Source organism: Homarus americanus, unplaced genomic scaffold (genome assembly GCF_018991925.1).
Source record: "Homarus americanus isolate GMGI-L3 unplaced genomic scaffold, GMGI_Hamer_2.0 scaffold20465, whole genome shotgun sequence".
In the NCBI taxonomy this organism is placed as follows: Eukaryota; Metazoa; Arthropoda; class Malacostraca; order Decapoda; family Nephropidae; genus Homarus; species Homarus americanus.
Genome location: NW_024756914.1, coordinates 10,032,011 through 10,085,289, shown reverse-complemented (window position 1 = coordinate 10,085,289; position 53,279 = coordinate 10,032,011). Strand labels below are relative to the sequence as shown.

General features: G+C 41.0%; 1 protein-coding gene across 1 annotated transcript; it reads left to right on the top strand.

The window, feature by feature from the left end:
- The first annotated feature begins 8,902 nt into the window (after positions 1–8,902).
- Positions 8,903–43,659, top strand: LOC121857210 (zinc finger and BTB domain-containing protein 11-like). Its single transcript, XM_042353162.1, has 9 exons — positions 8,903–8,999; positions 16,283–16,555; positions 17,610–18,821; positions 24,530–24,876; positions 25,428–25,588; positions 26,794–27,076; positions 30,681–30,834; positions 38,786–39,060; positions 42,338–43,659. The coding sequence occupies exons 2-9, from the start codon at positions 16,295–16,297 to the stop codon at positions 43,089–43,091; spliced, it is 3,447 nt and encodes a 1,148-aa protein (XP_042209096.1). The 5' UTR covers positions 8,903–8,999; positions 16,283–16,294; the 3' UTR covers positions 43,092–43,659.
- Positions 43,660–53,279: the final 9,620 nt, after the last annotated feature.

The following is a 53,279-nucleotide window of genomic DNA, read 5'->3' as shown; positions in this document are numbered from 1 at the left end:
TTTCATTATGGTTTTGTTATGACTTGAAGCCACTTGTTTCTGGCATCACTAAAGGAAACAGTCACGTGGCATCACATCTGGTCTATGTAGGCAGGGAGGGAGGTGTTCTCTTGGTCCATGGCCTCTTCATCAACCACAGTGATTGTCTCATCCAAAATACAAAGGAAACAGAAGTGTAAAATTGCTATGATTCCAGATCTGAATCCTCCTGTACAATGTGTCTCAGGCTTGTACCTTAGACTAAATGATCATCAGAATGTATCCATAAGCTTACCAGTCTATGTGTCCTATGATGTCAGACAGAAAGATTTGATGATACATTGCTGTGTGTTTTATCCAGAATGGTCAGTCACGGGTGTTTCAAAAATTATCGATATTTTAATGTTTTATTAAAGAATATTGTACTATTCATCCCAGAGTATAGGTAGTTGGAGCTAGGTATGTTGAATTACCAGACATGTGTGTGTGTGTGTATATACTCTATAAGAACATCATACATGGACTGGTAATTCATCATAATCACCTATTTCTGGCCATTTCACACATGGATGGGTTAGCTGTGATAACCTGATGGCAGCTCTTCAACCCGACAGACTCGGCCTAGCCTCTTGTCAGGTTCTTATTTCTAGGTAATTTCTCCAACGGCCGCCCCACGCCATTTTTGGCCTTCATGCATGTGGTTCTTCATCAAATCACCAGTGCTTTCAGTTCTATCAATTCTTGGCACTGAAGAGGATTCTGTCATTATACATCTGTCTGACCATCCTCATTTTGGCTCGCTAAACCTACTTCGTCATCCTTTTAATTGTCGAGTCCCTCTGCCAGACAACGTCAATAACACTCCTTCTTGGCTAAGAGGTCCCTTGCTGTCTTCCTGTGATAAATACAGCACGTGTATATTTTAAACCCTGATGTTGATAGATTTAAGTATAATAACTAGGAATTTATTTTAGGTAAGAAAAAGAAAAAAAGATTCTGATTGAAGACCAAGTGAAGAAGTGGCAGCTAGCAACTATAGATAGTACAGAAAGTAAGTGATCTTCCTGAAGAACTCTAATAGTAATAGTGGAGAGCTATATGCCACTGAGAAAATGAGTGTGTCTAAGAGATTTAGTCAGGCCCTGAAGAAAACACCTTTCTGTTCCTGTGTGGAACTTAACCAAAATGAATCAGAACATTATTTTCCCTAATATTTAAGGTCATTAATTTAATACAGTACAGCTCCCTCCCAATTTTGTTCCTTGGCAAGACCATCATTGAAGAACCTATAGTGGCATAGGGATGTATTCTAGATAACTTCAAATATAATGGATCAATAATGTACTTATCCCGCACATTTACCACCAGTGAGAAGTTGGTGCTGTCCATTGCCAAAACTTGCCGCGTACCGAAACACAAAAATATTGGAGAGGAAACCTGTACAGCATCTTGTGTGTGTGTGTGTGGTTTTTTTTCTGGTGGTAATTTTCATGATTCCATCGTCCTGAAAATAAGTAAAGGACACATTATTTCACCCGTGGTGAAGGACTTATGAGACCCTGTACAGCGAGCTATGTTGGTCTGAAGGAAGGTGGGGATGGTGGGGTGTTACTTAGTGTAATGGCATTGAGTATTAGAGCATGGAGTAATAGTGTTAGAACAGCATGACATAGAGTTAAATTATAAGATAGCTTAATGTCAATTGTTTTATGGTTCAGGGGGTCTCGGTTACTTGATCGAGTTCGGTTTTGAGGGACTTCTAAGTCGGAACACGCCTTATGTACAATACATCATAAGTCCTTTTATTAATCTCAAATCACTTAATTTAAAGAAATTGAATGATAAAGGAAAGTAATAATTCAAGTTTAACTCACATCTAAACCTTGAGACTGGCTAATCTTTCCACCCATATCACTAACAATCTTTCCATTTCAATTCACATTCACTTTTGTTTTGTTATCACAGTTGAGTGCATTGGTGTAGATCCAAATGTTCAAGAATTTTCTGTTTGCTTTCAAAATTGTTATTTATCGTGACCGACTGAAGCTCAACGCTTACCAACCACTGAGGGTGTTTGGCCTTTTTCAGAACGTTTTATTACATCAACTTTTCTTCCATCGTAATTATTTTTCCTTTTGGATGCACTACAATCACTTGTTTGGGAGCCATGATGAGGCCAGAAAGTTAATACACAAAAACAACAATTTGTCCTTGATCAGCACACGCAGCGGTGAGGGTGAAGCGATTGATGCTCCTCGAGGCACGCGGGTCGGGCGATGCATTGCTCCCCACGCGCGCTCTGCTCTCCTCTACACCACAAAAACTAACCTAGTTCTCATACGTTAATACTACATAACCAGTTGTACCTATGTCGGGTTCTAAAATAATTGACCATAAGGGACGTCGTTCATATCGCCGGGTGTTTGTAACTGGAGACTCCTGTACAGTAATGTTACAGTGGGTGATGGCAAAGTTTGTATGTGCCAAATTTATAAAAATGCGGTAATTACATATTTTACATTTTATATTACGTTGAGATTGAACTGTACAGTAGTACTACAGCTAAGTCAATAGAACCCACAGGGTACCGTGTTAAGTGAAACCGCGCTAAGTGAACAACAGAACATATGGGATTAATTCCAATAGAAACTGGCCCGACCCCCAAACTCCACTTTTTGGACTACACACAACTATGTTGTAGTAAAAATTTTATCTTAACTTTATGATGGTATGAACAAACAAGTAATATAGAAGAGGTTAGGTTAGGAAAAATAAAGGTTAAGTTAGGAAAAATAAAGGGGTTAGGAAAAACTAAAAGTTAGGTGTAACACTTACGTTAGTAGAAGACACACACTGCGCAACCTTACAGTGCGGCTTGCCCAGGCGGAGGGAGGCGGGGGGAGGGAGGAGGAGGAGAGGCGAGACTAGAAGGCAGGCAGGCGGGCGACCTAAAAATAGCGCCTCGAGCCGACACTTCATGCTGTGATAATGCGGAAAACCCCGCAGTGAAAGTTCGCTTCTGCAGGCAACGCGATATGCGGAAATCGCTATAAGTTTAAAACCGCTAAGCGGGTATTACTGTATTTAATTACATTGTTGTAGTCAGAGGTATATAGGCCACGTATGTGTTTATCAAGTAACAACCTACCGGTGTGTTTATGTTGAGTCTTACTTTGCATCGTATAATTCACCCACTCTTGAAATATTATACCCTACTGTAAATAGTTAACTTTTTATTTATTTAATTAATTTTTTATTCTTTTTCAGAATCACAAAAGTTAAAAAGAAAAAGAAAAAGGGCATTTGAAGAGGTTGTAAGAAAGTCGAGCCCGAGACACAGAACAGCTTGATATTTGTATTATCACCAAAACCCAAGAAGAAGAAGAAGAAGAAGACTAAGGTGGCTGGTAATGGCAATCATGTGAGTGATGGTGGATGGTTACTCTGATTGGGTGATTTACAGAACAATAATATGGGTAGATGGCGGGAAATGTGAGGCTGTGGTATAGTAGAGAATAAGTTTTGGCAGTAAGAAAATTGACAGAAAGAAGAAAAAAATTGACATTGTCTTACTGCCAGATATGTACAGTACCATAGTTATTGGCTGAGGTCTTGATACTATTATTTCCAGGATTTGTAGCCAAGTTTGTGATTTTGTAGTTTATGTGGTTGTGTCAGTTGGCCAATCAATCTACATGTGTTGTGGGTGTTTATTTAGAAGTCTTTCTTTGTTCCCGTGAGGTGGAAGTAGATTTGGAGAAAGTTAATCAAGTAGTGGCTAAGATGCTCTTGCCTAAGGAGTGGGAAGGAGGGGCAGGATGGTGAGGCTACTTCAGATTATTCAAGAGTCATTGATTTCAGACTCTTCTCTTCTGTCTTGTTTAGAAAGAAAAAAAAGTTCATGATCAACCCCTCATATATTAGTATCTGGGGAGTTAGCATTATTGGTGAGTAGATTCTTATAGTCTTAATGTGAGAAATATATTTTAGGAATAAGAAATGCATAATTATCACTCATCACTTTGGTTGTTGCTGAGTCAGAGAAGTCAGGAGTCATCACCCCTCTGAACTCATCACTTATGGTTGTTGGTGAGTCAGAAGTCAGAGTCATCATCCTCTGAACTCATCACTTATGGTTGTTGCTGAGTCAGAAGTCAGGGAGTCATCACCCTCTGAACTCATCCTTATGGTTGTTGTGAGTCAGAGAAGTCAGGGGTTCATCACCCCTCTGAACTCATCACTTATGGTTGTTGCTGAGTCAGAGAGTCAGGAGTCATCACCCTCTGTATCTTAGTGTGAACTGACTGAGAGATAAGGAAAGGTCTGATAATGTAGGATTCCACTTGACACACTACCAACTCACTCTTCATGTTCTCACAACTTCACAGCACCTACAGTTTTCATTGTAGTAACACCTCCCATAAGTCAGACTATATGGGGCTCAAGGTCCGATTTATCTGAGTCTGACTTGTGTGGGAACCCCCCCCCTTCCCGGTAATTTGGACCACCGCTTTTACTGAAAAATTACACCCATAAACAAAATCAGTTAACAATACCTATCTACAGTGTACTTACATTGTAGTGGACTAATCTTAAGTTGGAGGACAAAGGGGTCACTTACTTACTTTATTGTAGTATCACTTATACGATTTAGTTTCACTTTATTTATCTGTACAGTTATATACTTAAAACGAGGTGTAGGGTGAGTGATGGCAGACCCACAGACCCTAGTCATATTGTATCTACACTATATACTGTACAATACATTTACCACTCACTTCTGGTAGAAATGTGGTACTGAAGGAAACATGGCCTAATAGATGCAGGGATGAGGTTTCGCATAAACAGCATGACTAGTTACCGGAAAATATAAAATTGCCATGCTACTGGGATGCCAATAGACCCCTACTACGCCGTGCGTCCTGGGATGCCATTACACCTTAAAGGGAAGGAAATAGGATGTTTGTCGTAGTGCTATAGTGTGTGCATGTGTCGTAACAGTTTGATTACAGGACTTAAAGAAATATTCCTTTTATTTATTTATTTTTATTTATTTTTTCAGAAATCCCAAGAAAATGTTTCATCGATGTCTCCTGTAAAAGTTCCTGCAGACAATGTACTAAAGACTTCTATGAAAAGACAGTTAAAAGAAAGACTCTGAAAGTCCATCAAGTCCATCTAAAATAGAATAAAAAGCAAAGGAGTAATTCTGAAAAGTTGTGAGTGTGGAAGATGAGGACCTTGAAGTAGGTACTGTTGCTACATATACTTTGTTAATCAGCTGATGTAGCAATTAAATGATAATACAGTATTATATGTATAATGTCAAGTGGCCTAGACTTAATCACTTAAATTGTAGGAACTTAATCTTGTTCAAGACAGGTTTCTGGCACATAAATAGTTTTGTACAAATTGTCAACATTAATATTTCCTGTGGATCGAGCATCATGCTTGAGAATTTTTCCAAACTTGTCTGATTTCTGGCTGTTAGGATCCCTGGAGTTATTCCTGAGGTTTACCCAAAGTTGATGAGAAAATTTAGGTGTTGAGGGACAGTGGTGGCCTGAGTAGTCCCTACATCTTGGGCCAAAATTTTCATGACCAGCAAAAGTTGTCAATTCTCAAATGTGAATCATGTCCATAGTTGGGAATACACCACCTTAGCAGTGGATGTTATTCAGTGTTGCTGGCATATAGCTCAGTAGGTAGTGTTCACCCCTTGAGTGAATGTTGATGGGTATGATTATTGTTTCCCCCTGTACACTGGCACCTAATGTTTATTTACAGAGTGTCAAAACTGGACTATGGAGGAGGAACTAGAGCTGCTGAGAAGATGAAGGCTCTCACTCAAGAAGGACACCAAGAATTGTCGGTCAGATTGAAAATTTTAATTGGGATGAAGGGCATTTGGTGACCACTGAGAGAATTGCAAGAAGCGATTCATGGAGATTTACTCTCAGATTCCATGAAGTAAGTATGAGATGTAATAATAACCTAATAAGCTTTCATTGTATGTATTTGTAACTCTTCACACTTTTATATGAAATGATCATCAGTGTGCTATAGCCAGAGCTTGATATGTGGGTGGGTGGGTACCTTTTGAACTAATGCTCTATTTAATCTTACTATTTTTCAGACACTTGCGACAATTATAAAGAGGCAGAAGAAAAAGTGTCGTCCTTTGCCTCGAGAAAGAAAAGATTAGACAACCCATAAGTCGTTTTCTAAAGACTTTTAAGTAAATCCTCTGTGAAGGGGGTAAGTTTATATTGCATAATTATTATTTACTGTATATATTTGTCTTTCTTAATTCTAAAGTTGTTATTTTGTGTGTGTGTACCAGGTATCTTTCTTAACTAATATTCTCTATGATGAAGAGTAATCACCTTATTTCCAGGCTCAAGACTTCTCGAGGCCTTATTTTCTGTTTTAGTTGGTAAAACTCAAGATGGGGGTTAGTGCAGTATGAGCGAACAACAAATTTACAAATATCAGGGCTATTTTCCCATACTAATTGATGTAATTAGGGGATGCCTCAGCTGGCAACTTTCACTATATTTTATTTAATAGTACAGTCCTCATTATCTGAGGTCCAGTTGAGGAAATGTATTCTCCATCCCCTGTGGTAACTCATATCTAAACAGCAATGTCACAGTACTACTAGTATCACTAATTATGAATGATTCACGTCCATCTCTACTCGACCAATACCCATTCAGTCATAAACAGTGAAATTACTATTGCGACTTGCATTTGGAGACTCGGCTACCACAGGGATTGTAGGGATTTCTCCAACTGTATCAGTAAATGTGAGGAATAAATAAAATTATACTAATAAATAAGAAAATAAATACAAAAATACCACATTACCAGTTGACAATAGTTTCACTACACGGGGACACAGTAGCGGCTGAGGTCCCTAAGCCCCTCTCTTCCTCCTCCCACGATCCACAAGCTAACTCCCATACACGAGGGAAATGTTTATCTCTTGATCTCATGATAATTGTTTCTTTAATTATAAATGTATATATATTATTTTATTTTTTATTTTATTTTTTTCACATTCTGTATAAAGAATTGTGTGGCATGTAACAGTAAAAAAGCATATCTACTCAAAGTTACAAGTTGAAAAATAACAATAGCACAGTTTGGCTTTAAAATATCAATTGGGAATAAGCGGGATTGAAATAGCGAGGTATTCCGTGTTGTCATATTCTCTCCGTCACTTTCTATACTTGCTCTTATGTATCAACAGCATCTATCAAGGCTGTTTAAACCCTTGTTCCACCTCATATAATAGTGGCATAAGTAATAGAGAAACAGGAAAGCCTTTAGCATTATCAGTTGCTTTACTGTATCCACAGTCTGGACATCCAAGGAATATAATGTTGGCTGGGGCACTCGGGAGGCCAGTTCACATACTAACACCATGCAGTTTATAGGCTGGTGTGTAAGATCAATAACCAGTCAGGTTACATACACGGAATTAAGAGAACGAGACGTGGCCCGCACATTTTATGATGCACGAACGTTAAAATTGTCACTTGATTGTGAAACCAGTGTGACTTTTGACAATAGATTTTACTGATGAGAGAAATTGACAATGAAATTTTAAGTTGGGTTTTAGAGAGAGAGTGAGATAATGATGAGGGGATCATATGTATGACTTGGTACAGCATTGATGAAGGAATAAACATAATTACTGAAGGCTCCTGGTAGAATGTTTTACACCATATAAAGGTTTTCCTCCTCTCTAATTCCTGTTTTTTTTGTAGTTTTCTGCCTTATATCTTCACCTTGTATCATAGACTGTCTTTATGTAGGAGATTATCATTCTTGACCTCTCTTTTCTTTTTCTAGCCCAGTGTATTTGCTTTAGCTTTGGAGGCCTGAAGAATTTACCAGCTGAACAAAAGGATATGTATCAGGCTCAATATCAAGAGGATTTGAAAAAGTTGATCTCTCGTTTCCCCAAAAAAAAAGGCAAGTCAAAAGTTTAATGCTGAATCTCTTAAGTCATACCTTATACCTTTTACCTCAAGTAGTATTTTGTGATGATTAAAGCTGTACTTGGTAATAATGACTGTAATGGGTAGGAAAGAGTCGGCTTCCTGTTGAAACAAAATCTGATTTAGGCGCCATTGGTTGATTTGTTACCATCAATGGGAGCGCCATATCATGCATTGATTTACCTTCAAGTATATTCATTCTTGTTATACAAAATATTTTCCTTATTTACCTAATGGCCACCCACCCAACATGAGGTGACCAAAATGGAGAAGGAGGCCAGTAATCTGTTTACGATCCCCATTACTCTTGTTAGTTTTGTAAAGGGCAATTTTGATATATAGTACTGTACAAACCTATTATTGTCATTACACAATTTTTAAGTTAGAGAAGAAACCCAAGTCTCTATGTTTATTTCTGAGGTTATTCTTCTTTTTGTGTATTTCACCAGACTAAGTAAATGATACAGTATTAAAAGTGCTTGGTTGACATGGATGGTAGAGGAAGGCTGACACAGCTGGTTGGTTGGTAGCTCTGTACCATTGACTGTAATATATTTCTTTATGTATTCTTCAGTTCTAAAATACAAATTAAATCTCTTGCAGAACCCAGAAAAGAATTTAAAGAGCGCCAATCTATTCGCCATGCCGGAAACCATATCACGTAAGTACAGTAATTGTCGAGTTCACAAGAAAAGTCCCGTAATGAACAATTTAAAGGTAACATCAGTAAAATGATACAGGGCAATATAACTTATTTTAACATTCCATTATATGACTGCTTATTACACAGGATAATTAACAGTAGCAAATGTATTTTTTAATATACTACATTCAGAATTTAGTGTTAGATATTCGATGTTAGAGGCGAGGGTGATGGTCAAGTACTGTTAGGCTTGTAGTTAAGTCAACAAACGTTTAGTGAGGCGCCACACAGCAGTCAACGAGCAGCTGTTCACGTGTGCCTCAGACTGGTTACCTCCCTTGATAGTTTGTATTACAGGAGGACAAGAGGTGAGTATCAACACTTACGAGGTTATTTGTTTATAGCTGGCCCAGGCAGAACATCCTGGAGCCAACAGTGTGTAACAGAGACGCGATTGTTACGTTAGACCACTGGGGCCATTAGGGCTATGCAGGCCCTGTTCAGAATGGGTATTATTTTACTTTCCGACATAACGCCCCCTAAAGTTATAAGCTACTGAAACATTTAGATCTCCCTATTCTGAGCATTTTGAACCCCATTTATACCTGGCGGAAATGGATAATAGCGACATAAATTAATTTAATTGATTTTAAGTAGTTTTCAGTTTTCATCTGTGAGGAGATGTGGCACAAGAACATAAGAAAGTGGGATACTGCAGGAGGCCGACTGGCCCATACAGGGCAGATCCCTTTCACACCCATCCCAGCACGTCCATGTGCCTATCCAACTTCGTCTTGAAGCTGGCGTCCCCCGATCCTACTATAGCATATTGGCTATTCCACATATCCACAACTCTATTACCAAACCAGTGCTTGCCTATATCCTTTCTGAACCGGAATTTATCTAATTTAAAGCCATTTGTTCTAGTTATTTCGTTATTACTGAGCTTCAGAACATCTTCCATTTTACCCTTATTAATCCCACTTACCCACTTGTACACCTCTATCATATCTCCCCTAACTCTACGCCTCTCTAATGAATGTAAGCCTAAGCTTTTCAGTCTTTCTTCATATGGAAGGTTTCTAATATTATGGATCATTTTGTCATTCTTCTTTGTACTCTCTCCAAGAATCTGTGTCATTCTATGTAATAAGGACACCAGGGCAGACCGCACATAATCCATGTGTGGCCTCCTAATGCTAGGTAAAGTTTCAAGATAACGTCAGCAGTTCTATTTACTCACAGACCTAGATATAGACAAGAATCCTGTTTTGCCTTGTTGCGAACGCTAATACATTATTTTCTGGGTTTCAGTCGTTGCTAACAAATACACCTGAATCTTTCACAAACTGGAGTTTTCTATTTCCGTGTTACCTAGTTTTATACTTAACGTTTGTATTCGTCTTCCCCTATCTGTAGTACTTGCATTTATCAGTATTAAAATTTCATTTGCCAGATCTACTGACCCACCACTCATGTAAAGATATCCTAGATCTCTTTGGTGTTCAAAGTCACTGTCTGAATTTATCACTCTCATTTTTGGTATCATCTGCAAATTTACTAATCCTACTAGTTATGCCTAAATCAAGATCATTAATGAATATAACAAACAGCAGAGGGCCTAATACAGATCCCTGGGGAACTCCGCTTTTGACCACACCCCAGTCTGACTTTAATCCATTTATGCTGACTCTTTGTTTCCTACCAGTTAACCATGACCTAATCCATTTTAATACTGATCCACCTATTTCATGTGCTTCTACCTTCCTTATCAATCTCTCATGAGGGACTCTATCGAATGCTTTACTGAAATCTAAATAAATTATATCATATGACTTATCATTATCTACCGCTTCATATACTTCTGAGAAAAAGCTAAGCAAATTTGTGAGACAAGAACGTCCCTGGGTGAACCCGTGCTGAGAAGAATGAATTAAGTTGGATGTTTCAAGGTGGCTTCTGATTTTCGTAGCAATAATTGACTCTAGCAACTTGCCTATGATTGACGTGAGACTAATGGGACGGTAATTTGATGCAATTGATTTATCACCTTTTTTTAAAATCGGAACTACATTTGCAAGTTTCCAAGCTTCTGGCACTAGGCCCGATTCTAATGACTTATTAAATAAAACTGCTAATGGATTACTCAACTCATCTCTACATTCTTTTAATATTCTAGCATATACCTCGTCTGGACCAGGCGATTTATGAGGCTTCAGTTTGTTAATTACTTTAAGCACATCGTTACTAGTAATATTGATATTCATTAACATATTTTCTATGCGTTATATATATGAACTTGAAACTGTGCTAGGTTTTCATTTGTAGATCTGGTGAAAATGACTATTTAACGTACTACACATTTCTAACTCATCATCAGTCATTTCTCCTGTCGTAGTTTTAAGGGGACCTATTGTATCTCTAACCTTTGATTTATACAGTTGATAAAAAGCTTTGGGTTTATTTTTCGATTCGTTTGCTACCTTGATTTCATAATTTCTCTTTGCTTTCCTAATTTCTGTTTTTACCTGTCTTGTTAGGTTCTGCACTCATGTGCAGTGTTGACTGGCTTTATCCAGTCGTGACCAGTCAGTTATTGATATCACACAAATTTTTTTTTACCAACCACATTCGATTTTTTCAAAGGAAGCAGCCTGGGTGCGATTCTAATTTCATTGACCAGTTTCACAATGACCGTGGTGGAGGTTGGTTGTCGTTTGTGCTCTTATGATTATTTAAAGTTTATTGCCGGGTCTTACGAGAAAGACGATCATTCCATCCAATTCTTACCTGATTCCTTCCACTTCTAACTAAGGTATTGTACTTTCGGACATGGTGCGCCCCAAAGTTTTGAACTACTGAAACATTTAGGTTAGTTTAAGCTAGGCCTACCGGGGGTCCAGGGGCAGAGCCCTCGGCTAGGGGTCAGATTGATGTTAAGTTAGTTAGGTTAGGTTTTGTTGGTCAGATGACTCGTTTTCATTTTCTCCCCCACCCAAAAACCTCTATTTCCCAGGCTCTCCCCCATTATTGTTGGGGGGGGGGGGCAAAAACTAGCAATTTCTGCCCCAAAATGAAGGTTACATTTGTTTAAAACACACCAAAATATATTGGAAAAACATTTTGGTTAACCCATCGGTACTCATGTCCTAAAGTAAAAATTTGCTACAAAATGAGAACAATGGGCCCCCAAAATCTAAATTATACGGACAAATACTGTTTCTGTAACACTAAAGAATTTCTGTGAAATATTTACTTAGTGGATATTTTGCTGTGACTCAGCTAAGTGGCTGTTGAAGGGAGTGCTGGACTATGTTTACCTTGGGAGACTCTGCTAGCTGGAGACGCGGTGCTGGGAAGGGAAGTCTCCTTTCCCTCCTCGACTAGTGACGAGCGTGACTCTGTCTTCTGTCGATAGTGATGTGAAAGTGATCGTCGTGGAAGGGGCTGCAGGGCCTATATATTGGAAATCTCACTAAACTGGGTGTGTCTTGACCGGGTGTTAGGTCGGGTAACAGAAGTGCTGGCTGGTTAGCAGTTCTGGTTCCCTTGTGAACTTGACCTCCCTTGATTCAGGTCTGGACATCTGTTTTTGCCCGGGTGCGCGGTCATGTCGCAGGTCGGTAATGCTTCCTAATTACTACCACCCGGGTGTGTCTTGGCAAGGTGTGGTTTCTTTAACACGGTCACAGGTTAACCTAAGTACCTTGTCTGTGACCTCTCCTGCGTCAGGTCTTACTGTCACTGTAGGGTGTGTCAACTTATGGGTGTACACCTGCTCATCTACTTACTATTATATGTGTTGTATTTCTCTGGGCTGTAAGCTATGGTCTGATAAACAATCATTACAGTTCCTACTAATGCTATTTTACCGTGAGTGCGCTCTGATTGGTTAAGTATTTTCTTTTCTGTTTAAATTGATGGGGGGTCTGTCCCTCAGCTAGGAAATTAGGTAAGGTGGTAAAATATCACTTGTTGCCACTATACGAAATCAAAGTTTAAAATATGTTTGCTGAGGTAAATTTTTACTTTCGGACATGAGTCCCTATGGGTTGACCAATATGATTTTTCCAGTATATTTTGGTGTATTTTAAGCGAATCTGACCTTCATTTTGGGCAGAAATTGCTAGCCCCCCCCCCATCCACCAACAACAATGGGGAAGAGCCTGGGAAATCGGGGTTTTGGGTGGGGGAGAACACGAAAACGAGTCTTCTAGCCTAAACTAACCTAAATGTTTCAGTAGTTATAAACATTGGGGCACACCATGTCCGAAAGTACAACACCTTAGTTAGAAGTGGAAGGACCAGGGATAGGTTCAGGGTCAATGACCTCCTCCTTGTCGGACCCTTCTTAGAGTGACACAGGTGCAGCACGTTCCTGGCGAGGGTGGTTTCTTGGTCCTTCAGGTGGGTAGAGTCTGTGGTAAAGAACCGATGGTGACGATCTGAAGGGTGTTGACCCAGGAAGAGGTATCACTGAAGTACTGCTGGAAGTACTCGCTCTTCATCCCAGGTCTCTTGGTCCACTCCTTGACGTCACCCCATAAGCGTTCGATGGTCTGGGTGTGCACTCGAGGGTCATTGGGGTCCACAAATTGTTCAGAGTAGTTAATCACCCAATGAGTGAAACCCTCAGACTGCAGTGATGAGTAGGCCTTCCATTCATCGCTAACAATGATGCTCCGAGGACGAATGTAGCGTTTAATAAGAGGAATCAGTGTCCTCGCCGATCTGTTCTGGTTTACTTCATTTAGGGGCAAAATAAACTTTTTCTTATTGCCCCCAGACAGCCACACCGTACTCAACGGACGACCTCGCTCATACTGTTGCTCGATGAAAAATGTCTCGCCAATCTCAACCACGACACCATCAACCACCAATGCACTCGTGGTTGTCAAGCCATTGTAAAGTTACCTCAGAGTAGAAACTACGCCAGTCCACGCTCGTTCTAGATGACAATTGTAGGCACTCAATAACTGTCTCATGATGCCAGCACTTTTGGAGCCAGTGATTAACGAAAATCACAAGCTTCCACGGAGGTAAGTGTGTATGATCGAGGAAAGTGCCGTTATAGTCTGAGATAACGTTTTGGAACATCTTCGTTTTCTTCTTCTTCTTTACGAACCTCCTTGGCCACTTACAGAACCAATGATGCTTCTCCTTTCTAAATTTACAAGGCAATTTACAGTGCGGGCACTCAACAGGCGTAGGGAGAACACCGTGATTACGTAGGAATTGTATAGCTTGTCCGTCTTTCTCGTAAAATTCAGCAATAAACTTAAAATAATTGTAGCAGCACGATTAACACCCAACCTCGACCACGACCATTGTCAGACTGGTCATTGAATTTCAAATCCGTACTCGGGCTGCTTTGAAAAATTCAAATGTGATTTGTAAAAAACAATTGCAGGATGATGTCAATACATCATTGGTCACAACTGGATGATGGCAGTCAATATTACACATGCATGAATCATTACTAACTCGATTTCACGCCGATAACATCTCACAAACGAAGACTGAAAAGTATATGAAATCGATTAAATTAAATTGTGTCGCTATTATCCATTTCCGCCATGTATATATGGGAGTTCAAAATGCTCAGAATAGCGAGATCTAATTGTTGCAGTAGCTTGTAACTTTCAGGGGCATTATGTCCGAAAGTAAAATACAGTCGTCCCTCGGTTAACGAACACAATTCGTTCCAGAAGGTTGTTCGTTAACCAAAACCATTGTTTCAATGGGATTTTGGGTAATTGGTTCCAGCTCACCGAAAATTACATACAAAGTAAAAAAAAAAATGCAGTAAAGTACACTTACTTTGAGGTGTGTATGTAGAAGGCTCCTGGTTGATGATGCTGATGATGAGAATTAGAAGTGGGGGTGGAGAAGGGAGATAAGAAGGAAGTAGGGGTGGAAATCACCCCATGCTTCATGCCTTCATTTCACCCATAAAATTTTAAGTTCACTTGGTGTAATTCAAGATTATTTTCTTTAAATCAACACTGCACTGCACTATATATTGTCAATATGTTAAATTTCAGAATGGCCAATAATTGTACTGTAAAAACTTAAAAATATTCTGTGTTCAAGAGACCCAAAAGCAAGATGTTTCCAACACTGAACAGAGACACAAACTGATGCCTTGGTGGGTGAGTGAAGTGGCTGATGGGCGCACCAAAAACTAGTTCCCTGTACAGCAATTATGTTAAATAAGTGTTAAAATGACTAAAAATTTTGATATAAAACTCCAATTTTAATGAATGTAAGCCCTAGAACCGATTACTGTATTGGCGGACTAATCTTCCAGCTGGTGAGCAAGCCAAAGCATGTCGAAACATTTTTGTAAGAATTTCGTTAAACAAATTTTTGTTCGTTAACCGAAATGAAGATTCTTATGGAAGGTAATTCGTTAACCGAAATTTCGTTACCCGAGGCATTTGTTAACCGAGGGACCACTGTAGTACCCAAATACTGTTTCTGTAACACTGAAGAAATTCTGTGAAATACTTACGAAGTGGATATTTTGCAGTGACCGGCTAAGTTCCTACTAACGCTATTTTACCATGAGTGCGCTCTGATTGGCTAAGTATTTTCGTTTCTGTTTAAATTGATGGGGGGTCTGTCCCTCAGCTAGGAAATTAGGTAAGGTGGTAAAATTTCACTTGTTGCCACTATACGAAATCAAAGTTTAAATTATGTTTTGTATGAATTTGACTTTCACATATGGCGCACATCAATAGTTTCTGAGATAGCCCCATCCTATCTCAGAATCCAGAGATTTGCTGTAAAAATGAAGGCAACGAGTTTAAAACACATAAAGCCGTCGGAAATACATAGTTTGGAATATAACCTAACCAACCAAACCTAACCTAGGGTAATATTGACAACTGACCTGTGGACGAGTTATTTATATTACTGTTTATTTTCTTACTCTATTTTCTTCAGTGAGTTCTGATATAATAATCATTTCTTGTGCAAATGCTTCGTTTGGTAGATAATTAGGCACCTTGGTGCGACTACTTTGTCTTCTCGGCGGTAATGTGGCGGTGACGTCTCATCCCAGGATGTAAACAGCCGATCATATTGACATATTTCAAAACACTCTGCCGCCCAGGCCGGATCAACGTTGATGCTCAGTGTATGCTAATGAACCGTTCGGTACGAGTGGCTGCTCTCACGTCCACGAAAAACATAAAATTACACCATATCATAGTAAGTTCTTTCTGCTACTTGTTTTTCATATCAACATTTTAACACATTTGCACAAACTACAACAGTGTCCACTATAAATCACAGTGAAATTGCAGCATTTTTATAAGTGTTTTATCTGAAAAATAGGCCTCGGGTCAGTCGTCAATAATTACCCTAACCTAACCTAACACATTGCTTAGTTTCAAGGTGTTTGAGCTTTTACTAAGTTTGTCATTGGTGGATGGAGATGGCAGTATACTCACTATTTTGCAAAATTGACTAAATACACCTTAATGGATCTAACCCCGAACAATGTAAAGTACTCAAACATCTGTGCAGTAGTTAATAACAACATCTTACTGTAACGTGTTAATGGTGGGACTGCAATGCTTCCTGTGGCAGTTTATAATGTAATTTGAACTGAATGTATTTATGGATTTTAATACTGTACTTGCAGGTAGTGTACTGTATGATGGAGACTGAACACAAAAAGGGTGTGGGAGGAGTTAAAGACTCGCCCGTGAAGAGTACACTGATGTTTCATTGGGATGAGCTGTCATCAAACCTCATGCAAGCCTTGCAGGGTATGGGTGTGAGTCATAAAGGAACTTGCTGTGGTCCCCAGCCTGAGGTTCACATTCGTATTGGTGAGGAGATGACCGTACACGCTACACTGCTGGCGGCGCTCAGTTCTTCCTGGAGGGAATATCTAAATACGGTGATGAATCAGGTACAGTATTGTATGGTGGACGAATATTATGTACATAATGGGTTAACATAGTAGGTAAGGTGAGTCTGAGTACTGTACTTTGTATGTGTTAAGACTATTATATCTGCTGTGAAATAGACATAACTGTGGACAGTAAAGTATTGTACTTGTAAGATGAAAATACATTGTTTGTAAAAGCATTGTATTGTAATCATTAATACTAAAAAAAAAAAGGTAATATATTTTCAGAAAGCAATGATGAAGTACAGTTATAAATGTAAAAAACTTAACAGAGAGAGTACAGTACAGTAGAGGTACTAATATACAGTATAGTACCCAGCAGTTATTATTATGGGAGGTTGTGTGTTTGAAGTACTGTAGTTTGTACAGTACAGTCCTTGTGGCCGAGGATATGTCAAGATGATCACATTCTTTGAGCCAGTAATAGTCTGCACAATACTGACCTCCTTGTGTGAGTCAGGTTCATGGTGGCTTGTGTGAAGTAGATGAGGGAACTTGTTGTAGGGCAGAACACAGCTACTGTATATGAACAAGAGGAGTGTGTTTCCTGCTACTGTACAGGCAGTGGAAAATCACTTTAAAAAACTTTTTATATTTCTGTATAAGAATTTGTCTTTGGTTATGGTTGATTAAGTGTTGCAAGTGAAGTTATTATGAGACCAAGAGTTAAATCATTCCTATCAAGACAGTAAGAACTTTACAGGGATAGAATTGGAAAGTTTTGGCCAGATAACAGTCTACCTGGATATATTTTATTATTATATGTCTTCAGAAAATGTTACATCACCCACTTGTCTGTGGAGAGAATGGAGGAGAACAACAGCATCAAGAGGTGGGTGGGGGAGAACTTGGGGTAGTCCAAGAATGACATGGGGAGAGGTTGTAGAAAGTGAGATTATAGTTAGAGAATTTGACAAGAGGGGCTACATGAGACCCTGCAGAGCTGCCATCAAGTAATCATGATTAACCCGCACAAGTGTGAGAAATGGCCATAAAATATTTATGATGATAATACTGTAATGAATACTAGAATTATTATTTATCTCTTTTTCAGGATACCCAAGTTATTCACTACCTTCTCCTGGGTTTTCAAGCATCACCAGAACTGGTTTCTACTGTGAAGTCTCTTATATACTGTGGATCTGCAACATCACCTTTCCCATTGTTAAAGGAGGTGATGGCGGTGGTGAGAGCTCTGGACCTGGATAATACACAGTATATCCACTCAAGTTATAAGAACAATGTCCACACACTATATTGGAAAGGTTATGAGAAGATGTTAATAAAAGCATTTCAGTTTATGTGTTCTTATCAGCTGTGTACTGATGTCTCTCTCCTGGTAGACAAACACATCATCAGAGCTCACAAGCTCATCCTCAGTGCTTGTAGTTCAGTTCTTCAAGAGACATTCCAGGAGAATGGCAGAATTGGAATGATACACCTGCCAAGTGTTAACATGATGAACGCCCAGAATCTTATTACTTACATGTATTATGGTGAAGCTACTGTCATGGAGTCTCATCTTCTAGCTTTCCATAAGCTTTGCTCCTCACTGGAGGTCAAGAGTCTGATGAAAGCCACCAAACGATATATCCATCAAGAATCTCAAATGGAGAGTGAAGAACAGTTTGATTACCTGAAACTACAAGCTCATATAAAGTCGTCGTCAGAGAGTGTGTGGAGCCGACTACGCCAGCTGTATGATGGGGAGAAGAAGGCGGATGTTACATTTCTAGTTGAGAAAAAGAGATTGTCGGCACACAAGGCTCTTCTCTGTGCTGCCTCTCCGGTAATTCACGATATAATTGCACAGGAACCAACAGGTGAGCATTCCTTGATTGTAATGATAGATGCAAATCACAAATTCATAGAAGGATTTTTAGAGATGGTATATAATGGATGTTGCTCACTAGTACACAGGTCTGGTACAGTTATTTGTTCTTACTTTGATAGAACTGTATTTCATATAGAATATTCTCAAGATAAAATCCCAATAAATACTGAAGCTGATCATGTACTGCAAGAGGAAGAATCAAAACCTCGGCTTCAGTTTCTTATAAAAGAAGGATCAAGGTCGGTGACCCAGAGTCCCAGTTCTGTAATGATGACAGAGCTGTGTGAGGCCACGGCGTCGACAACAGCAAGAAAAAATAGAAACTCTCCAGGGAACTGTCCTCATCTTTTGGCACATTCTGAGGCTGCCGATGAAGAGAGTATTGAAAGTACCAAACTTCAGAAAGAAGAAGACTCAGAAATGAAAGACTGTGTAAGTATGTTACCTGTTTGGTATATACATTACAGTAACTAACATTGAATTTACTCCAGAACTGAGGATTTTTTTATAATTTTTTGTACTTGTACAGGATAGTAGACTATTGTATATTGCATGTGGATATGAATGAGTATGATTCTGTGTAGTAGTGATGATCCTTCACACCCTGAGGGGCCTAGAGCAGTACAGGAATGTTCTTTTGCTGCCTGATCCTTTTCCTATACAGCACCCAGATTGTACAGTCATGTCTGCATGTTTGAAGCATGGAGGCCTTTAAGTAACAACTTGAGACCTTTCTTTTTTGGAAGCTTATGATCCTGAACAGTGTACAGTGATGGAGAAATACAGTACAGGGTTTAGGAAGTGTTACACCTTAAGGGTATTGTATAAGAAGGATAAAAGTTAAACTCACATTTGTTTGTAGTACAGTACGCCTTGTATTTCCTTTTGTTCTCACGTCCTTAACTGTGTTTTGTTCTGAGCACTAATGAATTCTTTAGAAGAATTGGCACTATTGAGGGAAAAAAGACCAACTATTATTATTATTAGTGTTGTTGTACCTTGGAGGTGTTGGTGGTACAGTATAGCAGTAATGTGAGTATCTCTCACCAATATGTCAATGGTTTGACTCCTACTTGGCCTGGACACATGTGAGAAAGGTGTTAGCCAGTGTGACGCTCACTACTAAATATGACAGGTTTCCTATATTTGGGTTTCCTCCTGTACAAACGCTTTTTACTTTTTACTTTTATCCTCTTCGACACTGATCGGCTTGTTAGCCGCTTGGGCGATCGGTCACGTCTCTTTTCATTTATATTCTTCACTGAAAGATCGGCTCGCTAGCCGCCCGGGCGATCGGTCACGTCTCTGTCACGCACTGTTGGCAAATACTTGGCATGCACCGGCTCCTGAATGTACCTGAACCCGCTCCAGTGCTGGTCAAGTCTCCTCTTGAAAGAGCTCACACTCGGCGCCGTCACAACACTCTCTGGTAGATTGTTCCAAGAGTTCACAACCCTCACTCCGAAAAAGTTTGCCCTCACGGTTTTCTGGACTTGCGGCTTCTTCAATCTTGAGCTGTGACCCCTTGTGGGGCGAGCGTCCGCCAGCTCCAAGTAAGGACACTCAACTGAGTAGTGCCCCCTGAGATGCTTATACACCTCAACTAGGTCCCCCCTTGCCCGTCTGTAGTATAAGCTAGGCAAGTTCAGGCGCTCCAATCTCTCAGGGTAGCTGAGGTGCCGAAGTGCAGGCACCAGTTTGGTGGCCCTCCTTTGAACATTTTCAACCAACTGACAGTCCCTAGCATATCTCGGGGACCAGATGGGGTGACAGTACTCCAGATGGGGAAGCACTTCACTCCTGAAGATCGTCACGAGGGACGGACCGTCTAGATATCTGAACGACCTTCTTATAAGACCCAATAATTTATTTGCCTGATTTACCTTCTTCTCACAATGGCCCGAGAACTTCAGCTCATTGTTAACATACACACCTAGGTCCTTCTCACACACAGTCTCAACTAGTACATTTTCTTCATCCCGTTGGGACATATGATACGCCTCCTTACCGTTGGTACGCCCCAGGTGCATCCTCTTACACTTCGTGACATTGAATCTCAGCAGCCATTCCTTCGACCATTCCTGGAGCCCACAGAGGTCCTTCTGCAGCTCTTCACAGTCCACTTGGTTCTTAATTTCCCGAAATAACTTGCCATCATCGGCAAACATTTGTATGGAGGAGTGTACAACGTCAGGCATGTCATTTATGAAACAAACAAACAACAGCGGGCCCAATACACTACCCTGTGGTACCCCACTTGTTACAGGTACAGATGACGATTTCGTGCCATTAATCACCACACATTGCTTGCGGTCATGTAGAAAGTCTTCTATCCATGCTAGGACATTTCCCCGAATTCCGTACCCTTCCAGTTTGATTTTCAGCCTTTCGTGGGGTACACTGTCGAAAGCCTTGGCAAAATCTAGGTAAATATTGTCGATATTACCACCCCGTTCTAGAATATGGGTCCAAATATCCAATACCTTGAGCAATTGTGTCAAGCAAGAGCGCCCCGGCATAAAACCGTGTTGGCAATCTTTTACAAGGTTGTTTCGTAGTAGATGTTCCATCGCGGCATCTCTGATAATACTCTCAAGTACTTTACATATTATGCTGGTCAGGCTCACCGGTCTATAGTTGTTCGTGGAGTGACTATCGCCCTTCTTGAAGATAGGACTCACATAAGCCACTTTCCATTCACTGGGGACCATTTGTTCATCCAGGCATTTACAAAACAGAATCTTCAGGGGCTCTGCAAGCTCGTTGCACAGCTCTCTTAGCACTCTAGGATGCACCATGTCAGGTCCGGGACTCTTATGGACCTTTAGCCTGGACAGTTTATTTCTAATACCCTCTTCTGTGAACACAATGTGGGTCAGTGCTGTGTCGAACCGTCTGTCCTCAAACGCAGGAAGGTTAGTTGCATCCTCTCTTGTGAACACTGAGGAAAAGAAGCTGTTCAATGCCTCAGCTTTATCCTGGTCAGAATCTGCGTAACTACCATCTTCAAGCCTCAGGTCTGATACTCCTACTCGCGTTTTCAATTTCGACTTTGCATAGCGGTAAAACGCCTTTGGGTTTGACTTGACCTCGCGTGCAACCAGCCTCTGGAACTCCTTTTCAGCCCTCCTACACTCTATCTTTGCTTGGTTTCTGGCTCTTGCATACATCCTCCTGTCTTGCTCATCGTTTGACCCAACCCACGTCTTGAATTTCTGGGTTTTCTTCTTAATTTTGTCGACCGCCGCATGGTTCATGTGTAGGGATCCCCTCGTATTCCTAGAAGCACTGGGTTTGGTCTTGGGTATATATTTATCGATCAAATGGGTCATTTTACTAGTTATGATATTCAGCGTAGTGTCTGCGTTCTTGTACCTTAATAAGTCAGGCCAGTTGATTCCCCTCATCTCTTCCCTCATCCCATTGTAATTTCCCTTGTAATATTTGCACCTTGGCCTGGCCTTATCTTGAACTAGGTAACAGTTAAATCTGAATGACAACACTGTATGGTGACTGGTGCCAACTGGGGCAAGGTGTTCCAGTTTGGCCACCATACCCTCCTCGTTTGTCATGATGAGGTCTAGTGGCTTGGGTGTTTGCTCCTCTCTGTAATGTGTCGGGTCTCTCACATGTTGGAACAGAAAATTATCTCTCAGAGTTTCTACAAAAAGAGTAGCAGGATTATTCAAGTCATTCGGGGTGGACTCGTTTCTCCAGTCGATGTCGCCATAGTTAAAGTCCCCCATGATAAGGAGGTGGCTGGGGTTGAGCATCGCCGCATTGTTTATTAAGGTTCTTAAGTTCCTTTGATTTAGTGGGCCACAGTTTGGGGATCTGTAGATACACCCGACGATAAGTAAGTCCCCTCCCTTTAATTTAATTTTACACCACTTGGACTCTTCAAAAACATCCTCTCCCTGTACCCTCGCCTGGCTGGCTCTAAGGTCTTGCCTAGCGTAGATAACCACACCCCTCCTGCAGGATTCTTGAGTTAGGTTCGTAAATGAGTCATATCCAGCAATACTGAACTCACATTCCTCTGGGTCGATTCTCCTGTTCTTGTACAACAGTTCTACAACTCCTACAATATCTGGTTGGTGTACTCTTAGTAGTGTTTCAAACTCCTCTCTCTTATCAAGGAACGTGTCAGTATTAGTGTACATGACATTCAAGCCAGAATTTGTTCTCGGTAACGTCTCTGCTCTTAGTAATAAACCCGCTCCACCCACATTCTCAGATGCTGCAGCATTTGCTAAGTACACTGTATTTTGCAGGGTGTGGTTAAAAATGTCATTGTTTACACGGCGCTCGTTCCCTCCTGTCCGGTAGGCTGAGCTGGTGCCGCCCGAACGACTAGTAAGATGATTAGTGGTGCAAATTATTTAAAAAAGTGGAGATAACAGTTGACAAGAGATGAATGGTTATCATTTACTGTCTATGAATGCACTTTAGACCTTCTTTTATTATGCAGGTCTGTGTCTCATTTCGCAAGGGCCTCTGGGACAGCCATCATTATGTACTATGCATTTAAGTCTCATTTATTTGTTAATGGAGCAATTCAATCACTAACCTTGTTACATACTTAAAGGCCTAAGTTGTTGAAGCTCAGTAATAACATCGTAACACCAATATCTCTCAAAACTTCCTCCATATGTACACACTATGATCTTTGAGTGTCCCGTATTGTTGTGTATTAGAACAAAACTCATTCATTCTCCCTGTCTGATGTTGTCTCTCACTATCCAGTACAGTAATCTATGTAGGAACACAACTAGAGATGAATTGGCATAAGTGTGTCGTGTGAAGATGGCGTTGCCGATGTATCTTTCCATCAGTGTAGTAATTGGCTAGGTATAAAAATGAAGATATATATATATATATATATATATATATATATATATATATATATATATATATATATATATATATATATATATATATATATATATATATATATATATATATATATATATATATATATATATATATATATATATATATATATACAGTGACCCCTCGTTTAACGAACACCTCGGTTAACGTAATTTCGATTAACGAACTGCCTTCCATAAGGATCTTCAATTCGGTTAACGAAAAAAATTCGGTTAACGAAGTTCTTACGAACCGACCTCAACATGTTTTCGCTTGCACTGACCGGGCAACCAGCTTTAGTATCAGTCCGCCAATACATTAATCGGTTCTAGGGCTTAAATTCCTTACTATTTTAGTAAATATCAAGAAGTTTATACTATTCAATAATTTTAAAAGTTTAATATTCAATTTTTTAGTCATTTTAACAATTATTGAACATAATTGAAGGTAAAGTGACTAGTTTAATGCGCGGCATCCAGCCTCTTAACACAGCAAACAGGAGTTAGTCTCTCTCTGTTTTCACTGGAGGTAACATCTTGCTTGAGACTCTCTTCAACTAAATGCTTTTTTTCTGTGTTTGCAAGCAAATTATTGGTCATTTTGAAATATATTTTACATATTGACAATATATAATGCAGTGCCGTGTTGATATAAAGAAAATAATCTTGAAATACACCGAGAGAACTAAAATTTTATGGGTGAAATGGCGCCATGGGGTGACTTCTCTTCCACCCCAATGCCTTTTCTTCTTCCTTCTCCTTCATCCCCATTCTAATTCCCATCATCATCATCATCCAGGAGCCTTCTACATACACACCTCAAAGTAAGTGTACTTTTCTACCATTTTTGTTGAATTTAGGAAATTTTCGGTGAGGTGGAACCAATTACCCAAAAACCCATTGAAACAATGGTTTTGGTTAACGAACTTTTCGGTTAACGAACGACCTTCTGGAACGGATTGAGTTCGTTAATGGAGGGTTATATATATATATATATATATATATATATATATATATATATATATATTAATATATATATATATATATATATACATATATATATAGAAGAACCTGAGTGTGTGTGTGTGTGTGTGTGTGTATATATATATATATATATATATATATATATATATATATATATATATATATATATATATATATATATATATATATATATATATATATATATATATATATATATATATATATATATATATCCTGTATGTGATTTTTGTTTTCAAAAGCTAACTAATTTCCCTTTCATTACAGACAATACCAAAGTGGGGTACCAGCATGGCAGATACGACTGAATTAAAACTACGTAGAGACACTTATGAGAACAGCAATAACAATCTGAGTGTAAGAAGACTGGGTACTAATGTGGAAAGGTCTGTGACATTAGGTTTGAGGAAGATTGTTAGTGGCGAATGTAATTTAGAATGTTCTAAACCATTGGATGTTAAGAAAGATAATATTGGTGGTGAGAAAATTAGTAAACATTTACAAGCTTCAACCAGCAGTGTTGAGTGTGCCAGCAGTGTTGAGAGTGACAGCAGTGGTGTGTGTAGCAGCAGTTGTGGAGGAGCCGTAGAGGACAAGACTTCAGTAAAGAATAGGTAAGTAAGGTCACACTTGCTGTATTGTGTCTTCTTCATCTAGACGCTGAACAATGAGACTGTGTTCATCATCACGTTAGTCTGTTTGTTAACATTGATCTTGTAAGAAAGAAAGTTTTCTTCGTCTTAAAACAATCTTAATGAATCTAGGGATTCTATTTGTGGAGTCGTGACTTTATGTTAAACAGTACTGTAATTATTATTACCTTTTTGCCATTTTTCATAGTTAAGAATACTGTTTGTTTTACAGGGGAAGAATTGTTAGAATGTCAATTTTATTTTGGTCAGATTTTGATGATAGAGTTGAAAGTATTAATAGTGTGGCCAAGGTAACAGGAGACACCAGAGGACACGATCCTTGTAAAACAGTAAACATCTGACGACACTTCAAGTTCTGTGTTGTTTTCAGGTTAACGGGTTCAGAGACTTAAGTGTTCGTGCTTATACGGATTTTTTTATTTAAAGACACAGTAGAGTAGATGTAAAACACATCCTTAACCTAATAAAGTACAGTATCATGTGGAGTGGTTCACACTCTCTCTCCTCCTCAGACGCACCAAGTCTCAAAGAGTTTACTCTTCACCTGAAACTCTCAAACGCCATCACCATCAAGTCAATCTGAAAATACCTCAAGATGATGTTTATTCTAAAGAGAGCTCTGGACGCTGTACCAAGACATCACAGAGAACTTCTGACGTCCGAGAACACGAAGGTAAGATGACTTATTCACACGGAGGATTATTACTGTTTTACTATGGAGGGAGGAAGGTGCTACATGGGAAGGGAATAAACAAGAGGATATAAATGTATGGTGGTGTTGTGTGGTGTATGGTGGTGTTGTGTGGTGTATGGTGGTGTATGGTGGTGTGTGGTGTATGGTGGTGTTGTGTGGTGTATGGTGGTGTTGTGTGGTGTATGGTGGTGTTGTGTGGTGTATGGTGGTGTGTGGTGTATGGTGGTGTTGTGTGGTGTATGGTGGTGTTGTGTGGTGTATGGTGGTGTATGGTGGTGTGTGGTGTATGGTGGTGTTGTGTGGTGTATGGAGTGTTGTGTGGTGTATGGTGGTGTTGTGTGGTGTATGGTGGTGTTGTGTGGTGTATGGTGGTGTTTGGTGTATGGGGGTGTTGTGTGGTGTATGGTGGTGTTGTGTGGTGTATGGTGGTGTTGTGTGGTGTATGGTGGTGTTGTGTTCAGTAATAACCAGCACACAAGATTTGGACATGATTTGGTGCTGACAGTTTGGACATGGTTTGGTGCTGACAGTTTGGACATGGTTTGGTGCTGACAGTTTGGACATGTACTGTAGGCTTGGTGGTGACAGTTAGGACACAGTTTGATGCTGACTTCTGATATGGTTGAGTGCTGACAGTTCTGATATGGTTTGGTGCTGACAGTTCTGATATGGTTTGGTGCTGACAGTTCTGATATGGTTTGGTGCTGACAGTTCTGATATGGTTTGGTGCTGACAGTTCTGATATGGTTTGGTGCTGACAGTTCTGATATGGTTTGGTGCTGACAGTTCTGATATGGTTTGGTGCTGACAGTTCTGATATGGTTTGGTGCTGACAGTTCTGATATGGTTTGGTGCTGACAGTTCTGATATGGTATGGTGCTGACAGTTCTGATATGGTTTGGTGCTGACAGTTCTTTACACACACACACACAGTTGATGAAGTGTATCTTATGATGTGATAAGGAAACTTAATAAACTTTTTACATGTGGTATAGAAAAAATCTTATTGTTTTCTACATTTTTATTGATTTCTAGTCATGTGCCTCAGTTCTATTGTGGGATTTTATGTAGAATGTCATCATATTATGTATTGTGTTCACCGAGAGTCATATTCTCGGGGACCGGCCATTGTCATAACACCTTGGCCGTCTTGTCTAACACATACACTTCCTTTGCATTGTCAGAGGATCTGCCGTACAATTATGAACACGGTGACAAATCGTTTGCTGAACAAAGATCAATGGCCCAACTCTTTAAGTCACGTGTGGTCAAACGAAAGAAGGTGACATGCAAGCTCTGTGGGAAGACTAATTCTCGCAGAGATCTGTGGAAGCACGTGAAGACCCACAGGAGAAGCTGCCCGTGTCCACGTTGTCCGAAGATATTCTCCCCCAAGAAGTTCTTAGATGATCATGGGAAGGCAGAACACAGTGGAGTGGTGCATCACACATGCAAAATCTGCTCAGAGTGAGTATGTAACAAACAATGAATCTCTTGAATACAGTACTGTACTGTACTAGGAACCCTAACTTAGTTCCCCTGATGATCAATTACCTGATTGTTAACCTAACTTAACTTATACACTTACCTAACCTAACTTATAGCCTAACATAACTTAACAAAACTTAACCTTACTTAACTTAGCTATAACGCAACATAACATAACTTATAACATACAAAGCTAAGCCAACCTAATTTAACCTAACTTACACCTTAACTTTGCTTAACCTAACCTAGCCAACCCCCCCCCCTCTCCCACTTAGTTGAATGGTATTTAATTGTCAGGTGAAATAAGCTTGGTTACCTCACCTTCATGAGATCCCAAGCAACTGTAGGTGCTTAATAGTTAGTCAGGGAAATATTGAGTTTTTGAGGACATCAGGGTAAGCATAACAAGGTCTCTTAGAACAGTGTTGTGTATCATCTATCTTCTCAAGCAGGTAGTGGGCAGCTACCAAACAGGGAGGTACTACTGCCTGGGAAGATATTGGAAGCATAATGTGTTGTAGACCCTGCTGCCATATGTGACCAAGTCCCAGGTTGATGATCTGACTTTCTCCCTCAGGGTCTCAATTGTTTCTCTTACTATTGACAACACAACAGACATATATCGTTAATCACTGTTCAATTTTTTTTTATGCCTTTTTATTAATATTTTTATTATTATTTAAAATTTGGGTTAATTTTATTAGTATTATTAATATTTTTTTTATTATAATTGTTATTTATTTATATTAATTTTTATTAATTCTACTATTATTATTATTATTATTATTATTATTATTATTATTATTTTTTTTTTTTTTTTTTTTTATTATTATATTTTCGCCCCCAGACTGATGTGGGTCATAAAATGTCCTGTGCCTTTATGTGTACTTGTACCTTTATGTGTACTGTACCTACCTTTATGTGTACTGTGCCTTTATGTGTACTGTATTTTATGTGTACATGTGTACTGTACCTTTTATGTGTACCTTTGTACATTGTACCTTTTATGTGTGTACTTATGTACTTTATGTACTGTACCAATGTGTACTGTACCTTTATGTGTGGTACCTTATGTGTATTGTACCTTTATGTGTACTGTACCTTTTATGTGTACTTATGTGTACTATGTGTACTGTACTTTATGTGTACTGTGCCTTTATGTGTACTGTACCTTTATGTGTGTACTGTATGTACTATTTTTATGTGTACTGTACCTTTATGTGTACTGTACCTTTATGTGTACTGTACCTTTATGTGTACTGTACCTTTATGTGTACTGTGCCTTTATGTGTACTGTACCTTTATGTGTACTGTACCTTTATGTGTACTGTACCTTTATGTGTACTGTACCTTTATGTGTACTGTACCTTTATGTGTACTGTACCTTTATGTGTACTGTACCTTTATGTGTACTGTACCTTTATGTGTACTGTACCTTTATGTGTACTGTACCTTTATGTGTACTGTCTAAGCCAACTTTTAAAATATATCTGCATCTATTTTTACCTAGACCATAAAATTAATATTCCCAAATACAGATGTAACTAACAATTATTTTTTTCATTACAAATCAAAAATTTCTATGACTGTGTGTCAGAATGATGGAGTGAGAGAGGCAGTGCAGTGGGTGAGAGGAGGAGGAAGTAGCAGTGTGTGGACGTGATCTTACTATGTTTGGTGTATTAGAGGTCATGTTGTTGGTGTGTGATGCTGAGGAATAAACCAAAGTGATGGTATAAATTAGGCAGAACACTTGGGAGCCTTCTTGTGGACGAGGAACATATGGCCAGATTTTATGGATCATCTGAAATTTAGCTCTGCAGATAGTTTTGGGGGTGGTTAAAGTTCAGGCTGGTTGAATGCTGGGGGAGGTGGGGGGGGGGGGACTCTTCAGATGAGTACTCAAGGGGCTAATCTTAGGTGATCCATGAAGCTTAAATTGTCTCATTCTTGGCCTCAACTACACTACTGATTACAGCAACCTTGCAGCCATGTTGTGGAGGGGAGACAACATGGCTGAACACATCCCATAAGGCAACTGGAGAGACGTTGCTAACCTTGAGATCATCCAATGTTTTAGTTTTAAATAATTAAGAGGAAAGATTCTCCCAAGGCCCAAAAGTGGGAAGGTGGACTTGATCATAGTCATGAGAGAAGACAGGGAGCTGGGGAGGAAGATCTAGTTTATGAAAATTGAAGTTACAAAAAATAATCCCATGTTTCAATTTATTTATATAAATTTTGCAAAAAACGCGTAAAGTGAACAACATAACATTTGGGATTAAATGAAATATAGACCGGCTGACCCCCAAACTCCACTTTTTCCGACACAATATCTATGTTCTAGTAAAATTAACATCTTAATTTTATGATGGTACATGCACACAATTAATACTTAAGAGAAATAGAGAAATACAGTCGCCAAGTTAATGTCCACTCAAATAATGGACTCAACTCCCTCCCCCTCTTCTCACACTCGCTGGCTCTTGCCTCTCTGAGAATTGTTTGGGGGAAAACCACTAGATTTTAAGGTATAGTAATAAATAATACCTCAAACTAAAGTTAGGATAATATAATTGACATTGCTGGATTCCTTGCAAGACCAGGAATATTATGAATATACACGTCATATATTTTGCACAAAAGATAACATATTTACTCAGAGTAAACAAAATACTTACATTAGATCTAAAATTTGTATTTTTAATGCAAAATCTATGATGTTTATATTCAAAATGATCATCAAATTGTAAGAATTCCAGCAATGTAAATTATATTCTGGCCCGGTAATTTGTATGAATTTTATGAGCTAAAACAAATATCTTCAATAAATAAACAAAATATACTTACCAAAATACTATCTGTCAATCAAAATACCCCACCTCCCCCCCTCTTCCCACCTGCTCCATGGGTCCCTCCCTCCCTCCCTACCCCTCACCCCCACCTTCCCTCCCTACCAGAGAAATGATTGGGTTATAACAGTATATTTACATTTTTAGTAATAAATAATACCTCAGACTAAAGTTAGGATAATATAATTGACATTGCTGGATTCCTTGCAAGACCAGGAATATTTTAAATATACACTTCATATATTTTGCACAAAAGATAACATATTTGCTCTGAGTAAACAAAATACTTGCATTAGATCTAAAATTTGTGTGTCTAATGCAAAATCTATGATGCTTATATTCAAAATGATCATCAAATTGTAAGAATTCCAGCAATGTAAATTATATTCTGGCCGGATAATTTGTATGAATTTTATGAGCTAAATAAAAAAAATTATACTTCACCCGTGTATATGAGTAGATGCACCGTGTAAAGTGGGAATTCCGGTTCTGGCAGGGTACCGCGTAAATGTAGATACACGTAAAGTGAAACCGCGTAAAGCGAGGGTTCACTGTACTGTACTTTACTTGCATTTATGCTCTAAAGGTGTTGGAAATTTCTGATATACTTTGAGTAAATATATTGTTTTACATTACCATGAATAGAAAGTATGAAATGATATATAGTACAGTAGTGTGCTGGGTACTGATAAACACTAACTTTGTATAGGTAATTAGATTTTTACTTTCAGAACATTTACAAGCTATTCCCGTCTGCTGCACCACATGTTCCAAATACATCTGGTCAGAGAAACAATGGAGTATGCCTGCAGTAAGTGTGAGTTAGTCTTCAAGACAGAGAAACTCCTCCTGGCTCACATGCAGTCTCTTCATCACATAGTACCAGTAAGTAGTGACTTAGTTCTCAGATGCTTCCAAATACTGTGTAGTGTAGTTACGTAGTTTAAATGTAACAAAATTTTAATGACAATCGCCCATATTTTTTAACTTTCAGTGTAGCAAGTTTGAAGAGGAATCCCAAACATCGGGTCAGTTTAAAGTGACCCGAGAAATGGATTCGTCAAAGCTGTCATTTGAGTTTGACAAATTCATTGTCGGGTCACTTTAAGATAACCTGATGTCCAGGATAACTCTTTAGACTTGCTGTACTGAATGTTTAACAAAAATAGGCAATTATTTACAACTTGTGGTAGTAGCTGTAGTGTACAGGGGCAGGTTTACATGGAGATTAATGAGGCTGCCCCCAAGCTTGAGGGCAGCCCCCCAGCTTGAGGGCAGCCCCCCAGCTTGAGGGCAGCCCCTCAGCAGCTATAATAAATACAGTAAACCCTCGATAACTTGGCACATGTGGGGTTCTGGCCATGCCGAGTTATCCCAAATTCCGACTTATAGCACTTCCTCCATCCTACAAAAATACAACAATAAAAAATTATCGATCCATATATGTGTACAGGAGCTCCCCTACTTACGAACATTCGAGTTACGAACTTTCAGAGATAAGAACAAACCTGTCCGTATGTCGAATTGCCCAATTGCCTGTTTGAAAACCGCACCGTGTCGTAAGTTCAACCGCCGCGCGATAGATGGCGTTGGCTGTTCGGCGTCATCCTGTATCCCCAGCACCATTGTTGTTGTTGTGTTCCTCTGCTGCCTCACGGTGTTATTTGTGGTTTATTATTGACCCCAACATGTCTCAGAAGCGTAAGAGTGATGCCAGTGGTGCTGGTGGTAGTAAGAAGTGTTGCACTATTATGTTGAAAACAAAGGTGGACATTATAAAGTGTTGTGAAAGAGGTGAGAAAATGATAAGCATAGCAAATGGTTTTGGGATGAATCGTTCGACTGTTGGGACAATTTTGAAGGACAAAGAGCGCATTATGCAACATGTGAAAGGTTCTCTGCCAATGCATTCCACGAACATTAGTAAGAAAAGAGGCTCAGTGATCGCAGAGATGGAAAAACTTTTGAGTGTGTGGCCGGAAGACCAGCATCAGCACCGCATGCCTATAAGCCTTAACCTAATTCAGCGGAAGGCCATATGTCTCTTTGAAAACGTAAAGGCTAAACATGGTGAGAGTGTTGCTGAAGAAACATTTACTGCTAGCCATGGCTGGTTCCACAGGTTTAAGGCTTGTTCAAACCTGCACAACATAAGCGGGAGTGGTGAGGCTGCCAGTGCTGACATGGTAGCAGCCAGGGAATTTCCTAAGCTTTTGTTGAAAATTATTGATGACAGGGGTCTCCTACCAGAGCAGGTGTTTAATGTGGATGAGACCGGCTTATACTGGAAGAAAATGCCTGATCGTACATATATCGCCAAAGAAGAGAAGACTATGCCTGGTTTTAAGGCATCGGAGGATAGACTTACTCTCCTGCTTGGTGGAAATGCTGCTGGTGACTGCAAACTAAAACCTTTGTTAGTGTATCATTCTGAAAACCCCAGGGCCCTCAAGGGTGTTGTTAAAGCTTCACTTCCTGTTGTGTGGAAGGCTAACCCTAAGGCATGGATGACTCGAGTCATGACTGGTTTTTCCATAATTTTGTACCTCAGGTGGAAAAGTACTGCAACAACAAAAACCTGCCCTTCAAGATCCTGCTTGTGCTAGATAATGCCCCTGGTCATCCATCATTCCTGGACGATTTCCACGCCAACATCAAGGTGGTGTACTTGCCTCCCAATACCACCTCTGTCCTGCAGCCCATGGACCAAGGTGTCATAGCAAGTTTTAAAGCATACTACCTGAGGAGAACTTTCACACAGGCTGTGAAGGAGACTGAAGGGGAGAGTGGAGTGACACTGAGAGAGTTCTGGAAGAACTACAACATCTACAAGGCCATTAAGAACATTGATGCTTCCTGGCGTGAGGTCAAGACTTCCAACATGAATGGTGTTTGGAAGAAGCTCTGCCCACAATTTGCCAATGACTTCAAGGGATTTACAGAGAATGTGGATTCAGTGGCCAACAACCTAGTGGAACTGGGCAAGCAACTGCATTTGGAAATGGAGGAGACGATGTCCACGAATTGTTGGACTGCCACACTGAGGAGCTGACCAACGAAGATTTGATGGAGCTGGAGTCACACAGGGTCCAGGAGGAGGAACAGGAGGCTGAGGAACCCCAAAAGTTCAACTCTAAGCAGCTGGCTGAAGATTTCAGCATGATTGAGAAGGTACTACACCAGCTTCTTTTGAGTCTCAGGACCAAACATTGAAAGATTTACAAAATTGTCTGCAGCTGTTCACGATGCTATTGCTTGCTACAAGATAATTTATGAAGAAAAGAAGAGATTAACTGTGCAGACGTCATCTCTTGATAAGTTTTTCAAGAGAGTTGAGATGGGACAGAAGGAGCAAAGGAAAACCGAAAGTTTTTCGTGTTGCATCACTGTGTGAAATCGAACGTGACTTGGAACCTGACACTACCGGGCGCTTGACCCACGCCGGGCAGCGGGTGTGAGTGAGGCGTCACTTGTGTTTCGGTGTTGCTACTAGTCACATATTTGCGTCTGCTGTTCTTATATTTTATGTAATTTTGTTAAATTTCACTGAAAATGCCAAAAAGAGCTTCAGATACCCTATGGGTAACAGTGAGACGAAAATGAAGCGTCTCTCATTATCGATAGCACAGAAAGTGGAGTTATTACAGAAGCTTGACCGTGGTGTACCTATGAGACATCTTACTGAAAAATATGGTGTGGGAACTACCACCATATATGACTTAAAGAAACAGAAAGACAAGTTGTTGAAGTTTTACACTGACAGTGATGACCCAAAAATAATGAAAAACAGAAAAACATTGCAGAGGGCAAAAAATGAAGATCTTGACCGCGTGCCGATTGAGTGGATTCGACAACGAAGAAGTGAACGTATGCCACTGACTGGTTTGATGGTCATGAAACAAGCTAAAATATACCATGAAGAAATGAACATTGATGGTGAGTGTGAATATTCAGAAGGTTGGCTGCAGAAATTAAAGAAGCGTCATGGTATAAAATATCTGAAAATCTGTGGTGAAAAGGCTTCTGCAGATCATGAAGCAGCTGAAAATTACATTGACAAATTTGCCAATATTATATCTGATGAAAACCTTAGACCTGAACAAATTTATAATGCTGATGAAACAGCTCTGTACTGGCGCTACGTTCCTAGAAAAACATTAAAGTTGGCAGTGATTGGAAAAAGCCAATGACCGAGATGTCTGAAAGGTGTACACAATTTACCTGTGCATTATTATGCCAACAAGAAAGCATGGGTAACCAGAGAACTATTTTCTGACTGGTTCAGTAACCGCTTTGTACCAGCAGCACTAGCTCACTGCAGGGAAGCTGGACTGGAAGCAAACTGTAAAATTCTATTGTTCCTTGACAACTGCTCCGCACATCCCCCTGCTGAACTTCTTGTGAAAAGTAATGTTTTTGTCATTTACTTTCCCCCAATGTGACGTCTTTAATACAGCCTTGTGACCAAGGAATTTTACGCTCCATGAAGAGCAAATATAAAGATTTTTTTTTAACTGTATGCTTGATGCAGTCAACAGAGGCGTAGGAATCAAGAGCTTCACGAAAGAGTTCAATGTTAAGGATGCCATTTATTCAGTTGCTAATGCTTGGAACGCTGTTGATAAACCAACATTAACAAATGCCTGGCACAGGCATTAGCCTACAACGATGTTTGATGTAAATGAAGATGCAGATGAAGACTTTGAAGAATTTTATGTCACTAAGGAGAAGATGATGATATCAAACCTCCTGACTTATGCCAAAGGTTTATCTTCCGAAAGTGTAAATAAGTTGGAGGAAGCCGACATTGAAGAAGTGCTGAACATTGACAATGATGCACCTGTTGTGCATTTGTTGAGTGATGGGGAAATAGCTGAAATGGTGCTAAATAAAGATAAGCATGAGGATAGTAGTGATGATGATGATGAAATTGTGAACACAGGTGAAAAAGTCTCCATAGACGATGTGGTGAAAACCTGTGATCAGTTAATTACTGTCCTTAAACAACGTGCATTTATCAGTGAGCACGAGACTATGGCAGTTTATTCCATTAAAGAGAGACTGCTTAGACAGAAACCACTGTTAATGAGAGTCCTGTTCCTAGCCCATCTTCAGATGTCCGACTCCTACTTGACGATGACAACACTGATGTGTCCTCTTCATGATAAACAAGCCAGCTGTAATGTACCTTTACTGTATCTGTTGGAAGTTTTACTAAATGTTTTCCTTACAAATAAACTGTACTAGAGTATTTATGGACTATATTTATCCCACAATTTCATTTATACTAAACCTAACTAAACTGAACCGAAACTAACCTAACAACCTAACCATTCCAAAATCCGAAAAGTTCCAAAAACCGAAATACGTCTGGCCCCAAGGATTTCGGATAAGGGATTGTCAACCTGTACAACCTTTAAAGCCATTCCCAGTGCCCCAGACCCTGTACCTCAGACCTTGTTGATCCTCCAACTAACTCCAACACCCCTGCAAGCAACATAAGTCCCAGCATGCAAGGCAGCACTAGGAATAAAGTAAGTGTAAACGCCTTCTGAGCGTTTAAAGGTTAATCAGACTCATCACGTTAAACTCGAACGTTATATAATTCGGTCAAACCTGTTGAATACAATTCATTTTAGTATTTCAAATAAATCATACATAGGCAATCGTACTTAAATGTTTAATCCAATATATATTCACATAACAATCATAGCTATGTAATTAGTCTAATCTTAACACTTATAATGAGTACTTAATTTGCCATATCTCTATGTTGTCACAGTGATAACCGATGCAATGGACACAGTCTACCTGTGTAAACTTAAGTGCAGTTTAAACTTACGAGTTGAAAGTCTCAAGAGAAACAGGATAGGTGTTGACTCTACGATGGGGATAGCTACTCTGGCAGTACCCTGCCCGGAGTCACATGCCAGCCCTGGCTGGTCAACTTTGCTGCATCAGGAGTTTATACATAAACAAGTTCCCTTCACACACTCCAACCTCCTTCTGGGCCTCTCATCTCCACCATCTTCGTACTCTACACACTGTATACGGCCAGGCACACCCAATGAACATGACATGACTTACAGCCGAGCATAATGTTTGTTTATGTGTCATCCTACTCATTACTGCTTGCGGTAACAGTAAGTACAGTGACCTTATAAATACCTTTATTTATTATTACTATACAGTGGTCCCTCGGTTAACGAACGGTTCGGTTAACGAAATTTCGGTTAACGAATTACCTTCCATAAGAATCTTCAATTTGGTTAACGAACAAAAATTTGTTTAACGAAATCCTTACGAACATCACGTTTTGTTGTGAGCATCAGCTGATGGGCTAGTCTGCCAATTCAGTAATCTGTTCTATGTTTACATTCGTTTCCAGTAGAGTAAATATCAATAAAGTTGTGGTCTTTAATATTTTTGCATATTTTATATTACAATTATTAGTCATTTTAACATTTATTTAACATATTGATAATATATGCAGTACAGGGAACTAGTTTTTTGTGCGCCCATCAGCCTCTTGACTCAGCCACAAGGCGTCAGTTGGGCTCTGTTGACAGTGGAGTGAACATCTATTTTGTTGGTTCTTGAATATTTTTGCATTTTTCATTAAAGGTATCGTAATTTTTCATTTGCAAGTGAGAGCTGGGTATGTTTTGTGACTATCGAATAAGGGTGTTAAAATATCAAGTGCAGATAGTTGGGTTGTGAATAGTGAGATGTTCCTGCACACCAACAACAAGACACACAGGTGCTGGGCTGGCTGGCTGGTCAGTTGTTCGAGTTATGTAAACAGAGTGCCAGGGATTTAATATGTCTCAATAACTCCTCTGGGGTTGAGTGGGATTTTTTTTTCAGGAAAAATATTATTTTCAATAATAAGTTTATTAACCCAGCACCAAATGAACCTAAAATATGGGAATTGTGGTGAAACTGCAAACTGTCTTTATTAAAGGGGTCGTGGGGAGACAGTGCTGGGAAAGCAGAGGGGGAGGAGGAATTGTCTGCTCCAACCATCTGTCATCCAGCCACTGTCTACTCTTATTTGTTCTTGTTTTATAGTTTAAATTATTGTATATTGTCTTTATTTATTAGTCAGATTAGAGCATTGAAATTATATTTATATTATATATTCTTTATTTTTAAGTCACATTAGAACATTAAAATGATATTTCCACAACTCTTATTGTTTCTAATGTAAATAAACACTGCGGCAGCACTAATAGTGGCACTGTACAGTCAACCAAAGGTGTCATCAACCTCTCCCTGGCTCTGTCACTCACAGTATTACTGGTGGCAAAGTAAGGCTGTACGTAAAGGTGATTGGTGGATCTGTTTTCAACTGTATCACTGTCAGGATAAATATTAAACAATCTAAAGGTAGAATTTTCATAATAATGAACTATTCATTGTTATTTAAGATCATGAGAAGTTTCCAAGTGTTCATATATTTGGTTGAATAATGAAGAAAATTTGATGTGAGAATCTTGTGGCAGTCCTCGTTGTTGAGTTGCCACTTTATCAATATAATTTCTTCACTATTTAAGCAAATACAGTGACCCCTCGTTTAACGAACACCTCGGTTAACGTAATTTCGATTAACGAACTGCCTTCCATAAGGATCTTCAATTCGGTTAACGAAGTTCTTACGAACCGACCTCAACATGTTTTCGCTTGCACTGGCCGGGCAACCAGCTTTAGTATCAGTCCGCCAATACATTAATCGGTTCTAGGGCTTAAATTCCTTACTATTTTAGTAAATATCAAGAAGTTTATACTACTCAATAATTTTAAAAGTTTAATATTCAATTTTTTAGTCATTTTAACAATTATTGAACATAATTGAAGGTAAAGTGACTAGTTTAATGCGCGGCATCCAGCCTCTTAACACAGCAAACAGGAGTTAGTCTCTCTCTGTTTTCACTGGAGGTAACATCTTGCTTGAGACTCTCTTCAACTAAATGCTTTTTTTCTGTGTTTCCAAGCAAATTATTGGTCATTTTGAAATATATTTTACATACTGACAATATATAATGCAGTGCATTGTTGATTTAAAGAAAATAATCTTGAATTACACCAAGAGAGCTAAAATTTTATGGGTGAAATGGTGCCATGGGGTGACTTCTCTTCCACCCCAATGCCTTCTCTTCTTCCTTCTCCTCCACCCCCATTCTAAATCCCATCATCATCATCATCATCATCATCCAGGAGCCTTCTACATACACACCTCAAAGTAAGTGAACTTTTCTACCATTTTTGTTGAATTTAGGAAATTTTCGGTGAGCTGGAACCAATTACCCAAAAACCCATTGAAACAATGGTTTCGGTTAACGAACTTTTCGGTTAACGAACGACCTTCTGGAACGGATTGAGTTCGTTAACGGAGGGGTAACTGTATATGAACATTTGCAAGTTTTCATAATCTTACATAATGATGAATACATTGTAGTTTATTATAAAAATGATTAATATTTAACCTGATAGTGATACAACAAAAAATAGATCCACCAATCACAATCACCATTACATACTGTACAGCCTTACTTTACCAGGTATTACTGTGAGTGACAGAGCCAGGGTGAGGTTGATGACATCTGGGGTTGACTCCAGTACCCAGGTATTTAAGAACCTGAAATTGGATTTCACGAATTATCTTGACTCCACTTTACTACAGTTATGCTTGGGAAGAAACAGAGAAGAGTTTGTGGTCACCAGAAAGACAGACCAGTAATGTACTGTACTGTACTGTACAATAATATGACCCATTATATTTCTTCAGAATTTAAGTTTAAATAAACATGCATATGAATGTCCTGGTCTTTTTTAGGTCAAGACGTACAAGTGTAGTATTTGTAATATAGCGTTTCGCGACCGCCGAGCTTTGTTGAAGCACAATAGGACGCTTCACAAGCACGAAAAGCCATTCACTTGTTCTGGATGCGACAAACAGTTCAAAAGTTCAAAGACTATGAAGAGTCATGAACGCAAGTGTCAACAGTCAGCACCATCCCAGCCTGCTGAGTGTGAGAGAGGGACCCAGGTGACGCAGCCTTTCACACCGCCTCCTGCTCCTGCCAACTTATGTGTACATTGTGGCCAGAGGTAAGTGTTCCTTGTCTTGTGGCCAGAGGTAAGTGTTCCTTGTCTTGTGGCCAGAGGTAAGTGTTCCTTGTCTTGTGGCCAGAGGTAAGTGTTCCTTGTCTTGTGGCCCGAGGTAAGTGTTCCTTGTTTTGTGGCCAGAGGTAAGTGTTCCTTGTTTTGTGGCCAGAGGTAAGTGTTCCTTGTCTTGTGGCCAGAGGTAAGTGTTCCTTGTCTTGTGGCCAGAGGTAAGTGTTCCTTGTCTTGTGGCCAGAGGTAAGTGTTCCTTTTCTTGTGGCCAGAGGTAAGTGTTCCTTGTGAGGTATGTTCCTTGTCTTGTGGCCAGAGGTAGAGGTAAGTGTTCCTTGTCTTGTGGCCAGAGAGAGTAACAGTGCCAGAGGTAAGTGTTCCTTGTCTTGTGGCCAGAGGTAAGTGTTCCTTGTCTTGTGGCCAGAGGTAAGTGTTCCTTGTCCCAGAGGTAAGTGTTCCTTGTCTTGTGGCCAGAGGTAAGTGTTCCTTGTCTGGCCAGAGTAAGTGTTCCTTGTCTTGTGGCCAGAGTAAGTGTTCCTTGTCTTGTGGCCAGAGGTAAGTGTTCCTTGTCTTGTGGCCAGAGGTAAGTGTTTTGTCTTGTGGCCAGAGTAAGTGTTCTTTGTCTTGTGTGGTGGCCAGAGGTAAGTGTTCCTTGTCTTGTGGAGGTAAGTGTTCCTTGTCTTGTGGCCAGAGGTAAGTGTTCCTTGTCTTGTGGCCAGAGGTAGTGTAGTGTTCCTCTTGTCCTTGTGGGTAAGTGTTCCCAGGCCAGAGGTAAGTGTTCCTTGTCTTGTGGCCAGAGGTAAGTGTTCTTGTCTTGTGGCCAGAGGTAAGTGTTCCTTGTCTTGTGGCCAGAGGTAAGTGTTCTTGTCTTGTGGAGGTAAGTGTTCCTTGTCTTGTGGCCAGAGGTAAGTGTTCCTTGTCTTGTGGCCCAGGTAAGTGTTCCTTGTCTTGTGGCCAGAGGTAAGTGTTCCTTTTCTGGCCCGAGGTAAGTGTCTGTCTTGTGGCCAGAGGTAAGTGTTTCTTGTCTGTCACAGAGGTATGTTCCTTGTCTTGTAGAGGTAAGTGTTCCTTGTCTTGTCCAGAGGTAAGTGTTCCTTGTCTTGTCCAGAAGTAAGTTCCTTGTCTTGTGGCCAGAGGTAAGTGTTCCTTGTTCCTGGCCTGAGGTAAGGTTCCTTGTCTTGTGGCCAGAGGTAAGTGTTCTTGTCTTGTGGCCAGAGGTAAGTGTTGCTTGTCTTGTCCAGAGGTAAGTGTTCCTTGTCTTGGGTCCAGAGGTAAGTGTTCCTTGTCTTGTGGCCAGAGGTAAGTGTTCCTTGTCTTGTGGCCAGAGGTAAGTGTTGCTTGTCTTGTGGCCAGAGGAGTGTTCCTTGTCTGAGGCCTGAGGAAGTGTTCCTGTCTTGTCCAGAGGTAAGTGTTCCTTGTCTTGTGGCCAGAGGTAAGTGTTCCTTGTCTTGTGCCCGAGGTAAGTGTTCCTTGTCTTGTGGCCAGAGGTAAGTGTTCCTTGTCTTGTGGCCAGAGGTGTTCCTTGTCTTGTGCCAGAGGTGTTCTTTTCTTTGGCCCGAGGTAAGTGTTCCTTGTCTTGTGGCCAGAGGTAAGTGTTCCTTGTCTTGTGGCCAGAGGTAAGTGTTCCTTGTCTTGTGGCCAGAGGTAGTGTTCCTTGTCTTGTGGCCAGAGGTAAGTGTTCCTTGTCTTGTGGCCAGAGGTAAGTGTTCCTTGTCTGTGGCCAGAGGTAAGTGTTCCTTGTCTTGTGGCCCGAGGTAAGTGTTCCTTGTCTTGTCCAGAGGTAAGTGTTCCTTGTCTTGGTCCGAGGTAAGTGTTGCTTGTCTTAGGCCAGAGGTGTGCCTTGTTGGCCCGAGGTGTGTTCCTTGTCTTGTGGCCAGAGGTAAGTGTTCCTTGTCTTGTGGCCAGAGGTAAGTGTTGCTTGTCTGTGGCCAGAGGTAAGTGTTCCTTGTCTCAGCCTGAGGTAGTGTTCCTGTCTTAGGTCTGAGGTAAGTGTTCCTTGTCTTGTGGCCAGAGGTAGTGTTCCTTGTCTTGTGGCCAGAGGTAAGTGTTCCTTGTCTTTTGGCCAGAGGTAAGTGTTCCTTGTCTTTGGCCCGAGGTAAGTGTTCCTTGTCTTGTGGCCAGAGGTAAGTGTTCCTCTGGTCCGAGGAAGTGTTCCTTGTCTTGTGGCCAGAGGAAGTGTTCCTTGTCTTAGGCCCGAGGTAAGTGTTCCTTGTCTTGTGGCCAGAGGTAAGTGTTCCTTGTCTTGTACAGAGGTAAGTGTTCCTTGTCTTTGGCCCGAGGTAAGTGTTCCTTTTCCTAGGTAGGTGTCCTTGTCTTGTGGCCAGAGGTAAGTGTTCCTTGTCTTGTGGCCAGAGGTAAGTGTTCCTTGTCCTAGGCAGGTAGTGTTCCTTGTCTTGTGGCCAGAGGTAAGTGTTCCTTGTCTTAGGCCAAGGAGTCCTTGTCTTAGGCCCGAGGTAAGTGTTCTTGTCTTGTGGCCAGAGGTAAGTGTTCCTTGTCTTTGGCCAGAGGTAAGTGTTCCTTGTCTTAGGGCGAGGTGTTCTTGTCTTGTCCAGAGGTAAGTGTTCCTTGTCTTGCCAGAGGTGTTCCCTTGTCTTGTGGCCAGAGGTAAGTGTTCCTTGTCTTGTGGCCAGAGGTAAGTGTTCCTTGTCTTGTGGCCCGAGGTAAGTGTTCCTTGTCTTGTGGCCAGAGGTAAGTGTTCCTTGTCTTGTGGCCCGAGGTAAGTGTTCCTTGTCTTGTTGAAGTAACCAAATCTTGTCATCTTTCATCATCATTAACTTGTCCCACACCAAACTTCTTTATGTTCACATGACACTCACGTCAGTTTAAATGCTCATAAAAAACACCAGTTTTGAGCAGCAGTAATGTACTGTATTTATAACTCTAACATGTAACAAAATGGTAATTTTTATTATTTGAAATACAGCTACAGTAGTTTAGTTTGGTATTTTTTAATGTTTGGACTCTAGCCTCATAGAGTACAGCCTCTGTACTATACTGCAGTACTGTCCAGTACAGTATCTGTGTCCAGTATTGTAAAGTATAACTACAAGACTAGAATAGAGTACAGTATGAAGATCTTGTTTTACTCTCTCAACTTGGGATTAGAAAGAGGTTGAGTAATTGGTAGAATTATGTTTCTTTTGGCTAACAATACCTTTTAGATGTATAACTTAATATATTATGAGTGTTGTCTGTCACAAGTCAGGTACAAAACTTAAGATTTGTAATTATATCTGTAGGTAACTCTTATTATCAGAGAATTTTTCTTTAGCTTTTCAGATGAGGAAACAATGGAACAACACAGTAAGACAGTTCACAACTTAACCACGGTGAGTTTTGAAGAAAAGGAGGAATGTGTCCGGGGAGACAAGGAAGGAGCTGCAGATCACAATATCTTGAGGAATCCTGAAAATAATGACAAACTATATTATTGTCCTGACTGTGGGGAAAGATTTTCAGATATTGCCTCCCTCAGCAGACATGCTGTTGAACAAAACCATGCTGGTGTGTCTGAGTCATGTTGGATATGTGGGCTGTGTAATAGTGCCTTCTTAGAGGAGCATCAGTTGACCAAACACATGGTCACACACAAAGTTCATTTCATAAGTAATTTGTTACCATCAGATTCTTCAAGACAAGTCAATGAGCAGCTTGTGTGTGTAAACAAGAGACAAAGGAAAAATAATTACAATACTATAGGTTCAGTTGACCTCCAGTTCAGTAAAAACTTAGAGCACAGTCAAAAGTTTGTAAATGAAGAAAAATGTCCAGAGGAAAAGTATAAAGCGATGACTTCACAGCCATCACGAGTTGCCCCCGTAATGGTAGACACCGGGTGGCTGAAACAGTCATCAACCGTAACTTCCACGGACTTGGTGAATAACTCGGACTTAAACGTAACGTCCAACACTGGGAGTTGTGCAGTCTCAGTCCCCAGTTTAACTCATGCGTGTGAAATGCAGAGTACTACCCAGGTAGTTGCAGTAACTTTACAAGAGGAAAAAAATAAACATCATCAAGAGTAAAGCTTACCAGTTACATTATCTTCAGTGGAAAGTGTGTGTCTCTGAATGACAGTGTTGCATTGAATGCTGGGCCAGGTCAGCTGCTTCAGCCCTGAACACTTGTGTATCATCAGGTAATGATGTGAGTCAAAGAGGATCATTAGATGTGGTTGGTGATGCCTGGGATGTTGCTGGTACTTTGACCAACATGAAGTCTTTAAGTTCTTCTTTTAATAACTATTAATCGGTACACAAGTACGGTAATATCTCCATTGGCCGGAACTCTCCAATACCCGGAATTGAGATTGGCTCAGAATCTTTCCTGAAAAATTCTCTCAATTCTGGGTCTGGAAGCAGATTTTGAGGATGAAATGCTGTAATGCGCAATTTCCAGAAAATTCCGAGAAACTTTTCCCAGTACCTGTAAACATTCTGGGAATGTGGGATTTTTCAGGGTTTGAGAGTTCTCTCGTTACCCGGATATCTCTCGTCCCCAGAAGAGCTCTGCACCAATTATTCCGGCTAACGGTTATATCACTATACAGTACAGTAATCTCTGATTATTCACGTACAGTCATGCGCAGGTTAACGTCCGATCGCGCCGTGCATGCCCCCAAAAAAACGTACGCCTGCTGGACCACCACTCCACGACCCCCTGACGGAGACACGATGATCCTCCCCATACTGGTCAGATATTATGTGTTAAAGGAATATGCTTCCTTCCTTAGGCTTTTTTAAGCATTTGCCTCCAGGTGTAATGTTAACCTACATCTATTGAGGATAAAATCTTTCACCTACAAATTGACAATAACACATTTGCTGTAATCAGACATATCTAGTTGCCTCAACAATTGCAACCAATTGGGGTTGCAATTTCAAATTCTGTGGCATTACTAAGAATAACAAAGTCTCTGGTGCACTCTAAGATTAAGAGAGAAAACGGAGGACTCAGGCGTCCTGATGTGAGAGAAAACGGACTCGTATGATGGGGGACCAAATAAAAAAAAGCATAGCTACATGTTTTGTGGACTACAGTATTAAGCGTACCCTTTTCATCACTTTGTAATAAACCTAGCCATGCCTATGTGTGTTTATGATATTTACCATAACATTATATATATATTTAGTGGGTCTAAATGGTCGTAAAATGGGAAACTTGGGGTTGGGTCTTGGGTGCCTGGAACCAATTAGAATAAATCCCATAGGTTCTGTACTTTCGTTATCGGCGGGGTCCCAATTAGGCGCGATAACCAAGGGATGACTGTACTGTACTGTCGACCCTCGTTAATTCGGATTTCGGATAATTCGGACAAAATCTGAACGAACTTTTTTTTTTTTTTTTAAAGATTTGTAGGAATATTACCTACGCGGACCTTAAGCTAAAATGCTGGTCCACCCACTGCTGGGATAAAACACCAGCATCTTTTTGGTCAAATGTAACATCTCCACCACTAGTGTGGGGGGGGGGATGCAACTTTTAGCTTCAGACATGAAAAATATTTACCATTTACTGCCAGTAAACAATGGAAACGTAAAATTTGTACCAATTAGTAATGAAAAGTTGTGCAAATGAAGCTCACTAACTTACAATAGGCTAAATTACCTTACAACGTGTTTTCAGTAGTCTATGTTGAAGTTCTTAGCACAGGCTAACTTATCATATCATATATACGGTATCACAGTTCTCATTGATCTACAAAAAATACCGGTAATAAAAACCTTTTTGATATTTCACACTTAATATAATACCCGGTAATCTACTTCAACCTCCTATTGTTTACAACGACACATGACGCTCCACCAGCTGTTGAGTATCAATCAGCTACACGGTACACGTGTTTTTCGAATCGTTTTCAGTTAAAAAACTGTTACATCACATGTATATTTTACCTTAACTGTGCCTGAATGAATATATTCTCGGAAATAAATAGTAGTTTTGCTGAAACATGATGTATTTTAATGTAAAATAGGATAAAATACATGACGAAAACATAAGATTTTACCTAACCTTCCGATGTTCAAGAGAAGTTACTGGTTTTTTTAATAGTTTTTGGTTAAAATATTGTTATATTACAATGGTACTCTATTCATACTGTGCTTGATAAAATGCATTCACGGAAATGTAATATTTTTGCTGTAATGACGTACATTTTACAGTGGAAAGTGGGATAAAATCGTGACGAAAACAATGACTTTCGCTTTCTTTCGTTCAAAAGATGTTACCGTAATCGCTTTTCGATTGGTTTTCAGTTAAAAAACTGTTGTATTACAATAATATTCTATCCTAATTGACTTGAATAAATACTACGATACCATATTTCTGAATATTTTCATTAAAATTCATCCAAATCATTTTCCTTGTCATCGTCTTCAGCACCAAACTGCTTCTCCCAGTCCTCTCTTTGAACAGGGCTAGAGGGTACACGTGTTTTTCGAATCGTTTTCAGTTAAAAAACTGTTACATCACACGTATATTTTACCTAAACTGCGCCTGAATGAATATATTCTTGGAAATAAATAGTAGTTTTGCTGAAACGTGATGTATTTCAATGTAAAATAGGATAAAATACATGACGAAAACAAAAGACTTTACCTAAGCTTCCGATGTTCTTGAGATGTTATTCGTTTTGTTAGTAGTTTTCGGTTAAAATACTGTTATATTACAATGGTATTCTATTCATGCTGTGCTTGATATAATACATTCACGGAAATGTAATATTTTTGCTGAAATTACTTGCATATTACAGTGGAAAGTGGGATAAAATCGTGACGAAAACAATGACTTTGAAACATAATGCAATATTAACCCCTAAATCGGTTAATTCGGACAATCGGCTAAAACGGACACCCTTCCCCCCCTATTAGTCCGAATTAACGAGGGTCGACTGTATATACTTGTGACACTGGCCAGTTGCTTCTGGTGTTATGGTACAGGGGTACCAAGTGACAGCACTAACATCCCGCTTCCTCTATCAAGGAATAAATAATTAAAATTTAAATTGACAAAAAAAAAATTCAAATAAAGGGACGTAGCGAACATAAATGACCCTAGAGTGGGCACAGTCACGTATGCATTGCGTATTCTTATAGATTGTGCTGCCAGGCGTATGTTATCTAGTGAATTTAGTCAATATTGTACAGTAACAATGGACCTAAGTGCAAACCTGTATTGTACATGTACTAAATGATTACGGTACTAAAATTGTTATGTCTATTGCAAATATAGCTTGTTTATACAGGTATTCAAATAATTTACTATCTTACAAGAATCCAAGCTATGTAAGTTATATTCACCCGGGTCGTTTGGGTGGCAAATTGTGAGAAGAGCTTAGTCACTCTTAAGGAATGATAAATGAACACCCAGGCCTTCAGCGCCAACTGTCAAATCTTATCTCAAATAAATAAAGACACTCTGTCACCTCACCTCATGCTCGGCTGGCTACCTCTCCTCCTTGTGTTCCCAGACAAAAGATTGGTGATTTCTTTATGTTTATTTTATATAATATCTCAGACTAAAGTTAGGATAATATAATTTGCATTGCTGAAATCCTTGCAAGACAGAGATTAATATAAATATAAGTGTCATATATTTTGCTCAAGATATAAAAAATGTAGTACAGTCAACCCTCGCTTTGCGCGGTCCCACATTCCGCGTTTCCACGTTTATGCGGTGCCCTGCCGGAACCCAGGATGCTCACATTCCGCGGTGCGTGTACCCCTTTACGCGGAGAGCGGCTGGCGAGCCGCGCCATTTTTGGATCCAAACCTCCCGCCATCCGCCATGTTGTGTAAGCGGCGCGAACATGGTGCGCACAAGGTCGCCCAGTCATCAAAACATTACCAGTTCTTCACCCGCCACCCACCACAGCCGGCCCAAGTCAGTGATAGTGATAATTATGGTGAGGATATGGACTTATATGGACTTTGGGGGGTTTGACAAAGAGGCCCTGCAAGCCTCTGTGGTGGATAGTGATACAATTGATACAAGTGATACAGGTGAGGGCCAATAATCTGCCCTCTGCCTCGGAACCAACCCCCCATCCCCGTGTGCCCAGCCATCTTTTCTACTAATGTAAGTGTTAAAAAACCTAATATTATTGATATTTCTCTTAATTATTAATTGTGTGTGCATACCATCATAAAGTTAAAATAAAATTTTTACTACAACATAGTTGTGTGTCGTCAAAAAGTGGAGTTTGGGGGTCGGCCTGGTCTCTTTTTCAATTAATCCCATATGTTATGTTATTCACTTTACGCGTTTCTCACTTTCCGCGGTACCCTGTGGGTTACATTAACCGCGTAAAGTGAGGGTTGACTGTACATTAGTGTACAGTACTGTAGTACATTTTATAAAAAGTTTTTCAACTGTATTTGTGGGTAGATTTACATAAATTTTCTTCATTTATTTTCATCCATTTACATGAACACACCATACTAAAAGAAACAAAAAATAAATAAATGACCTTAATGCAAAGCTGGAGTGCACATGTACTAATTTGATTACGGTACTAAAATTGTTATGTCTAGTGCGAATTACAACATGTTTATATTCAAATAAATCAGTATCTTACAAGAGTCCCAGCTATGTTAATTATATTCACCCAGGTCATTTCACTGGCTTTTTATAAGAGAGAAGCTTAGTCACCTAAGAACTGATAAATATACACTCGTTAGACCTGGGCCTGTGCCAACTGTCAAACGTACTACCTCCCCTCCCCCCACGCCCCCTCGCTCGCTCCCTCCCTCTCTCTCCTCCATCTGCTTGGCGTTGCTGGAATCCTTGTAAAACAGTGAATAATTTTAATATAAACGTGATGTATTTTGCACAAGAGATAAAAATTAATCACCTGTATCACATTACAGTAATGATTTAACAGTAAAAGTGTATATGTACGTATATAGTATTCCACATACACGTAAGTATAAATCTAAAGTTTCTGTGATGATCGGACATCGTCTATTTCGGTTAACGTCATGTTTCCAAGAACGTATCCAGGACGTTAACCGGCGCATGACTGTATTTCATATTCGTGCCTTCAACTATTCATGGGAGGCAGTAGAAAATTGAATATTAATACCATACAGCATTTTGAAATACTGTACAGATAAACCCCGAAAACAGATGCTCCAATAACCGTCGCTTTGCATAACCGATGATTACATATTGGAGAAATACCTTGCAAGTTTCATTGATATCCCGGAGAGCTGTTTTGAATTTGGACGGGCGGTGGTGTGACGCGAATTCTCGCCACAAGTAGGCTCTGCGCGCTGCCTCTGACTCATCCCACCATCTTTGCTTTTGTTTACACTTACCATGTTTCTCTGACTATGTGTTTTATTGTTGTTTCCGACTTTGTGTGTTATGCCTAAATGCCCCGGTGATAGTTCCTCTTGATATGATGTGTTAATAAGGCACAATAAGAGTGGTGATGGACTTGCCACCCTAGACCGTCTCTACCTTCCTCATCACAGGAAAGTAACAGTTTCAATTTATGATTTACATTGTTTATTTATGGTTTATTATGTTTGCTTTATATGTCTGCTTTATTTTCTTGCTAGACAATGTGCAGTACAGAGATATATCAAGGGTAGATGGGAGTTTTTGGAGGGTGGCCGGTCCCTAGCCCACTGAATGTGTTATGTTCTTAAGGGATTAATTGCTTCGATAACTGTTGATTCACAACCAATGAGTTTCCCAGCCCCTATATGCGTTGGTTGTCGCGGTACACCCGTATCTTGCGTTTGTTTGAAAATCGCGGTCAACTGGTGCGACACAAACATCACTCGGCCGGCTCCTTTTCGTGCGGCTGTCAGTCATTGTTTACAGCCGGTTACGTTTGATTACTTTCATTTGGTTATTTAATTTTTATAATTTTCACTGGAAAGTCACGCTGATTCATTATGACTTTTTCAAGCGGATATTGAAGATAATCACTGAGGCTGTTCATTATTGGTCTCACTATAATTGTGCATCATCAAAACTATGGTTAGTTTTTTCATAAACATTTGATTATTTCTATACATATAAAGAATTATTTCTCTTATTAATGTTATGATACGTACATAATTTGTGATATGTTTACATAATGCATTGTCGTCCAAGTCACAACACGTGATATGGCCGGTTTCTACATGATGAGTCGGTGAAGATTCTCAAAAAAATTTCTATAAAAATTGGCCAGTCGTTGACATTATTATTATTATTGTTACAATAAAATATTAACTTTTCTAAGTTTAAAAACAAGCTAGCTAAGTGATGGTGGTGGTGGAATGTACAGTGTACAGTACAGGGGGTCCCCGACTTATAAATGTCCAACTTACAAACACCAGCTGATACGAACAAGGTCCCATAGAGTTAACCTTTAATTCTTTTTGTTTTCTAAACAGGGATTAGCCCACCCAGGCACGTTAGACAAAATATTATGCTTCCAATATCCCAGGTGGTAGTACTTCCCTGTTTGTTAGCTGCCTATTACCTTTACCTGATGACTTATTTTTTACTTTCATTTACTGTATTTTGTCATTCTATTTATTCTTTTCTCTTAACCTGTAAAAGGTCACATACATGATACCCCCCTGGTCAGAAAAATCGATTTTTTGGATTAATGGCCCAAAATGACCTCAGGAAATACTAGTAAAAGTGGCAACTCTCCTCAGTTAAAAGCACTACTTGGCATTTAAATCCTGGGCTGGTGCAGTTTTCCCAAGCCTACTGGCTCCCAATCCTGTTACAGTACTTGCGGTTGGTCTTGCAGCCATGTATATACATAATGATTTTGTTTTGTTTTTCAAGCAAAAAACTAATTATATGATCGTAGCAGCATAACAAATGAACCTAAAAAAGATTATGCAATAAACATATGGATTTTTTTTATTACAAGCGACAACGCAGCGCACTCAAGGTCGGGGGAGGTTTTTTCCTGCCCCCCACGGTTTATTTTCTTTACATTTTGACTAATGTTATTGGTTTATATTGTACAGTACTTAGATTGTTATGGCAATAGGCAGTGTAGGAGGGAGGAAGAAAGGAATCTGGGAGGAAGGGAGCAGTGTAGGAGGGAGGGAGCAGTGTGGGAGGGAGGGAGGGAGCAGTGTAGGGAGGAGGAGGGAGCAGTGTAGGAGGGAGGGGAGCAGTGTGTGAGGAAAGGGAGAGCAGTGTAGGAGGGAGGAAAAGAAAGGAGTCAGGGAGGAAGGGAGCAGTGTAGGAGGGAGGGAGCAGTGTAGGAGGGAGAGGGAGCAGTGTAGGAGGGAGGGCAGTGTGGGAGGGAGGGAAAAGAAAAGAGGAGTCAGGGAGGGAAAGGGAAGCAGTGTAGGAGGGAGGAAGAAATTGAGAGGAGGGGAGCAGTGTAGGGAGGGAGGAAAGGGAGCAGTGTAGGAGGAGGGCTGAGTGTAGGAGGGAGGAGCAGTGTGGGAGGGAGGAAAGAAAGAGTCAGGGGAGGAGCGGTGTAGGAGGGAGGGGAGCAGTGTAGGGAGGGAGGGAGCAGTGTGGGAGGGAGGGAGCAGTGTGGGAGGGGAGGGAGCAGTGTGGGAGGGAGGAGCAGTGTGGGAGGGAGGAAAAAGAGTCAGGGAGGAAGGGAGCAGTGTAGGAGGGAGGGAGCAGTGTGGGAGGGAGAGCAGTGTAGGAGGGAGGGAGCAGTGTGGGAGGGAGGGAGCAGTGTGGGAGGAGGGAGCAGTGTGGGAGGAGGGAGCAGTGTGGGAGGAAGGAGGAGTGAGGGAGGAAGGAGGCAAGTGTAGGAGGGGAGGAAACAGTGTGGGAAGGAGAGGAAGCAGTGTATAGGAGGGAGAGGGAGAGCAGTGTGGGAGGAGGGAGGAGCAGTGTAGGAGGAGGGAGGGAAGCAGTGGGAGGAGAAAAAGTCAGGGAGGAAGAAGGGAAGCAGTGTAGGAGGGAGGGAGGAGCAGTGTGGGAGGGAGGGAGAGGCTGGAAGGTGTAGGGAAGGGGAGAAGCAGTGTAGGAGGGAGGGAGCAGTGTAGGAGGGAGGAAGCAGTGTAGGGAAAGGAGCAGTGTGGGAGGGAGAGCAGTGTAGGAGGGAGGGAGCAGTGTAGGAGGGGAGGGAGCAGTGTAGGAGGGAGGAAGAAGTCAGGGGAGGAAGGAGTCAGGGAGGAAAGGGGCAGTGTAGGGAGGGAGGGGAAGCAGTGTGGGAGGGAGGGAGGGAAGCAGTGTGGGAGGGAAGGGGAGCAGTGTGGGAGGGAGGGAGCAGTGTGGGAGGGAGGGAGCAGTGTAGGAGGGAGGGGAGAGCAGTGTGGGAGAAGGGGAGGGAGCAGTGTGGGAGGGGAGGGAGCAGTGTGGGGAGGGAGGGAGCAGTGTGGGAGAAGGGAGGAGGCTGCAGTGTGGGAGGGAGGGAAGCAGTGTAGGAGGGAGGGGAGCAGGTGAGCTAGAGGGAGGGAGCAGTGTAGGAGGAGGGAAGCAGTGTAGGAGGGGAGAAGGGAAGCAGTGTAGGAGGGAGGAAAAAGTCAAGGAGGGAAGGGAAACAGTGTGGGAGGGAGGGAGGAACAGTGTGGGAGGGAGGGAGCAGTGTAGGAAGAGGGAAACAGTGTAGGAGGGAGGGAAGAACAGTGTGGGAGGGAGGAGCAGTGTGGGAGGAGGGAGGGAACAGTGTGGGAGGGAGAAGGAGCAGTGTAGGAGGGAGGGACAGTGTGGGAGGGAGGAAAGGGAAACAGTGTGGGAGGGGAAGGGAAGCAGTGGGAGGGAGGGAGCAGTGTGGGAGGGAGGGAGCAGTGTGGGAGGAGAGGAACAGTGTAGGAGGGAGGGAGCAGTGTGGGAGGGAGGGGAGGAAACAGTGTGTGGGAGGAGAGGCTGAGTGGGAGGGGAGAAACAGTGTAGGAGGGGAGGAAACAGTGTGTGGGAGGAAGCAGTGTAGGAAGGGAGGGAGGCACAGTGTGGGGAGGGAGGAGCAGTGTGGGAGGGAGGGAGCAGTGTAGGAGGGGAGGGAGCAGTGTAGGAGGGAGGGAGCAGTGTAGGAGGGAGGAAAAGGAGTCAGGGAGGAAGGGAGCAGTGTAGGAGGGAGGGGAAGCAGTGTGGGAGGGGAGGAGGAGCAGTGTGGGAGGGAGAAGGGAAGCAGTGTAGGAGGAGGAAAGGGAAGCAGTGTGGAGGGAGAGCAGTGTGGGAGGGAGGGAGGAGCTTTGGTGTGGGAGGAAGGAGAACAGTGAGTGTAGGAGGAGGAGCTTAGTGTAGGAGGGAGGGAGCAGTGTAGGAGGGGAGGAGGAAGCACAGTGTAGGAGGGGAGGAAACGGGTAGGAAAGAAGGCAGATGTAGGAGGGAGAGCAGATGTAGGAAGGGAGGCTTAGTGTAGGAGGAGGAAACAGTGTAGGAAGGGAGGAAAAAGTCAAGGGAAGGAAGAGAGGCAGTGTAGGGAGGAGGAGCAGTGTGGGAGGAGGAGGAAGCACAGTGTGGGAGGGGAGGAGCAGTGTAGGAGGAGAGGCACAGTGTGTGGGAGGAAGGCACAGTGTAGGAGGAGGAGCAGTGTAGGAGGGAGGGAGCGGGTATAGGAGGGAGGGGAGGCAGTGTAGGAGGGAGGGAGCAGTGCTTAGGAGGAGGAAGAAAGGAGTCAGGGAGGAAGGGAAGCAGTGTAGGAGGGAGGGAGGCAGTGTGGGAGGGAGGAGGAGGCACCCAGTGTGGGAGGGAGGGAAGCAGTGTGGGAAGAGGAGGAGCAGTGTGGGAGGGAGGGAGGGGAGCAGTGTGGGAGGAGGAAAGGGAACAGTGTGGGAGGGGAGGGAACAGTGTGGGAGGGGCGAACAGTAGGAAGAAGGGAGTGTGGGAAGGAGAGCAGTGTGGGAAGAAGAACAGTGTGAGAAGGAGCAGTGTGGGAAGGAGGAGCAGTGGGAAGGAGGGAGCAGTGTGGGAAGGAAGGAGCAGTGTGAGAAGGAAGAGGCGCAGTGTGGGAAGGAGGAAGCGGTGTGGGAAGGAGGAGGAGCAGTGTGAAAAGGAAAAGGCAGTGTGGGAAGGAGGGCAGTGTGGGAAGAGGGAGCAGTGTGGGAAGGAAGGAGCGGACGAGAAGGAAAGAGCAGTGTGGGAAGGAGGGAGCAATTATTGGGAAAGGAAGAGCAGTGTGTGGGAGGAGCAGTGTGAAAGGCGGGAGCGCAGTGTGGGAAGGAGAGCGGTGTGGGAAGAGGAAGGAGCAGTGTGGGAGGAGGAGCAGTGTGGGAAGGAGGGCTTGGTGTGGGAAGGAAGGAGCAGTGTGAGAAGGAGCAGTGTGGGAAGGAGGGCAGTGT

Coding starts and splice junctions, on each gene's coding strand:
- LOC121857210 (XM_042353162.1), top strand. CDS start 16,295: ATGATGGAGACTGAACACAAAAAGGGTGTGGGAGGAGTTAAAGACTCG. Junction 27,077..30,680: donor ACATGCAAAATCTGCTCAGA/GTGAGTATGTAA, acceptor TTTTACTTTCAG/AACATTTACAAGCTATTCCC. Junction 30,835..38,785: donor CTCTTCATCACATAGTACCA/GTAAGTAGTGAC, acceptor GGTCTTTTTTAG/GTCAAGACGTACAAGTGTAG.